At 34.4% G+C, this 67,246-nt stretch overlaps 6 protein-coding genes and 2 long non-coding RNA genes across 10 annotated transcripts; 4 read left to right on the top strand and 4 right to left on the bottom strand.

Moving 5' to 3' along the window:
- The first annotated feature begins 14,375 nt into the window (after positions 1-14,375).
- Positions 14,376-19,232, top strand: LOC105973238 (SWIM zinc finger family protein). The gene is made up of 6 exons (XM_012998257.2): positions 14,376-14,813; positions 15,090-15,416; positions 16,138-16,789; positions 16,885-17,084; positions 17,177-17,421; positions 18,059-19,232. The coding sequence occupies exons 2-6, from the start codon at positions 15,148-15,150 to the stop codon at positions 18,853-18,855; spliced, it is 2,163 nt and encodes a 720-aa protein (XP_012853711.1). The 5' UTR covers positions 14,376-14,813; positions 15,090-15,147; the 3' UTR covers positions 18,856-19,232.
- A 5,833-nt stretch (positions 19,233-25,065) lies between these two features.
- PSAN (photosystem I reaction center subunit PSI-N, chloroplast, putative / PSI-N, putative (PSAN)) lies at positions 25,066-26,678 on the top strand. The gene is made up of 3 exons (XM_012998235.2): positions 25,066-25,557; positions 26,346-26,471; positions 26,577-26,678. The coding sequence occupies exons 1-3, from the start codon at positions 25,267-25,269 to the stop codon at positions 26,664-26,666; spliced, it is 507 nt and encodes a 168-aa protein (XP_012853689.1). The 5' UTR covers positions 25,066-25,266; the 3' UTR covers positions 26,667-26,678.
- Positions 26,679-27,271: 593 nt separating this feature from the next.
- Positions 27,272-30,653, bottom strand: LOC105973218 (Pectin lyase-like superfamily protein). Its single transcript, XM_012998234.2, has 5 exons — positions 30,005-30,653; positions 29,552-29,672; positions 29,039-29,213; positions 28,300-28,370; positions 27,272-28,053 (listed from the first exon to the last, which is right to left on the bottom strand). The coding sequence occupies exons 1-5, from the start codon at positions 30,452-30,454 to the stop codon at positions 27,416-27,418; spliced, it is 1,455 nt and encodes a 484-aa protein (XP_012853688.2). The 5' UTR covers positions 30,455-30,653; the 3' UTR covers positions 27,272-27,415.
- Positions 30,654-39,691: 9,038 nt separating this feature from the next.
- On the bottom strand, positions 39,692-42,226 carry LOC105952668 (uncharacterized). 3 transcript variants are annotated; one of them, XR_016033093.1, is made up of 6 exons: positions 41,678-42,226; positions 41,546-41,594; positions 41,150-41,339; positions 40,474-40,595; positions 40,021-40,058; positions 39,692-39,878 (listed from the first exon to the last, which is right to left on the bottom strand). It is a non-coding gene; the product is annotated as an uncharacterized LOC105952668 (long non-coding RNA). The 3 variants fall into 3 exon arrangements; XR_016033091.1 differs by having other exon boundaries at positions 40,021-40,595; XR_016033092.1 differs by having other exon boundaries at positions 40,021-40,595; positions 41,740-42,226.
- A 6,323-nt stretch (positions 42,227-48,549) lies between these two features.
- On the top strand, positions 48,550-49,488 carry LOC105973145 (uncharacterized). Its single transcript, XM_012998165.2, has one exon. The coding sequence runs from the start codon at positions 48,550-48,552 to the stop codon at positions 49,486-49,488; it is 939 nt and encodes a 312-aa protein (XP_012853619.2).
- Positions 49,489-52,947: 3,459 nt separating this feature from the next.
- Positions 52,948-54,056, top strand: LOC148768388 (2S albumin-like cysteine protease inhibitor). Its single transcript, XM_088821834.1, has 2 exons — positions 52,948-53,317; positions 53,741-54,056. The coding sequence occupies exons 1-2, from the start codon at positions 53,006-53,008 to the stop codon at positions 53,885-53,887; spliced, it is 459 nt and encodes a 152-aa protein (XP_088677960.1). The 5' UTR covers positions 52,948-53,005; the 3' UTR covers positions 53,888-54,056.
- A 5,226-nt stretch (positions 54,057-59,282) lies between these two features.
- On the bottom strand, positions 59,283-60,415 carry LOC148768387 (uncharacterized). The gene is made up of 2 exons (XM_088821831.1): positions 59,982-60,415; positions 59,283-59,877 (listed from the first exon to the last, which is right to left on the bottom strand). Exons 1-2 carry the CDS (start codon positions 60,345-60,347, stop codon positions 59,293-59,295), a joined length of 951 nt encoding a protein of 316 aa, XP_088677957.1. The 5' UTR covers positions 60,348-60,415; the 3' UTR covers positions 59,283-59,292.
- A 1,531-nt stretch (positions 60,416-61,946) lies between these two features.
- On the bottom strand, positions 61,947-62,743 carry LOC105951139 (uncharacterized). The gene is made up of 4 exons (XR_016033090.1): positions 62,685-62,743; positions 62,522-62,589; positions 62,316-62,418; positions 61,947-62,072 (listed from the first exon to the last, which is right to left on the bottom strand). It is a non-coding gene; the product is annotated as an uncharacterized LOC105951139 (long non-coding RNA).
- Positions 62,744-67,246: the final 4,503 nt, after the last annotated feature.

Raw genomic sequence — 67,246 nt, 5'->3', positions numbered from 1 at the left:
AAAATGCACGAATTACCACACTAGCTAGATTAATGTACTATTTATTTCAAATTATTAATCAACAGAGCCTCCTACTTTTGCCACCCCTGCATGTTCCCTTATATAAACACACAACCTTTCATTTTCTTGAGGTTCAGTGTATCTTCCTTACGTAGAATTCATTAAAAAATATATGCAATAAGAGAAATAATGAAATGTTTCTCAAATATCACTCGATAAAGAAAAAAATCCTTACCGATAGGCAAAATATGCATTGCCAGATTTAACATGAGCAACACTAATAAGAGGGTAAACTTATCGTCGAGCAATGATATCGAAACACCCATCTCCTATTACGAAAAAAATATACACACTCGATGGATATCACCATTCACCGGGGGTCATTCTCAAAGACATGAATTTCTTCGGTTCTCTCTCAAAGACAACAAAATAGAATTTTGATTAAAATAATACACATTCAGTGAATTTCACCAAGTATCTCTAAGAGATAACAAAAATGAGTATTGGCCAAAACATGTACTAATTATTACTCTGGTGTGATAGGATTTACCCTCCGGGAGAAATTGCCCTTACGATTTCTTACGTTTTTTAGAGAAACCCCAAGAAACCTTTTTTTTATTAATAAGATAAGAGGTTCTCCAATGGAGAGGGGGGTTTTCCCCTCCCTTCCCCCTCTCCTCACCCTCCCCCTCCCTCTCCCTCTACCTACGTCGTTTCCAACCGTTCGATCTTTTATTACTTTTTTTCCAATCCCCACTCTCACTACTATAATAAAAAAAAAAGTAATAATAACAACCACAGTAACAGTAATAATAATATTATTATTATTAATATTAATATTAATAACTAATAATTAATAATAATTAGTACTAATAATAATGATAATAAATAATAATAATAATAATAATAATAATAATAATAATTGTAATAATAATAATAATTTAATTATAATAATACAATATTCAAATAAAAGTAAAGAAATAATCTTCAACTAATTCAATAATTGAAACAAAAGTGATTTAATAGCTCATGTGTAGGCAAGACACAATGGAAATATGTAATAATTTTACTTAAATTTTTATTTACGAATTAAGTGTTTGGTTTTTATTAAAATTATGTTGTTATTTCAAATTTATAATGAAAAGTAAAATAACCGTATTTGCTGTTTTTTTTCTATTTTTTACAATTATAAAGGAAATATATTAAAAAAAAAACTAAATAAAGAAAAAAAAATCAAATAAAGAAACAAAATAAAATAATAATAAAATTACGAATAAAGATATAATTTAAAAGGAAATAAAAAACTAAAAGAAAAGAAATGAAAAAAAATATTAAAAGTAAAATAATCGTATTTGTTGTTTTTTCTAATTTTTACAATTATAAAGGAAACATATTAAAAATAAAATAAAATAAAACTAAATAAAGAAACAAAATAAAATCAAATAAAGAAACAAAATAAAATAATAATAAAATTACGAATAAATATATAATTTAAAAGGAAATAAAAAATAAAAGAATGATTTAATAAATGAAATAAAATAAAATAATGATTTAATATAAAAAATAAATACAAAAGACAAAGAAAATAAAAAATAAATATATTTTACATGTAAAAGGAAGAAGAAAAAGAAAAGAAAAAAAAAAAAAGAAAAAAAAAAAAGGAAGAGAGTTAATTACACGTCCCCTTCCAGCAAGTGAGTTGGAAGGGGGCAGCTCAAGGCAAACTCTCCCCTCCCTTCTCCCCACCCATACCCAACCCACACCCATCCCTCCATTACCCACCTTCATTGGAGGTGGTTTTGTCTCCCAACCCCTACCCACCCCCATCTCCATTGGAGATGGTCTAAAATGTTTGAATTTCTTTACATATATTTTGAAAAAGTTCACTTTGCACCCTTGAATTATGGGGTTTGTCCTAAATACACCCCTCAATTATGAAATCAATTACGAAACGTATCAAATACTCCCTCATGTTTGTATTCCATTTGAATATGTTGACGTCACATATTGAATTTCTTGTTGCATTTGTTGTTTTTTTTGGACATTTTTAACTTTTTTATGTAAAGGTTCAAAGCTTATATGTGACTTATTTCTTTTACCTTTATTTTTCCTCATTCTTTTATTTGAAATTAATCTTTGCTCCTTTTTTTTTTCTTCTTTAACTTCACTATAATTTCCAGCTCTAGTTCTTATCATGAGTTCAATTGCAACCGGATACCTGATTTCTTTAAATAAAATTAAGTATCTCAAAATAGGAGATTAAATCATGCTAACCATCTTACTTAGTGTAAGTTATCAAACCCCCAATATATTCAAACTCCGATCCATAACAGATTTTAATCAAACAAAAATGATATGCCATTATAACCTATAAAAACATATGCTCAATGTTGGTGGTAATACCTACACGCAAGTGCAGGTATCGTACAAGTAATAAAGTAGATTTTTAAGTCCAAGTATCGATCCCATAGAGAATATTTAATTATCTAATCCTAAACGCTAAATTCTACCAATTATTAACAAGCCCACCCTACATAGTCGACTTTAGAGAAAATAAGACTTTAGAGAAAATAAACTAAATTAAACTAAACTAATTAAGCAAATTAAAAAGGCAAAAACGAGAAAGCGATTTAAGCACGAAGATTAATCAAAGTAGACAAGCCTAGGATTTTATTCTCCCCCCTATGAGATTATTACTCCCCCAATTTCTTCAATTATGCAAGTAATTAACCCGGATTATTATCCTGAGACGCTAAATTAATCATAACCCGCTTCCGCGTGTATTACGGTTCTAATACCCTAGATTCAATTACTGTATTCCTACGCAATTAATTCTAGAACATAGAATTAAACACAAATCTCAATAATGGCTACCTAAGAGATTAACTATATTCATATATTAATACCACAGAGGCTCTTCTATCACAATTCTAATTATTAACCCGATCTTCCGATTCATGCGATTAACAATAACATAAAAGCGCATAAATGGCCAGTTTCATGAACTTAATAAAACAAGTAGAAAATAATCTGGAATTAAAACATGCATAAAATCATAGAAAATGGTTCATAAATCCCACATAGGGTTCCAAATAAAATCCTAGAAATAAGAAAATTAGCTACTCATGATTAAAGAAAAACGCAATAAAATAAATCATAAACGATAAATATTTGCTTGGAGTCTTCGAATTCTTCGTCTTCGTTATTGCTTTGTTGCTCTTGAAATTGCGTAAATGATTGATCCCCAATTGTGTGCTTGGTTTGGTCTTATATAGGGTGAAAAACTTGGGGAAGAAGGCAGTTTCCTTGTGCAATTAAAATCCCTTAACTCCGTTGCCTCGTGGTCTCGGACGGCCGTCCCATATTTTGAACTAAAACTAGGACGGCCCTCCGAGCTTTAAATCTTCATATTTTGGTTTTTTTCACTTTTGGCCCATATTTTCTCCAAAATTGTAGTTTTTACCCCATACTTTTCCAATTCTTCAATTTGTACCTAAAATACAATAAATCAATTTTTTAAGCACCAATTATCGTTAAAACACACCAAAAGCTCAAATAAAATGGTACGATAAAGTGTAAAAATATACACTTAACACACCCCCAAACTTGAACTTTTGCTTGTCCTCAAGCAAAATCTAATCAATAAGCAAATAACTCAACTACTACATCTCATTAGATAGATCAATGATCAACTTCACGTTTTCAGTACTTGTAATTATAATGACAACGCTTAGGCATTCGCAAGCTCAAAATTCAATAGCACTTAGTCACTCACCATTACCAAAAAGCAGAAATCATACAATTGCTTCAAGCATCCAATATTTGCAAATTAAAGATAGAAAGGATTTATACTTACATGCATATGTTTGACTCTAAATACTCACCAAATTATTCTACTTTACTAATATCGAACATTAAGCTATTGGGATCATTGGGGGTTTGTGGCTTCCAATTGTTAGGCTCTTTGGTTCGAGATAGGAAATATGGGTATATGTGGCTATTATTTTTGAATTGAGGTGATTACACAAAAATTTGAAAGATAGACATTTGAAACAATGAATTCACCTCTAATGACTTTAATAAACTCGATTCTCAAAAGTTCAAAAGTCTTCACTTTTTCTTTTGAAGCAATGGATCGAGCTTTTAAAAATAATTTCAACTAGTCATTTCTTCTCCCTTCTAGTCTCTTCTTCTTCTTCTTTTTTTTTTTTAATTTTTTTTTATAAATATATATATAGAATCATATATACTTCTTTGTCTTTTTATTTTTTATTTTTTTATTTTTCTTAAAAAAAAATTTTAAGAAGAAGAGAGACCTTATAAAAATTTTCGACCGAACTCCAAGGGGTTATTTTTAAAAAATCTCCACTTTTCTACCTTACACACATTGGCTAAAAGAAAGAACACATTTTCTCCGAGGATCAAATCAAGGTTCTAAGGATAATTTCGATAAAAAGGTCGGCTTGAAAGGCTCAAACGGTTCAAAGAAGGCCCAAATCATATCCCAAATCACTCACTACTTAATACTTCGTATCATAAATTTCCTAAGGTGAGTTCTAAAACCGAACATAGCATCATCTAGCACAAATTAATTCCAAATTTAAAATACAAAACATTCAACCAAAGCAATGCACAAAGTGTGACCTAGCAATAATTCGTTTCTAAGTTCCATTGAATCGAAAGCTAAACAAACATCTAATCCTTATCATACAAAACAAGCAATCTCATCATCAAACATTGATCATCTCTCATCATCATAAATCATCGATGCATTCGACTCGAACAAATTCTTTTTTATATTCTGGAAGAAACGATAAAAGCAATAAAAACAAATAAAACCTAATGCATGCAAACTAAAACAAATAAGCACAAAAACATGTTTTTCACCCCCAAACTTAAAATTTCTGTTGCCCTCAACGAAATTAGCACAAAGTTTAAGGATAGAAAACACCTGATTTAGTCGGAGTCGATGTGATCGGGGTGCTCCTCCCTCGCTCTCTCACGCTCTTCCTCATCGGAAAGCTCGGGTACGGGCTCAAGAATGGGTGCCGGTAAAGGTGCCGGCTCGATGCAATCGGGCGTCCCGCATCCCAAGTGTTGGACAATAGCTTGTAGCATTTTGCTCGACCACCGTTGAAGTGCCTCCACCGTATTGACTTTATGCTCGACGGTAGTCAACCGTTTCCTCGCAAGTATCATTCCGCGCTCCATCTTCTTTCGGAATCGTCGATCGGCATGGGAGCTTGAGGCTTCGGGCTCGTCTCGGGCTTGAAGAGCGGCTTGTGGCTCGTCATGGGTGGCTTCTTTGAATTGCGAGGCCGCAAAATCGGCAATCGGCTTCCGGATGTTGAGCTCGATATCATTTGGTAGCTTGGGGACCCTCTCTCTCTTGCACAACCCCGTGACGAGACTAGGGAGAAGATTCCATTTGTATTGTCGCGCATGGAAACCCAAAGTTGATCGTGCATAATTGACCCGATATCGACCGCCTGCCCCATGATGATGTGGTAGGCGAGAGCACAACGTTCGTGGTTGATCCGACTAAAAGAGGTAGTCGGGATCACATTGGCGCAAATGAACGTCAACCAAGCCCTGCCTTCATAGTTGATACTCTTCCAACTGAGCTCGTACGTCCCCTTGTCCGGGTATTCAATGCATCTTGGATGTCCATCACTCAACACTTCACCAATTTGCTCTTTGGTGACTGCATCTCTCATCTCGCCCCATCGTTGATTAAAGTATGGGAATCTGTAGTATTGGTTGATATCGGCCGCTTTCCACGTGACATGTACTTTTCGTACTACACTTGTGTCACGAAATGGAGGCTTGAGGGCCAACGTGTTAGCATAAAACTCCCGGATGATTGAGAAATTGTAAATTGGCTCCGGTTCACACAACTTTTGCCACCCTCTTCGTATAATTTCTTGATTAAGGTTGGCGAAGTGTGACAAGGTGATTGTCAAGGCTCGCTCCGTGATAACGGTCTTATTAACTTGTTTATCGAATAGAGCCGCGGCGCCATCGATGGTAAAGGCGTCCTTTTCGGGGTGAGGAATCGTCGTTTTGGTGGCACCTTTCTTGCCATTTCCCTTCCCTTTGGAAGATGATGCTTCGCCCGTGCGGCCTCTATTGTTGGATGACATAATTGGGAGAACTTTCGGAATGGATTTGGTGAGAATTGGACGAGAATCGACCCCCAAATTTGGTTGGATCAATTGTCGAACACCTTGTGGGCGTGCCTTGAAAGAGTATATTTTGAAGAATTTGGTTCGATTCTCTAGCCTCCCTGTCAATACCAACAAAAGAAAAGACTTCAAGAATTTGTGATCGAATTTTGTGCGTGAAATTTGTGAATTTTGGAAGAGAAATTCGAAAAAATTCGAAAATTGTGTGTGGGGATTTGAGAGAATGAAATAGGAGGGTTTAGGAAATAATGGGGGAGAAAATATAATTTTTGAAAATTTTAAACGTCCAATCTTTCATTCGGACGGCCGTCCCAGTTTTTGTTCTATTTTTCGGACGACCGTCCGACATTTAGTCTTCCGTCACTGGTTTGGGGACGGCCGTCCCGGTTTTGTGCCTTGTTTTCGGCCGGTCGTCCGAGCTTGTTTCCTTACTGGTCGTGGGACGGCCGTCCCACATTTATACCTATTTTTCGGACGACCGTCCTACAGGCAGAGCTGCAGATTGTGGCCTTCTGTTTCCTAGACGGCCATCTGGCATTTTGCTTGTAATTTCGGACGGCGGTCTGGACTCCGTGACCATGTTTTCGACCCTGAAAATTAAAATTCAAATAAATTAATTAGAGTGCATGCCTATGAAAATAACAATGAAACAAAAAAATAAAGAAAAATACGAAAAACAATAAAGCTCAGGTTGCTTCCCGAGAAGCGTTAAGTTTAAAGTCTTCAGCCGGACGTTGCTTCTTTATTTTCAAGCAAAAGTGACCGAAGTCACTTGGCAATCTTCACTCGCTTCCCAATACGGTTTGAGCCGGCTATGATTCACGTTGAACGTACGATTTGAATCTCGCTCCTTTATTTTGACTACCTCGTGAGGAAGAATTTCTTGGACAATAAACGACCTCGACCACTTTGATTTGCACTTCCTTGGAAATAACCAAAGACGGGATTTGCACAATAACACCAATTGTCCTTTGTGCAATTCCTTTTTGATTTTATCCTTACGACCCCAATATCTTGACTCATCCTTCTCTCTTTCTCGTGGCTTGCTCGATTCCTTGGGTGGCAATATCTTCCTTGCACTTTTATCGTCGTTGAGACCACAACTCGAATGGCTTTCTCTCGGAGGAGTTGAAACTGAGTCCATGAACTAAACTTGAACCTTCCGATTCTCGCTTCCGCCATCATCTCCAGCACTCAAAGATGCTTTCCATTGTCCAAGATCAAAACATCAAATTTTTCATGATTTGTAAAATCCATTAACTTAATAGCAAAACAATCATTATTATCACATGCATTTTTATTAGCACTAAAAACATTGAATTTGATTGTTTGATCATGCACCGTCATTGTAAGATCACCACTAGCACAATCAATTAGCGTTTTCGACGTGGCTAAAAACGGCCTTTCTACGATAAGAGGTATATCCCTATCCTCATCTATATCAAGTACAACGAAATCAACAGGGAAGATAAATTTATAATTATTAACTTTCACTAGCACATTCTCTAACATACCTTTTGGGTAAACTAAAGATCTATCAGCTAATTGAAGAGTTATAGCCGTCGGTTCAATTTCTCTTAACTCAAGATTTTTAAAAGTAGAATAAGGCATAAGATTAATGCTATCGCCTAAATCAATGAGCGATCTAAAATTTGTACCTCCTATAGTACAAAGAATAGTAAACTTACCTGGATCGCCGAGTTTTTGTGGAAGACGCTGAGTAAGAATTGCATTAATTTGCTACGTGAGTTGGATCATCTCGTTCCCTTGCAATTTCTTACCTTTCGTCACGAGGTCCTTGAGGAATTTCACCCACTTTGGCATCTTTTTAAGTGCTTCAATGAAAGGAATATTTATGCGAATTTCCTTCAACTTGTCCAAAAATCTTTGATATTCGGCATCGAGCTTCTTCTTTATAAACTTTTGAGGATAAGGAATTAGAGGGATTTGTGAAGGCACCGTTGATGGTGGCTCTTCATGAGTTGATTCTTTTTCCTCATTCACTTTCGGCTTCTCGATTACCGTGTTTCTCTTCTCTTTTCGTGGGGCTTCCTCCAATTGCTTACCGTTCTTCAAGGTGACTGCTTGGCACGTCTCGACCTCGATCTTTTTCGTTAGCAATTGTTGGATATGGGATTGGTTCCACCCATTCAGTTACAGTGACTTGCGGCTTTATTTGAATTTCTTCCCTTTTCTCGATCTTGACATCGATAGCTTGGAACGTCTCGAACTTTTACTCTCGAGGATCTTCCGTATTCAATGGCAATGCTCCCGCCAGACGGTTCTCTTGATTCACAACGAATTGAGCAAATTGATTCTCCAAATTCCGCAACGAGGCTTGGGTAGCAGTCATGAATTGGGCCAATATCTCCTCCATGTTTGATTTTTGGGCCGGTGGATTGTTGCCTTGATAGCTTTGTTGAGGAGGGGCTTGATTTTGGAATTGACCTTGAGGTCTTTGATATCCTTGGCCTTGTTGATTTTCTCCATATTGCCGTTGTGATCTCCACCCTTGATTTTGGAATTGACGAGGCGCGTTATTAACGTAGTTGAGCGATTTCACATCTTGTTGGAATTGGAGTGTGTAATGATTTCCGCCGCAAATTTCACAACATGGAGAATCGACGGCTTGGACTTGTTGTGGTGGATTTGCTTTGATGTGCTGTAGAAGGAGTTGATTTTGTTGAGCAATTTGGGTCACTTGAGCTTGAAGGACCGTAATTGCGTCTAACTCCAACACTCCTGGAACTTTCTTGGCTCCACTAACCGTCCTCTTGCTTGACTTGGAAAACCGATTTTGTGCAATTTGATCCAACATAATAAATGCTTCCGGTATTGATTGACTCATAAAATTACCTCCGGTTGATGCATCTAAAACGGTTCGTGCATTCTCGTTAATACCTTGGTAGAAGATGTGGATTTGCCGCCATTGTTCGACTCCATGTGTTGGACACTGCTTCAAAAGGGTCTTAAATCTCTCCCATGCCTCGTATAATTGCTCGCCTTGCTCTTGCACAAAATTATGAATTTCTCGTTGGATTCTCTCGTTCTTCTCGGGTGAGCTGTAAACTTTCATGAAAAGGTTGAGGAGTTGAGGCCACGACGAGATAGAGTGGGGGGCTTGGGACATCAACCACTGGCGAGCTCTTCATTGTAAGGAGTGCTTGAAGAGAATTAATTGACAATGTGAAGATGGGAATCACAGGTATCTAGAAAATTGACAATGTGAAGATGGGGATCTTCACCCGCCAATCCACTAATAGCCCGTTATTTTGGAACACCGTCAAGAGGCCTTGCTTGATCTCAAAATTGTGCGCCTCAATGGGTGGATATTGGATGCTCGGGCGGAATCCGTCGAGAGTTGGGATTATGTAATCTTGAAGTGCCCGTGGCGTAGCTGCTGGTTGTAATGCAAGTTGAGGGGGTGGTTATTGGATGTGAATTCCATTCGCATCGAGTAAATGACCATCTGCGTCTTTGCGTTCTTCGTCTGCCATTATATTGTTTGCGCGTTGACGTCTCCTAGCGGCTCGAAAAGTACGTTCGATTTCGGGATCAAACGGTTCTCTACCAAGATCGAGTCTCCTGCGCATACACATTACCTAAAACAAAATTAAAACAAAAATTGAATGGGTGAATCGTGAAAATTGTTCAAATCTAGAGCTAGAATAAAATAAATAATTAAAATATTCCCCGACAACGGCGCCAAAAACATGTTGGTGGTAGTACCTACACGCAAGTGCACGTATCGTACAAGTAATAAAGTGGATTTTTAAGTCCAAGTATCGATCCCACAAAGAATATTTAATTATCTAATCCTAGACGTTAAATTCTACCAATTATTATCAAGTTCACCCTACACAGTCGACTTTAGAGAAATAGCTAAATTAAACTAAACTAATAAGCAAATTAAAAGGGCAAAAACGAGAAAGCGATTTAAACACGAAGATTAATCAAAGTAGACAAGCCTAGGATTTTATTCTCCCCCTCATGTGATTATTACTCCCCAAATTCCTTCAATTATGCAAGTAATTAACCCGGATTATTAACCTGGGACGCTAAATTAATCATAACCCGCTTTCGCGTGTATTACGATTCTAATACCCTAGATTCAATTATTGTATTCCTACGTAATTAATTCTAGAACATAGCATTAAACACAAATCTCAATAATGGCTACCTAAGAGATTAACTATATTCCTATGTTAATACCACATAAGCTCTTCTACCACAGTTCTAATTATTAACCCGATCTTCCGATTCATGCGATTAACAATAACATAAAAGCGCATAAAGTGGCCAGTTTCATGAACTTAATAAAACAAGTAGAAGAAATAATCCGGAATTAAAACATGCATAAAATCATAGAAAAGGGTTCATAAATCCCACATAGGGTTCCAAATAAAATCCTAGAAATAAGAAAATTAGCTACTCATGATTAAAGAAAAAAATAAAATAAATCATAAACGATAAATCTTTGCTTGGAGTCTTTGAATTCTTCGTCTTCGTTATTGGTTTGTTGCTCTTGAAATTGCGTAAAGGATTGATCCCCAATTGTGTGCTTGGTTTGGTCTTATATAGGGTGAAAAACTTGGGGAAGAAGGCAGTAGTTTCCTTGTGCAATTAAAATCCCTTAACTGCGTTGCCTCGTGGTCTCGGACGGCCGTCCCACATTTTGAATTAAAACTCGGACGGCCGTCCGAGCTTTAAATCTTCATATTTTGGTTTTTTTCACTTTTGGCCCATATTTTCTCCAAAATTGCAGTTTTTACCCCATACTTTTCTAATTCTTCAATTTATACCTAAAATACAATAAATCAACTTTTTAAGCGCCAATTATCATTAAAACACAACAAAAGCTCAAATAAAAAGGTACGATAAAGTGTAAAAATATACACTTAACACTCAACTTAATAAAATATTAAAATAAGCTAAACAATTGCTTAATAGTCATCCAACTACTGTTAACAAGATGAGTTATGTTGGAAAAAATGAAGGAGATAGTGACTTTAATTTGTATTTTTTTATTCTGAAGTATTTCTAAATACTAAAATTCACATATATTTTCCGTAAACTAAAGGTGGGGGTAAGATTGTAATCAAGGACGAAACCAAGAAATTTGATTAGAGGGGGTCAGGTTTTTATGAAATGATACAACATAAAGAGATTAAATTTTTTGGGGGTTCGGGGGCATCGCCCGAATGTTTTTAGAGTAATTCATAAAAAAATAAGCAAAAATAAGTAATATTTATTTATTTTATGTAAAATGTATGATAAAAAAATAAAGCAAAAATAAGTAATATTTTATTTATTTTATGTAAAATGTATGATAACAATAATATTTTATATTAAATAATATGTATGAAAAAATATATAAATATACATAAAAAAGAATAGAGAAAAAATAAAAACATTTAAGGGTCAAAACTTATATATACATAAGATTGGGGATGTCAAAACATATATCTTTAAAATATTACTAAAAATTAAATATATATATATATATATATATATATATATATATATATATATATATATATATATAGATAGTGGAGGGTCTACAGCCCCCTCCCGCCCCGCTTATGTTGCGCCCCTATTGTAATTGCTCAATAAAACATTACAAAACTAAAGTCTTTACATTTTTATAAGTTTGACAAAAGAATATAGAGAGATATTTGATACATTTCGTAATTGAGTGATGTGTTTGCAATATACCCATAATTTAGGGGAGTAAAGTGAACTTTACCCTGTATATTTTATGAATTATTTTTATTTTTCTAATCACCCATAATTTTGTGGAAGTAGTAAGTAAATACTTACGCATAATAATAATAATAATAATAATAATAATAATAATAATAATAATAATAATAATAATAATAATAATAATAATAATAACAATAACAATAACAATAACAATAACAATAACAATAACAATAACAATAACAACAATAACAATAACAATAACAATAACAATAACAATAACAATAACAATAACAACAACAACAATAACAATAACAATAACAATAACAACAATAACAATAACAATAATAATAACAATAACAATAATAATAATAATAATAATAATAATAATAATAATAATAATAATAATAATAATAATAATAATAATAATAATAATAATAATAATAATAATAATAATAATAATAATAATAATAATAATAATAATAATAATAATAATAATAATAATAATAATAATAATAATAATAATAATAATAATAATAATAATAATAATAATAATAATAATAATAATAATAATAATAATAATAATAATAATAATAATAATAATAATAATAATAATAATAATAATAATAATAATGTCAAATTCATAGGATATGTAATAACATTATTATCTTCAACATGTTTAGGGTAAATTGAGGGTATAGTAGTAACCAATTCAGTCAAAGTTCATTAAATAGGACGCATTTTGCAACACAAATCAATTTAAACTGGAACGGAATTGAACTGCTTTTTGCATAACTTTTTAGTATGGTTGGCAATCGGGTTATGTGACTCGAGTTTGGGTCGACTCATGATCATATCATATATTATCGAACTTTGTTACTGTACCTCAAATTTATATACCATCAGGCCTCATTAGTATATCGGGCCCATTACTATATAAATGTAATGAGTAAAAAAATTTATAAAAACATGTGATAAATAAAATTTACCCATTGAATCCAACCCAAAAAACCCTAAACAATCTTTGCAAGTAATAAGGTCCACTAACATAGTAAAATTTAATAATGTACTATTATTCCTATTTCATATAAAATAGTAAAATTTAATGAAGTATTATTCCTATTTTATGTAAGTATTAGTTTTTTTTAAATCTTACATATTAAGATTTATAAACCAAATAAATACATTAAGATTTAATAAATCGAATTTCTATCTTTATCTCTAAAGATTTGAGATATATTGATGAAAAATAGGAGATTGATAATTGTTGGAAATTATTGTTAGACAATTAGTAGACAAAAAATATTAGAAATAAATAATTACAGAAGTACTATTAGGGTAGGTATCTTCACGGTTTAGTTTCAATTTTGATAATTGTTACAAATTATAGTTAGAAATTAGTAGAAAAAAAATATTAAAAATAAATAATTACAGAAATACCATTAGAGTTTTTTTAGAGTTACCCAGCGTTTCTTTCTTTTATATATAAGATGTTTTATATTCTCAAATATCGTTGATAAATTTCAGCAATTAAATTTCGATTGGTATTTTGTATTTGATTCATATTTTACTTATTGCCACCGCCACCACTTAATTCCTTTTATTTATGCAAAATAAAATAATCTTTTATGGTTTTAACTTGTATGTTGAGTCATAATATTAAAATAATAAATATATTATATATTTTATTATTAACCTAATCGGTCGGGCCTTATGCGGGCTAAACCATGGTAGGCTCAAACTCGACTTATAAATAAATCGGCTTCAGTAAAATGGCTCAAACTCGGCTCAGCTCACTAAAAAGTAGGTTCGACTCAAATATAATCGAGCCGAAGCTTCGGTAGGCCCGACTCAATTGCCGGTCCTACTTTTTAGTAGGGGTGGAAATCGGACGGAATGGATTGAAATGAATTTTTTGGAAAATTTTCATTTTTTATGGAAGTAAAAAATGGGTTCTAATTTCCGTTCCAAAAATTTTCGAAATGCAAAAATTCGTTCCTATTTCGGAACGCCTAGGAATCAGCAGAATTTAGGAAATTTTCGGAAATTAAATTAGTTTATAATTTCTTGTTCCAAATTCTTATATAACGGGACTTCACAATATAATTCTATTTTTTTTTTTTCAATTTTTTGCAGGAAAATGCAAAAATTAAAAAAAAAAAAAGGGACAAATGTAGGAACTATAATTGAAACAAAGTTTTTTTATAAGGAAAAATGAAACTGGTATGAATTAATCTTTTCTAAGGATATATATATATTTTTATTTTTTTGAGAATTTCTAAGGATATAATTTACTTGACCCTTCGGTATTCATATTTTTCATATAAGGCGAATTTCTGGTACAAATTAATCTTTTATAAGGTTATAATTTACATGGCCCTTCAATATTCATATTTTTCATATATAATATAACATAAGCTATATTATTGGATTACAAAATATATCATAAAATTATATTATATATTTCGAAAATCAATCGAAACACTCGAAAACTAAAATGGGATCGGACATCGGAATTTTCAATAATTTTATATACAAATCTGATTCCATTCCAAATAAATTAGGATAAATTTGGAAATCGGAACTTCTGAAATTGAAATATACGGTTTCAAATTCGAATATTTTCGATTTGAAATTGGCAGAATTCGAAAATTCAATTCCGATTTCCACCTCTACATTGTTAGACTAATTTATTGACTTGGATTTTAATTTTCATTTGCATTTTCAGAAATATTGGGGACAAATTTGCATTTGTTCCTATTTTATATTCCTCAGAGTACTAAAAGGGGAAATTAGGGCTAAACATTTCATGAGTAAAATTTGAACAAAATAGATTGCTGCTTCGTCAAGAAATCTCAGCCCCTCAAAACCCCTCTTCTTTCTCTCTCTACTGTTTTGAGCACGTGTTTACCATGGTGTCGAGCTGTAAGTTCTCTGTCATTTCTCCAGATAAAAAACCCATTCACAATTTATTGTTGATTCGAATTTTGTGTAAAACATGCTTTATTTTTGTTGCTGTATATTTTTATGTTGTTTCTGTTATTGAATTTGTGTATAAATACACAAATTGGTGTTTTGTGTATTTTTTTTTATAATAATTGATGTGCGTTAAGAGAAATAAATAAGTTGGTTGTGATATGATGAAGCTTATGTAAATGTAGACTTGTTCTTGCTTATTTAATTCGTCAATTTTTTTTGCAGGTATGCTCTGTTGTAAATAGCATAAGCTTCAATTAAGAGGTTTAAAAAATCGAAGCAGATGGAAATAATCGAATCCATTGATAATCTGCAAGTGCAGGATCCGCCCGGTGAAGATTTCTCTTCAGCCGATTTGGAGTGGGTCAAGTTTGGAACCGCCGAGCGATGCGATGATGTGGCGCTTATTCCTTACGATCGAGTTGATGCCTTTATAATAGGAGAGTGTTCCTGTGTCGAATGCCCGACTAGGTTCCACATCGAGAGGGGAAGAAAACGAGCCAGGGGAAGCTTGAAGCAGTACAAAAACGACGAGTATTTGGAGTACAGGATGTAAGTAGTGAATCCCGTATTTCTATTTTTGTTTACCCTCTCTAGTCAACTATATCGGTTCGTTACAGAATAATCGTTTCAACGCTTGATTTTTTGTCTTACTTTCATTCGATGTGTTGTATTATTTTTCCATCTGCTTCAATTTTGAAATATCTTAATTAAAGTTATGCTATTACCAGTGCCACACGCACTTAGGCCTCGTTTGGTTGGGGAGACTAGCCGTGAATAATTAATAATTGGACTTTGTTTGATGTTTTGTGTACCGAATAACTTCTCAGGTTGACCCGAAAATATCATGTTATCATGGATTATCTTGTCTTTTAGGGCCCCGTTTGGTTGCCAAGATAAGCCATGATTATCAAAATAGTTGGACTTAATTTGATGTTTGGTATCCCCAATAAATTGCCGGGTCGACCCGCCAAAATTATATAATCATGGCTTATCTTGCCTTCTAGTGAGTTTTATTTGTTGAACGTTTCAAGCTCCAATAAAATAATTGGGTCTCATTAGATTATTTAATCTTATCTTGTCAACCAAACGGGCCCTAGGGATTTTTTTTTTATTGGACCTTCTATGGTTTCATTAGATCATTTAATCCTATCTTGGCAACCAAACGAGGCCTTAGTTCTGCTGCAGCTTCTAAATATACTTTCCGTCCCTTTGCAATGGATGAAAATAGAAAGAAAAAAAAGACTGATATTGCAAATAAACTCTCATGAAGGTATTGGTGTTCGTTTGGTCCCGAAAATTACGGAGAGGGCGGAGGCATATTACCGAGCAGAAGGTACCGTCTAAACACGCGTAATCGTGCAGCTATACCTCAATCAATGCGTGGATGCACATGCCATTTTGTCGTAAAGCGTTTGTACGCACGCCCTTCTCTTGCACTTCTCATATACAACGATAGGCGCCACGTTAATAAATCCGGTTTTATTTGTCACGGGCCCTTAGATAAAGACGCAATAGGACCCGGTGCCAAGAATATTCCGTACGTTTGCAGTGAGGTACAACAGCAAACAATGTCGATGATATATCTAGGTATTCCCGAGGAGAATGTTCTAGAAAAACACATCGAAGGGATCGAAAGGTACGGTGGGTCCGATGCGAAAGTTAAAAGCTTGGCTTGTCAGTATGTGCAGAAGCTCGGTATGATAATTAAACGGTCCACTCATGAGTTGGATTTGGATGATCAAGCGAGCGTTCGGTTATGGGTTGAGAGAAACAAGAAGTCGATTTTCTTTTATCGGGATTCCTCGGAAAGTGAGCCTTTTATTTTGGGTGTACAAACTGAGTGGCAGTTGCAGCAGATGACCCGTTTTGGCCATCGTAGTGTCGTGGCAGTTGATTCAACTTTTGGGATCAAGAAACTAAAGGTACAAAAAAAAAAAAAACCCATGATTTTCTTTTTTCCTTTTTTTTTTGTGTGTGTATAATGCCGATAAAAGTTATAATTTTGGTACAAATGCAGTACCCGTTGTGCACACTTCTTGTATTTGACTCGAGACAACATGCCCTCCCGGTTGCTTGGATTATTACACGTAGTGTTGCAAAGGCAGATGTTGCTAAATGGATGAAATCCTTACTCGACCGAGTTCACTCGGTTGACCCTGGATGGAAAGCCAATGGGTTTTTAATTGATGATGCTGCGGCTGAGATCGAGCCCATCAGGTAGAAATATGTTTTTTTTTTCCTTAATCCCCCTTTTTTATTCGGCGCTTTTACAGCTCGTTGATTTGTGTTTTTGGCTTATTTTTTTTTAGGGAGATATTCTCTTGCCCTGTACTGTTTTCCCTTTGGCGTGTTCGTAGATCGTGGCTAAGACACATTGTTAAGAAATGCACTAATGTCGAAGTTCAGAGGGAGATGTTTAAACGCCTCGGCCAAATAGTGTACAATATCTGGGGTGGGGCGGATCTTGCTGTTTCTCTTGAAGAACTTTCGCTCGATTTTGTTGACCAGACTTCGTTTATGCAATACTTCATGGATTCTTGGGTGCCTAAAATTGGTGAGATGATTCTTTTCTGTTACTGTATTTGCCTTCATTTTTTTATATAATTGTAATTGGGGTGGAAATCAGATCGGATAGGAATTATCACTTTCGTAAAAGTTTCAAATATTTTTCGGAAGTGGAGAAACTATTTTTTGAAATCGGAATGAAAAGCTTGTTGCAAAATCGGAAATAATCGATCGGAATCGGCGGAATTCGGAAATTCCATATTTTTAGTCACATATATAAAATATATAATAGTATTGATATTTGAAGTGTTTTTCAGGAATTAAAATCGGATCGGAATATGTATTCCAATTCCGTTAAAGAAAATCGGAAATTGGAATGAAAAAAGCTTGTTACAAAATCGGAAATTTTTGGATTGGAACCAGCGGAGTTTGGGATTTCTCCATTTTTTAGTCCCCTATAATATAAAATATATAATAATATTGATATCATAAGTGTAGTTTTCAAAAAAATGAAATTCTGAATCTTCAGAAATTAAAATTCAAATCGAAAATTGGAATCTATCATATATATTCAAATTCCGCTCCAAGAAAAATATCAGAAAAATCGGTATCTGGAATGAGAAAATATTGTTCCTTACTCGGAGGAATTCCGTTCTATTTCTGATTTAAATTCTTGCATGGTGCAGAAATGTGGCTAACGTCAATGAGGACTCTCCCACTCGCAAGCCAAGAATCTTCTGGAGCAATCGAAGCCTATCACGTGAAGCTCAAAACGAAACTATACGACGACTCACATCTCGGTTCTCTCCAAAGGGTTGACTGGTTAGTACACAAGTTGACCACCGAGCTGCACTCAAGCTACTGGCTCGACCGATACGCAGACGAAAGCGATTCGTTTCTAAACGTGAAGGAAGAGTACATTGCCTCCACTTCTTGGCACCGAGCCCTTCAAATCCCGGAAGATTCCGTTTCGTTCAACCGGGACCCACTCTTCGCTAGGGTCGTCAGTCAGAAAGACAGATGTCTAAGTCGGGTGGTTTGGAATCCTGGTTCGGAATTCGCGCACTGCGATTGCGAGTGGTCTTTGCAGGGGAACCTATGCAAGCATGTTATTAAGGTTAACATGACGTGCGATAATCTTGACTCGCACAAATCTTCAATGTCGTTTCAGTCGCTGAAGAATATTCTGATGGATCTTTGGAAGAAACCGGTGGATGATTCGGTGGGGTTGGATATCTCGATGGCGTGGACTCATCAAATGCTTGACCAAGTTGAGAAGCTCGTTCGGTTGAATAAGTGCGATGATATCGGCCTTGTTGTGAAAGATATGCCTTTGAAATGGGTTGCGAAGAAACACAGAACAACGTGTGGAAGGCAGTTATCGAGCGTTATTACTTCTCCGTCTAGAACGAAGAATAATAGAAATAATTCTTCGGCGCCTAAAAAGAGTAGGAAGAGGAAGAGGGTGTCTCGTTTGAGATAGATAGGTAACCTTTTTTCGTCTTGTGTATATATAGGAGGAAACTGTTGAGGGCCCGTTTAATGTTGGGATATTTATTGAACCTTGGATTTGTCTGTTCGAATCCCCGTGTGGAAGTGGTCTGGATTCGAGCTGGTTATTACTTGAAGTTCAATATCCCAAGAAAAACGAGCATCAAGCTGATTCAGCTTTTCCGTTTTTAAAGACGTGATTTAGTGAGATTTTTCTGCTCGACATGGCGCACCGAACCGGTAGGGAAATAGAAACAGATTCATCCCAACCTCTGATTTTGATTTTGATTTAGATTTATTATAGCATGTACATGTACGAACTTTTTTTTTGCTTTCTTTCTGGTATTATATTATTTTATTTTGGTAAAATAATGTATGTTTTGCCCTCTTCGGCACTTTGATCTGCAAGGTACAGACGAGTCAGTCATATATATTTCGAAATTTTGCCTTAATCCCGCTTTGCACTCTTGAAATGTAGTATTTTGGCATTTTGAATCCTTGAAAAATATTAATAGCACTATGCACTCTTGAAATACAACACCTGGATGAAATATTGGAACTAAATGAGCGTAAATTCAATTTTTGATTTATATTTTTTTATTTCCGGGATGCAAAAAGAATAAAAAAAAAAAAGCGTACAAAATGCAAAAAGAGAAAAATAATCACAATGAATTACTAAAAAGAAACTATAATTTCTTACAAAATAAAAAAAAATTCTCACTAAATTATTCGACTGATGGATCTTGGATTGTTATTAGTAAAAATATTTGGTAGAAAACGTAAGAAGAAAATATATTTTTTTTAAATAACTTGATAACAAATAGTTTAAGGATTTTTGTTCCTTTTGATTTGATTTTGGGGAAACTACAAATAAATCCCTAATCCAAAACTCAAAACACAGATCAGTTCCTAGGTAGTTTCTCCAAGCAAATCAGTCCCTACTCACGCGCCTAACATGCAGATCAGTCGCTAACAAAATGTTCAAATACTAAAATACCCTTTACTTTATACTAATTTTACATAACTTCTTTTCAACTTCCAACGCGCCGTTTGTGTTACTCGCTCTTTGCCAGTTACATTTCAAAAATTAAACAACAAGAAAGAAGCTAAAAAGGCGGAGAAAAAAACCACCCTTCAGTTTATACCCATTTTCAGACATAGAAACAGAGAAGAAACAGAGAAAAAACGAAGAACAAAGAAACAACAAAGAAGGAAGAAACAACGAAGCACGAAGAATCAACAAAACGCAGAAAAATAATAAAGCGAAAGGAAAAATAAAAATAAACAAACCCATTTCTAGACAATGGTGAAGCAGGGTAACAATGTTTGATTTTTTATTTTATTTTTTCATTTTTTTTTAAACGGACCCATTTGGGTGTTGCTTAAGCTTGCAAAAAGGTTTATTTGTTGTAGAATTGCATGATTTTGAACATATCAACTCATGGGTATTTAGCCTCGACTTTATTCGGTTTCCCCTAATCATTAAATCGGTTCCAATATCTGTTGTTCTGTTGTTTGGGTTTGCAAAGATCATTTATTTGTTGTCGAATTTCATGATTTTGTAACAGTTTTCTCATGGGTATTATTCTTAGTTGACTTTAGCATGTCCCCAAAGCATTTTGAGTCCTAACAAGGGTTTCATATAGGATATGAGAAAGAGGCTTATTGTATTTTTCGTACTGGTTGTATAGTATGTGTCATGCGCAGTAATGATATTAATAGTGCATTTAGATGGTATTAACACAGGGTACTCGAAGTACTGTCCCGAAAGCATTTAGTCCTAACAAATGTATATGTCATATAATAATGGTATTCCTCTTGACTTCGGACGGTATTAACACAGGGTACTGGAAGTATAATCTTTGATGGTTCTGTAGTATGTGTCGTATGCCACAATAATATTGCTAGTGCCTTTGAATGGCATTGCTAGTGACTTTGGATGGTATTGACACATGATACTGGAAGTATAAGTTTGATGATTTTGTAGTATGTGTCATATGCCACAATAGTATTACTAGTGCCTTTGAATGGCATTGCTAGTGACTTTGGATGGTATTGACACATTGTACTGGAAGTATAATGTTTGATGGTTCTGTAGTATGTGTCATATGCCACAATAGTATTACTAGTGCCTTTGAATGGTATTGCTAGTGACTTTGGATGGTATTGACATATGTTACTAGAAGTATAATGTTTGATGGTCCTGTAGTATATGTCATATGCCACAATAGTATTGCTAGTGCCATTGAATGGTATTGCTCGTGCATTCGAATAGTATCGACAAAGGGTACTGGAAGTATAATGTTTGATTGTAATGTAGTATGTGTCATATGCAACAATGGTATTGCTAGTGCATTCGAATAGTATCGACAAAGGGTACTGGAAGTATAATGTTTGATTGTAATGTAGTATGTGTCATATATATGCAACAATGGTATTGCTAGTGCATTTGGATGGTACTGAACGAAATTACTGGAAGTACTAGTAGTGGAACTTTATAGTACGTTGTATTTGTTATAATTGTAGTTTTATGTGTATGTAATTGCAGGAATTGGAAGCTAAAGATGAAAGAGATGTAGCGTTATTGTAAAAAAACTGGGAGTGGAAGTGTTTTGGGGTTTTTGTGTCTTTTTGTAATTAATGAACATATGAATGTGTTTTTGTGTCATAAACAATCTGTCATTTTGTTGTAGAGCTAATAATACATTTGATTAGCTCTACTCGTACTTTTCCATTGTATACATTGTACTATATGTTTCAATGAAATGTACTTACCTTTTGAACACATGGTACTTTATTTTGCGATTAATTAGTTTGTATAAAGAATATAAGCGTACCATAAAAATGAGCAACAAATACTTTCTAGTCTATTCGAAGATACCTTGTCAACACTAGACTTGTACTTACTTGATGAACAAAGCGTACTTCACATGTGTATTCACGAAAAACTTACCATAATCGATATTGATCGACTCCCACATTGTCTCCATTCATTCTTAATAGTCTTAAAATGAAGAGTTTTGTCTTAAAATGCGATCATATGGATGCATTGGCCCCACAATAATATATAGAGTGTAACAATACTATATGAATGGCAAACATATACTTTATCAGTGAACAAAGCGTACTATAGTCACGAATCACTTGTACTTCACATGTGTATTCATTGTACTTACTTGATGAACAAAGCGTACTATATTGACGAATAACCCAAACTTTATCAGCTTATACATTGTACTTAGTTGGTGAACAAAGCGTACTATAGTCACGAATCACTTGTACTTCACATGTGTATTCATTGTACTTACTTGATGAACAAAGCGTACTATATTCACGAATAACCCGGACTTTACCAGCTTATACATTGTACTTATTTGGTGAACAAAGCGTACTATATTCACGAATAACTCGAACTTTACCAGCTTATACATTTACTTATTTGGTGAACAAAGCGTACTATATTCACGAATAACCCTAACTTTACCAGCTTATACATTGTACTCTTATGTTCACTAATTAAACAACAGTGCATAGGTTTTACATAGCATGTAGACTGCAAATATTACTAGATTCAACACTATCAAACTATGAACTACTCCACCTTCAGAATTGCAATTCTTCACTTCACTTTCTTGATGGACTTGGTTCATCGACGCACTTGTAGCTTCATTTTCTTCACGATTGGAGTTGGAAAAAGTTTTCCCAACTTCAAATGGTTCACACCAATGGGAGTAGCCATGGTGTGGGCAACAGTAAAATAACCTTCCGGGATTCAAAATAGTTTTTGAAACCATGATTATTGTTTTCTTCCCACAATCAAGACGCTTGCATTTCCCTTTTTTGTATTTTAACCCACTCATTTGAGTGGTGCTACTCGAAGAAGCCATGAATTAGAAACAAATGAGCCTATGTGTCATTTATGCTCATATTATGACTTGACTACTTTTGACAATAAGCAACGGCTATATTAGTTTGTAACGGTCATAAATTGAGTAAGTCATACCATCCTATCTCATAGATAATACCATGGGTAAATAAAATCAGTACATTTATACCGACAATGATAAACCATCAACCAACATAAGACATACCATCATATCCCATAGATAATAAATACCATGCGTAAATCAAATCAGTACCTTTATACTGAAAATGATAAACCATCAAGCAACAACAAGCATACCATCCTATCTCATATCCAATACCATGTGTTAATAAAAATAGTACCATTAGACTGAAAATGATAAACCATCAATGAACAGAGTACATAATACATAGTACATAGTTCATGTACTTAAATGATCGATTCTTAGCAATAGAATAGTTTTTCAACATATGCCTAAAATCATTAGGATCTTTAAAAAACTGATTCTCCCCACGGATGCAATGTCTCCATGCATCAATTGAATTTCCAAGCGGATTACCCTCGATTTCCATCGATTGATCGCCGCTTTTGGTTTAAAAAAAATTAAAAAATGGATTACTATAGAGTGGAATCCAAATAACAATGTACATGAAAATATCATAACAATGCACTGGTTCCATACTATCTTCTCCATTATATAATACTAAGTTTTCCCACAAATAGTACCAAGTTTACCTATCACCCATACTATCCGAATAATGGTTACGTACTGTCTTCCTATTATATTATACTATGTTTTCCCACCAACAGTACCAAATTTACCTTTCACGCATACTATTCAGATGAAGATTACGTACTATCTTCCCCATTATATGATACTGTGTTTTCCCACCAACAGTACCAAATTTACCTATCACGCATACTATACGAATAACGATTACGTACTGTAAGTACCATACGTCCATACCATATTTATATTAGCATGATACTATATTACGTGCCATATTTTATACTATGTATCACAATAATTAACAACCATAGAGAAATGCATTTCAGCAGTACATAAAAAGATGGAGACCTACCTAGGGACTGATCTGCATGTCAGACGCGTGAATAGGGACTGATTTGCTTGGAGAAACTACCTAGGGACTGATCTGTGTTTTGAGTTTTGGATTAGGGATTTATTTGTAGCTTCCCCTTTGATTTTTGTAAAATATTTTTTGGCGACAAAAAGAAAATTAAATATATTGATAAGATGTATTTTATTTTTGCACATTGTAGTTTCAAAACAACTTATGAATATAAAAAAAATATTCGACATTGGCATCCTAAAAAAAAACCACTGAAAATATTAAATTCTCTTCATTAGCTTTAAAAATCTACGTGGGGTGCATTATGAATGGTTTATTGTATTTTAAGGGTTCAAAGTGCTATTAATTTTTTTTGAGGGTGCAAAATGCCAAAATGCTATATTTGAAGGGTGCAAAGTGGGATTAAGCCTCGAATGCCAAATAAATGGATCGACAAATTACTAATTTTTTGAAAATTCTTTCTTCCTCCCTCATATTTTCAATGGTTTAAATTACGGCCATCCCTGAGGTAAGGTATAATTACAAAAAAGATCTCTCTTGTTTACATAACTACAACCACCCCCATCAACTATATATTGTCTTGCACGTCCACTATTACGATGTCAAATTTACATAGGGGTGTTTCTTCGGCCGGTAAACCGATCGAATCGAACCGAACGCAAATTCGTACATGCCGATTACAGAACCATTAATTCGGTGTTGTATTCAGATTATATATATATATATATATATATATATATATATATATATATATATATATATATATATATATATATATATATATATATATATATATATATATATATAACTAAAATTAATTTTAAAAAATCAAAATTTTAAGTATATTTAATAAAATTTTGATAATTCGGTTATTTATCGAACTAAACGCTTAATGATATGAAATTTTGGCGTACCCCGCAGTTTATGTACAATTTTACTGAATAAACACCCCTAAATTGATCAACCGGAGGAATTTTTTCATAGTGAGGTGGTTGCTTGTAATTATGCAAAGAAGAGATGTTTTTTTTTCGTAATTTGACCCTACCTGATATGTGATAATTTGCCCTATTTTCAAATTATGATTGGTTTAAAAGTTTGTTTTCTTGAAAGGCACAAAATATCAAAATTGAATGTAATCATGTGCCCCCTAACAGTGGAAATAAATATCCACAGTTGGATTACGAAATGGGTCCCTAAGACTCGAATTCCACCACGTAAATTGGGACCAAAAATTGTGTAATTTGCCAATAGGATTTTGATGCAATCTCACCTTATCCACACTCCCACCACACTCTCAATTTCTCTCACTATCCCAAATCCCTTCGCATCACACTTTTTCCTCTCATAAACCAAAATATTTGCCTTCATCAAAAAACCTTACATCTATCAAAATTGCACTAAATCTTTTATATAAAAAAAAGACCAATAGAAAAAAAAGAAAAAGAACATGGCAGCCATGAATTCTAGTGTATTGGCATGCAACTATGCCATATCTGGCTCTGAACTCACCTCAAAGGTCAGTTCCTTACCTTCTATGGCAACTCCGATTGCATCGGCTCAGAAATTGCCTGTGATCAGATCCCAAAAGGCTAGACTTTCCGACTCTAACGAATCGGGAAGAAGGGCCGCTCTTTTTGGCCTCGGTGCCGCCCTTTTCACCGCCGCTGTCTCCACCTCCTCCTCCGCCGCCAACGCCGGCGTTATTGATGAATATTTGGAGAAGAGCAAGGCTAACAAGGTTTGTTTCATTCATTCATGCACGTACAATCTCATTCTCTTATTATTAATTAATACCAATGTTTAAGGGTATGTTTGGCCGTATAACTTGGTCTTAAAACACACACATCGGGATTCGAACCCCCTACCTCTCACCAAATACCACTATGAGCAGTAGGCGGAGCCACCCTTTGTCAAGTGGGGTTCGAGTCCACTCTCGATTTCTAAAAAAATATACTAAATGCCATAGCTATATGTAATTAGCCCCAACCACCCAAGTAATTTAATTTAACTCACCCATCAAAAAAATTATGTGTTATTAGTTAAAGTTTATAAAATTTTAGTTATTTTGTGTTACTTTATATGAATGAATCAAAAAAAATTGTCTCGGGGGCACTGTCCTCGAACCCCTGTAAATATTAAATCCACCATGTCTCGAATTTCTGGCTCTGCTAGTGAATATGAGAGTCTTTTGGTACCACTAGACTAAGAGTCTTAGTTGGTTCGTTTCAGGAGTTGATGTATTATAGAAGAATAATTTGAAAACAAAATAATGTTTGTCTATATTCTGAGTAGAGCCGTTTAAAAATGAAGTAATACCGTTTGAAAATGAAGTAATGTTTGTTTATATTTTGAGCAGGAGTCGTTATCTTTATTGTAGCATCAATCAAAATCATGCACGATAAACGTAAAATGAATAACGATTGAAGCGATTAATTTAAAAAACAATGCCGCGATATGATTGAGAAGTTGTATATATATATATATATATATAAGATTGGTGAAGAAACATTTTGTGGCGGCATGTAGGAATTGAACGACAAGAAGAGGCTGGCGACTAGCGGCGCAAACTTTGCGCGTGCATACACAGTTCAGTTCGGTACATGCAAGTTCCCGGAGAACTTCACTGGCTGCCAAGATCTTGCCAAGCTTAAGGTTCCTTCCTCTTCATCTTTTGTAAATCAACATTATTTATTTTAGCTAATTATATTATTATAATAATTATTATTATTTACTATGGTTATTTTAATTAATTTGCAGAAAGTGCCATTTATTTCTGATGATTTGAGTTTGGAGTGCGAAGGGAAGGACAAGTACAAGTGCGGTTCAAATGTTTTCTGGAAATGGTGAAATGTGTAAAAAGTATCTATTTTCTTGTTCAAGAAATTCATTTTCTTCTGAACTTTTCTCATGTACCTATTTTGCCCCTATTGTTTTTTCTTAATGCTTTCTAAAGTATTTTGCTGTTGGAGTTTAAATATATTATACCATGTATATAGGGAAGTTAGTACATGGGAGAACATGCCACTAAGTTAGTTCAAACTAGCGCAAACTACGGTCATCCCTGAAGTAAAGTCAAATTACAAAAATTCCCTTAATGTTTGGATAATTACAACTGTCCTGTTTAACTATGGATTATCTTACACGTGCATCCCTACGTTGTCATTTTACCTACTGAAATCGGGGTTATTTCATAAAAAAAAATACACAGTTGAGAGAATGGTTGTAATTATTCAAAAATGATTGGGGTTTTGGTAATTTGATATTATCTGAGGGGTGGACGTAATTTGCCCTTCAAAAATTTTAAATTAGTCAAATTATGGGAGATTGCACATCTGTTTAATTCATAAAATAATCATATTGTAATGACTAATGAGGCTGTTTGTTTCAGCCAACTGCATCACATGGCACAGATTGTATATCAGAATTAAACAGCAAGGAGACAATGCATCAAGTGAAAAAACAACATTTTTATGTGTAAATTATGTTGTAAAATTCAAGGATTCTTCTGCTGTCCAATGAATAAATACAAATTAATTATGGACACCTTCTAAATAATTAACAAATCTTTAAAAAAAAAAAAAAAAAAAAAAAAGAAGTCACGAAAACGAACACCAAGAAGAAGACCCGTTTTTCCGCAACTCCAAACAAGGCATAGGCGAGACATTGTCACTAAAACCCGACACAAACTCACAATGCCACCTCATCGCAGACAACCCTAATCCGAATAAACTAACGTTTTTCATGCAAATATCCTCAAAAACCGCCCCTTCCACCCCCTCCAACAACGGACCCTTCCTCGATTCCAAACTAACCACGTTACTTATAAATATCCCTCTCACTTTTGGAAGTGCTTTCACATCCCATTTCTCGTCCGGGTGGTCATCGGCTCCTCTGCTAAACCTAATCGGCACTTTGACTCTCTCCATCATAATATTACGTATGGTTATATTCGTTATGTACCCTCCTCTTCCTCTATCGGTCTTGATGCGGACCCCACTCGCCGAATCTCGAACGTACAAATCCTCGATTAGGACGTTTTTAATCCCACCGGACATTTCACTTCCGATTCCAATTCCCGAACACGTTGGAGTTGTGCCCGAAACTCGTCTCACGGTAATGTTTGCGCTCGGTTTGGACATTGTTATTCCGTATTGGTCCCACCCGCTCTTGATTGCCACTAGATCGTCGCCACTCTCTATGTAACAATCTTCAATGCATATGTTTGTGCTCGAATCTGAGGTCAAATTACGAAAAAAACCCTCAGACATTCATAATTACCGAAAAAAAACCCTCTGACTAACGGTTGACCAAATTTCGTAACAGAAAAACATGTAATATAAAGCAATTAAGTTAAATAAAAATAAAATATGACTAATTACCCAAGAAAACCCTCGAGTATCAATAATTACTAAAAAAACCCAGAATTTTGTTTCTTTCCATTCAATTTAAAATAAGTGACGATGGATCGGAATTTTAGTACCTGGGTCTATGCCATCGGTATTCGGGGCATTTAGAGGAGCCAATATTGTCATGTCTTTGATCACAACATTGCTGGAGAAAAAAAAAAAGCACAAAAATCGATTAGGGAAAATGTCGAGACAAAAACAACTATTTTACTTTTTCATTTTTTACATTCCGAGGAAGCAAAAGTAGTAAGAAGAGAATATGTTTCTACTTTATTTCTCTTCACAAATTTTCCGTCGATCTTTCTTCTCCTTTTCGAATTTTGTATATTCGAGCGACAAAAGGAACCTAACTTTCAACTAAAACTTCAAATGGTTTCCCCATTTGAGATCCGTATCATTGAATCTTTATAATTTATTCGTAGGGATTCTGCACACTAGTAAAACTAATTTATGTTGATAAAATACTAAAAATCGACTTCTTTAAATTGATCTCAAATAGTGGGGGCGAATATGCGACAACTTGATGTCACAAGATTGCTTTTTGATTCTTTTCGATCTGCTTTAGCTAATTGTCCAACACTAAGGACAACACTGTTGCCATTATTTATTTATGTTGGTGCTATTATAGTTTCGATTAAATATACCGATACGGCCCAGTAATGATCATTAGTGACAAACATGTAGGACTCGGAATATACTTTTCAACAAGAGAATGCAATACTTTAATCTCTCCGTATTAAGACGACAATATTTTTTAGACAAAAAACAAAATTCTTGTGCAGAGACGGCATTACGGGATTAAAACAAACCTACCTGCAGTAAACAGGATGAACGGTCCAAAACGGGGAATTACGGAAAGTGAGGTTTGAGATTAGAACGTTGTGCGAATTAATAAGTTCGACGAGGTGGCCTCTCGTGTGAATTAGTGTCTTATTCCACCAAAGATCCCACCACATCTTCCCTTGACCGTCAATCGTGCCATTATTACCTGCACATTATTAAATTTAAATATTGGAAAGAATTAGAAAAAAAAAAAAAAAAAAAAAAAAAAAACCGAATTCGCCAACTAAATTTTCTTAGTTTACGAGACTTTCTTGATCACACGGTATCGACAGATTGTTTCTTTAGTTACTAAATGGGAAAATCTATAGCTGTTTACACCTAATAATGATACTTAAAATACAGTCGGTAGACGGAAACTTATATAAATAGATCGATACCAATAATTGCATTGCGACACCAACCACCTTAATTAGTCTATCCAACAATACAATCTTAAAAAAACAAAAGTTTAAATTCGCAATATATTTCGAAGAATAAGTGTACCTGTAATAACAACATTGGTAAGAGAATTTCCATGAATTAGGCTAATGTGTCTCCCTCCTTCCCTCTCTCTCCCTCTTCCGTACGAAGGCAACGGCTCGATTATCGGCCATTCCTCCGGTTCCTACTATCGAAATTGCTCCAATTAAAATAAACCAAGAAAATACAAAATTTTCAGCATTACATAAAAATTAAACTCTGTTCTTGACATAACAAAAATAAATAAATAAATAAATAATAATAATAATTGTTGAGTGAATAATAATTCTGCATAGAACATGGCAAAACAACGTGCAAGAAAATTGGGAATCAAAACTAAACTGTTAAAAAACCCAAATTAAAGAATTCCTCTTTTTGAATCAATCAATGTGTTATGGGGTACAAGAATTTCAATTTTCTTTTATATGATTATTTAATAATAAAAATAATAAATAAATGTAATAAAAAATTAGTCACCTGAGATCCCAAGATAAGAGCGCCATCATCAAGAAACAGCGTGAAATCGCTGGTGAGATTGAAGCTTCCCGTGAGCCACCGCCCACGTGGGACGTTCAGCTGGCCGCCGCCGCCGCCTCCGCCCCTGAATTTCGCCATATACTCCACCGCCCTCTTAAACGCCGCCGTATTGGATGTCGTCCCGTCCCCAACCCCACCGAATTCCTCGATCGATTTCACAACCCTCCGCGGCGGCGGCGCCTCGAAAAGCCCGGAGCAGGTAGTCGGGCCGCCCGAACCCGTCTGCCCGGCCCGATTCGAGATGGACCCGAACGGAGGCGGCGCCGTGTTTCCGGTGAATTGGAGGCTGAAAACGGCGACGCCGGCGAAGATGAGCAATAGGAATGCCCACGACGGTCTAGTGAGGCTTGATTTCACGGCGGTGAGTAGTGGGTTCTCACCTTCCATCATCGGAATATATATCCTTCAAAAAAAGAAATAATATATATATATATATATATATATATAGATATAGATACATAAATACACATGCATGAAACTGGGGTATGAAGAGGATCACGGATAAAGAGTTGAAGACTGCATGAGGATTGTCTGTATCTGTATATGTAATGGAAATTATTTTATGCCGAGAGATTTGTCATTTTTTGGCAGTATTGTAAATAGTTGGGGCTTTAATAAAGAATAGAAGGTGAACCGCCACCTCAGCAGCCCACCCTGGTGGGGTGGGGGGTGGGCCCGGTCCAGAAATCGGAACTCGATTTCCGATTTCTTCCTTCCAATACAAATATTTTCGATTTTGAAAAAATAAAATAAAAATTATTCTGAACTTCGAAAGTTTTGGTCTTTGATTTTTCCGAACGAACTTTTCTGGAACATAGTTGAAATACATACTGGATTCTGATTTCTGATTCTGGATTCGAATTTAATTTTCGAAAATTTTAATTTTTGGTTTTTCGAAAATTACACTTATTATAACAATATTATTATTTGGGGCTCTTTTGGTTGGATGAATGGGATTGATTAATTTTGTTGGATTATACAAGATTGCACTGTTCATGATTATATAATAACAAATATTTTGTATTTGGTTTGTTGGATAACTTTAACTAGGATAAACGTGACATTTAGTTAGGTTTGCAGGATTTGGATTGATAAGTTATGAAATTACAAAATACCCCTTATAACACTTTAAATATCATTATTCTCACAACAACAGTAAAATTTTTGAAGCAATTCAACATCAAAATATATTGTCAATCAAGCGAACTAACTTAATATTTGTATTTCAATAAACTACAATAGAATCTAATATAATATTTGTAAAATGAAATGGAGTTTACAAAATAATTTATTGCACAATAGATAATGGGACTTTTTTTATTTTATTATTTATTTATAGTCATTTTTATGGTAAATAATAGCACAATTAAGCCCCTTCTCGTCATTTCACGTTTTACTCCAATGAATGATTACACAATCAGACCTCATGGGGTAGGATAATTTATCAGCCAATTGCATGATTAAATACCGGGCTTGTAATCTATCACGGGTTCTTGTCCAACGAACCAAATGTCTGATTAGGGGTGATTATTCTGTCTATGACCCCTTATCAATCAAACCAAAAGGGGCCTTAGAGATCAATAAAATAAATCGAAATTCCAAATTCCGTCGGTTGTGATTCTCACATTTCCGAATTTTATCCTTTCAATACAAATATTTTCCATTTTGAAAAAAAAAAACAATGAGTTATTCCGATCCGAACTTGGAAAGTTTTGGTCTACGATTTTTTTTGAACTTTTCTGGAACATAGTTGAAATACATACTGGATTCTGATTTCTAATTTCAGATTCAAATTTAATTTTCAAAAAATTCAATTTTTGGTTTTTGGAAAATTACACTTATTATAACAATATTATTATTTGTGTACATTATAGATCAATAAAAAAAAATCGAAATTCCAAATTCCGCCGGTTGTGATTCTCAAATTTCCGATTCTGAAACATGGTTTTAAAATACAATTTCGGTTTCGATTTCGAACGAAATACAAATTAGTTTTCTAGTTCCGAAGAAAAAAAATCGAAAGTTTTATTATGATTCGATCAATTCGATTTTCACCGTAGTGGGGATGTTTGATGGGTTTTATGTGGAGGGGGGATATTTTAGGGTGGGGGTATCTACTAGGAAAGTTGAAGAAAAGCATGATCCTGTTTGTCCGGTTGTGGGGGAAGGAAATCCTCTTGTGTGAATTATTCGCATGGTCAAAGGGCAAAATCGACCAATCAAAAATTTCGTCGTAGAAATTTGGTGATGAGTGTTGACCAAATTAGTGTGAATGTGTGATGATTAATTAGCTTACAGCTGGTTGCTAATTTAACAAATGTTAGGCAGACCAACATGTATATTATAGATAGCACATATCACAAAGTTGTACAAGTGACAGTGGCCTAAAAATTGATTAGTCAAGAAAAAAATATAATAGTGGTGTTATTAATTTCATAAAATAGCATCATTTAATAGTGGACTTAGGTCTCGTTTGCTTACCTATATCGGATTATATTGTATTAGGTGAATTGGATTAATATCCCACTGACTAATTAATTATTTAGTCAGTAAGACGTTTGATTGGTTAGATTAAATCTTATATTAAATTTGTTAAATTCTGGTATTAACAGTGAATTGTCTAAAAAGTCTTTTAATTAACAAAATTAAGATATTGTTTTTAAGGATAAAATCGTATTTTCCTCTTTTAATAACTGTTGGCCGAAAACCCACACGCAAGTGCACGTATCGTACAAGTAATATAGTGGACAATTAAGTCCGGATATCGAACCCACAGGGAATATTTAATTATCTAAACCTAGACGCTAAATTCTACCAATTATTACGTATTTTCCTCTTTTAATAACTGTTGGCCGAAAACCCACACGCAAGTGCACGTATCGTACAAGTAATATAGTGGACAATTAAGTCCGGATATCGAACCCACAGGGAATATTTAATTATCTAAACCTAGACGCTAAATTCTACCAATTATTATCAAGCCCACCCTACACAGTCGAATTTCGAGAGAATTAAGTAAATTAAACTAAATTAAAAAGCAAATTAAAAAGACAAGAACACGAAAGCAATAAAAAACGAAGGTTTAATCAGAGTAAACAAGCCTAGGATTTTATTCTTCCCCCTATGTGATTATTATTCCCCCAATTCCTTCAATTATGCAAGCAATTAACCCGGATTATTAACCTGAGATGCTAATTTAATCATAACCCGCTTCCGCGTGTATTACGATTCTAATAATCTAGATTCAATTACTATATTCCTATGCAATTAATTCTAGAACACGTCATTAAGCACAAATCTCAATAATGGCTACCTAAGAGATTAACTATATTCCTATGTTAATACCACAAAGGCTCTTCTACCACAGTTCTAATTATTAACCCGATCTTCCGATTCATGCGATTAACAATAACATAAAAGCACATAAGTTGATCAAGTTCATGCACTTAATAAAACAAGTAGAAGAAATAATCCGGAATTAAAACTTGCATAAAATCATAGAATTGGGTTCATAAATCCCACATAGGGTTCCAAATAAAATCCTAGAAATAAAGACTTAGCTACTCGTGATTCTTATGATAAAGAAAATAAAATAAATAAATAAGAAAAACTATGCTGGAGTCTTCGTTGATCTTCGTTCCTCGCGATTTGTGGTGTAAAATTTCGTGCTTATGGTGTAGGGACTTGTTGCTTTTATAGGCTTTTCTTGATAAGGAAGTAGTAGAAACCTAATAGGAATCTATTTCCGCCACTTTCCTCCACCAGGATTTGTTCTTCAATTTTCGCCATGTTGGAGTCCGAATTTCGGAATGTTGCGTAAATAAGAGTTGTAGCCCTTGAAATTAGCTTTCCAATGCCGCCAAAAGCAGCTGATTTGGAGTTCGTATGAGAGAGATATGCTCGAAATGGTGGACACTGCCAAAGTTGTGGCGGGATTCCTTCTTCCAATTCGATTTATTTCCTTATTTGCAACTTTTTCCTTTCTTTTTGATCTTTTTTCCTTCATGGACACCTAATTCTCTTTTTCACCTATAAAACACAAAATCAATCAATTAAAAGCACAAATATAATTAAATCTAAACAAAAGATCCACGTAAAGTAAACGTATTGAGCGTAAAATTTACCCTCAACACACCCCCAAACTTGAACTTTTGCTTGTCCTCAAGCAAAATCTAATCGTAAGCAAATAACTCAACTACTGCATCTCATCACATAGATCAATGATCAACTTCACGTTTTCAGAACTTGGAATTATAATGACAATTCTTAGGCATTCGCAAGCTCAAAATTCAACAACACTTAGTCACTCACCATTACCAAAAACCACAATTCATACAATTGCTTCAAGCATCCAATATTCGCAAATTAAAGATAGAAAGAATTTATACTTACATGCATATGCTTGACTCCAAATACTCACCAAATTATTCTACTCTACTAATATCGAACATTAAGCTATTGGGATCATTGGGGCTTTGTGGCTTTCAATTGTTAGGCTCTTTGGTTCGAGGTAGGAAATATGGGGGTATGTGTGGCTATTCTTCTTGAATTTAGGTGATTACGCCAAAATTTGAAAGATAGGCGTTTGAAACAATGAATTCACCTCTACGGACTTTAATAAACTCGATTCTCAAAAGTTCAAAAGTCTCCACTTTTGCTTTTGAGGCAATGGATCGAGCTTTCAAAAAAATTCAACAACTAGTCCTTATTTCTCCCTTCTAGTCTCTTCTTCTTCTCTTTCTTTTTTTTTTTTTTTTTTTTTTATTTTTTTTTATTTAATATATATATATATATATATATATATATATATATATATATATATATATATATATATATATATATATATATAGAAGCATATATATTTATCTTTTTTTTTTTTTTTTTTTCGAAGAAGAAGAAGGACCTTATAAAAATTTTTGACTGAACTCCAAGGGGTAATTTTTCAAGAATCTCCACCTATTCTACCTTACACATTGGCTAAAAGAAAGAACACCTTTTCTCCGAGGCTCAAATCAAGGTTCTAAGGATAATTTCGATAAAAAGGTCGGCTTGAAAGGCTCAAACGGTTCAAAGAAGGCCCAAATCATATCCCAAATCACTCACTACTCAATACTTCGTATCATAAATTTCCTAAGGTGAGTTCTAAAACCGAACATAGCATGATATAGCACAAATTAATTCCAAATTTAAAATACAAAACATTCAACCAAATCAATGCACAAAATGTGATTCCTAGCAATAATTCGCTTCTAAGTCCCGTTGAATCAAAAGCTAAACAAACATCAAATCCTTATCACACAAAACAAGCAATCTCATCATCAAACATTGATCATCTCTCATCATCATAAATCATCGATGCATTCGACTCAAGCAAATTATTTTTTTATTATTTTTTTTTATATTCCGGAAAAAACGATAAAAGCAATAAAAAGAAATAAAACCTAATGCATGCAAACTAAAACAAATAAGCACAAAAACATGTTTTTCACCCCCAAACTTAAAATTTTCGTTGCCCGCAACGAAATTAGCACAAAGTTTAAGGATAGAAAACACCTGATTTAGTCGGAGTCGTCGTCATCGGGGTATGAGAATTGGCGGGAAGGCAAAACGATTTTTTTTTTTTTTTTTTTTTTTTTTTTTTTTTTTTTTTTCTGGTTGTGGGACGGCCGTCCCACATTTTAGGCCATTTTTCGGATGGCCGTCCCACAGACAGAGCTGCAGAATGCGGCCTTCTGTTTCCCGGACGGCCGTCTGGGATTTTGCTTGCGATTTCGGACGGCCGTCTGGACCCCCTGACCATGTTTTCGACCCTGAAAATTAAAATTCAAATAAATTAATTAGAATGCATGCCTATAATAATAAAAACGAAACGAAAAATATAAAGAAAACTACGAAAAACAATAAAGCTCGGGTTGCCTCCCGAGAAGCGCTAAGTTTTAAATCTTCAGCCAGACTTTTCTTCTTAAAATTGTTATGTCCAATCCAACGCCTTGTAGATTGCGCATCCATCCGTGAGCTCTTTCACTTCAATTGCAACCGATACAGGGATAGGATTGCAATATGTCAGGGTCCACCTTAGCTTGTAGTCTTTCTTAGTTGTAATCAATCGGTACGAAGCCGAGTTGGGATCTTCATCACCCGCTCCCTCAAATTGGTACACAAAAACCTCACGTCCGCGTATAACCTCCACTTCAAACACATTCGCCTTCTTTTCAACCTCTATTGATGCCTTCAAAGCCTCGTCATGAACAACGATAATATTCTCAATTTGAGTATTTGTACTAACCACATCCATCTCCTTCTTCTCTTGTTCCGATACATCTTTGGAGTTTAGCTCGATTGCATTGTCATATTCATCATCCTTAAGCGTCTTCGTAAGTTCCTTTTCCTTCTCATCGACAATATTTTCTAGGTCTAAAGGATTTTTCTCACTACAAATTTCAAACGGATTTTCTTTGTTGCAACCATTCTCGATATCGTCTGAAATATTTTCAAGAGACCTTTGGCGCTTGAATTCTTCCAACTGTAACTCCAGTCTTCGGATAGATGCTTGAGTGGATTTCATAAATTCTTCAAGGACGGAGTTCAAATAACACTCCTGAACAGTGGGCTCTCGTGGCGTGTTGGTGTATGTGTTCCAATAACCGCCGTTGGTATTATCAATGAAATTATTCGCCTTCGGTGCATACCAACATTGGTTAGTGTAATGATATCCACCACATATTGAACAAAGTAACGGCATATCATAGGTATTTTGGAGGTATTCGCTAGACGGAAGCCATTCATATCCCGTTTGAGGAGCGCGGAAATTGTAACCTGACATGTAACCACAGAAAAAAAAATATATTAAAAAAAATTAAAACGAAAAGAATAAATAAAAAAAAATAATTTGGGTGAATCGTGAAAATTGTTCAAATTTAGAGCTAGAATAAAATAAATAATTAAAATATTCCCCGGCAACGGCGCCAAAAACTTGTTGGCCGAAAACCCACACGCAAGTGCACGTATCGTACAAGTAATATAGTGGACAATTAAGTCCGGATATCGAACCCACAGGGAATATTTAATTATCTAAACCTAGACGCTAAATTCTACCAATTATTATCAAGCACACCCTACACAGTCGAATTTCGAGAGAATTAAGTAAATTAAACTAAATTAAAAAGCAAATTAAAAAGCAAATTAAAAAGACAAGAACACGAAAGCAATAAAAAACGAAGGTTTAATCAGAGTAAACAAGCCTAGGATTTTATTCTTCCCCCTATGTGATTATTATTCCCCCAATTCCTTCAATTATGCAAGCAATTAACCCGGATTATTAACCTGTGATGCTAATTTAATCATAACCCGCTTCCGCGTGTATTACGATTCTAATAATCTAGATTCAATTACTATATTCCTATGCAATTAATTCTAGAACACATCATTAAGCACAAATCTCAATAATGGCTACCTAAGAGATTAACTATATTCCTATATTAATACCACAAAGGCTCTTCTACCACAGTTCTAATTATTAACCCGATCTTCCGATTCATGCGATTAACAATAACATAAAAGCACATAAGTTGATCAAGTTCATGCACTTAATAAAACAAGTAGAAGAAATAATCCGGAATTAAAACTTGCATAAAATCATAGAATTGGGTTCATAAATCCCACATAGGGTTCCAAATAAATCCTAGAAATAAAGACTTAGCTACTCGTGATTCTTATGATAAAGAAAATAAAATAAATAAATAAGAAAAACTATGCTTGAGTCTTCGTTGATCTTCGTTCCTCGCGATTTGTGGTGTAAAATTTCGTGCTTATGGTGTAGGGACTTGTTGCTTTTATAGGCTTTTCTTGATAAGGAAGTAGTAGAAACCTAATAGGAATCTATTTCCGCCACTTTCCTCCACCAGGATTTGTTCTTCAATTTTCGCCATGTTGGAGTCCGAATTTCGGAATGTTGCGTAAATAAGAGTTGTAGCCCTTGAAATTAGCTTTCCAATGCCGCCAAAATCAGCTGATTTGGAGTTCGTATGAGAGAGATATGCTCGAAATGGTGGACACTGCCAAAGTTGTGGCGGGATTCCTTCTTCCAATTCGATTTATTTCCTTATTTGCAACTTTTTCCTTTCTTTTTGATCTTTTTTCCTTCATGGACACCTAATTCTCTTTTTCACCTATAAAACACAAAATCAATCAATTAAAAGCACAAATATAATTAAATCTAAACAAAAGATCCACGTAAAGTAAACGTATTGAGCGTAAAATTTACACTCAACAATAACCCTCTACTAAATTAATCGCAGGGGGATGGATGCTACTAATTTAACCAAATAATAGCATTTAACTGCGGTTTTTAAGTATAGTAGCGGGCTAGAATAAATACGAATTTCATCAACCAAACATCTTACTAACACCTACTATTTAGTTAATAGAGCTTAGTAGCATTAAACAAACAAGACCTTACACTTTAGTAACGGACTTGAGTAATGTTGAAACTTACCAATCAAGCATTTTACTAGCTCCTACATTAGTTAATCTTAGCTAATAATAGCAAACAAACGAGGCATACGTTTAAAAATGTAAATTATATGGAAATTCTCGTATACTCAAGTGTGTTGGGATTCGATTTGCTTGTTTAAATAATAAGATGGTCTTGGTTATCGAAGAATGAAAGACTTTAATATGGCTCTTGTTTCTAAAATGACTTGGAATACAAATATCTTCGTGGTCATTCTTTTCTTCATGGCTCATCTTATTCTTATTCTATGAGATGATATATTTGGTGTAATACATTAGATTGTTTTGAATAATAAATAAATATAAGTAGTTACACTTTAAGCACACATACATAAATGTGTGTGTTATTATATGTAAATCAATGGTTTAAGATTATCTCATGTATTTCAGTGGGTGTAGCATCTAGACACGGCCATGGGTTGGTTCACTCCTGTTCATGGTTCACTTTTTCAGCAACCGGAACCGGCCCGTATAACATACGCACTACAAGAAATATTGGTTTTAGTGACGATTTTGTATGGTCGCTAAAAGTTAGAAAATGGTAGCTAAAACTTCTAGCGACCAAATTAAGCTTGGTCACCGGTGGTCACAACAGGGTAGTTACTAAAAGTACTCAGTGACAAAAAAATTAATTGGACGCTAAAAGATAAGATTTAGCGGCGAACAATAATGGTCACTAAAAATATAATTATTAACGACCAGTTTTTGACTCGCTAATGTAAATTTTATGGTGGCAATAATATTAAACATGGTTGCTATAGCAACATATATAGTGGCCATATAATTTTGGTCGCTAAATGATATATACGTATAGTGACCATATTTTATTGTTGCTATAGGATATATATATTTGGCCACCACATTTTTTGGTTGCTACATAATATACATGTAGTGACAGTATATGTTGGTTGATAAATAATATATCTGTTTGTTGCTAAAATATATACATATGGTGACCATATTATTGGTTGCAATAGTTTTTACATGGTTTCGACAATTATTAAATTTACTGACCAATTCAGATCAATAATTAATTGATTGCATAAAACATTAATTTTTATTTGCAACAGTGGGTAAAAAAATTTCAAATAAAACTAAAAATTGCAAATTTACATATTATCAATCAAATGTGAATATTATAATTTCAATCTATCATACAAAAATACAATAATAAATCAATCATTCCAAATAATAAGAAAGATTACTATAATTATTTCATAATAAATTCCACTTCATAAATTGTTAAGCGACAACAAATATGACTTCCACGATAACGTTATTTCACTTCATCAAAAAGTCCAACCTGAGAAAGGGAAAAAAAAAAAAATTCAATTAGAAAATAAGAAATCATATGATAGAATCAATTTCAATCATTTGTCACTTAGTAGCACTCATAAATCATAATTCAATAATGTATCTGGGCTCTTGCATAAGTAGCTACTTACCTCGTCCAGTCATTGAACGATTTACATTCATTGAACCCCTGCAGAAACAAATCAAATGATTTAATGAATCATAATAGAAGTGGTTCCAACTAGTATGCATGTGAAACGACTTAAAATTGATAGAGAATCAGATTGAAACTCGTTGAATTATTCAAGGTCGATAAATGAACTCAATTGAGTAGTCAAGGAATCGAGAAAAGAAATTATTGAAATAATTCCCAAATCAAGATGAGAACTTATTAAGTTCCAGGAAAAAGGATTTCGAATCGATCGAAGATTGCAATAACTCAAGAATCAACAATTCTCGGAAATCAAATTTGTTCACAAGATAGGCGACAATAAATATATATTGAATTTAAACGACGAGTAATAACAATAATAAACCGAATGATACGACTGCTCGGCATATATCCTGTTTCCGAGAAAGAATAGGCAAGGGATAGGGATCCTCACCTGAAGTCCAGTGTAAGGTGCTATAAATAAATATCCTTACGCTCAAGCCATGCTCAAGCCTTGAGTGAGAGCTTTAGTACGGTCGCTCAAGCCTTGAGTGAGAGCTTTAGTACGGTCGATACCTATAAAAATATTCATCACTTAACAAGATTCTAATATAACCGTATTATTCCACTATATCACTTAGTCAATTTCTTGAAACATTTATTAAGAATTTCTTGTCGGGCTAATTCTAACAATCACTACGATCACCATACTTATCCGAATAGCCTAAACTAAATATCAAATTAAAGATAACAAATTCATCTACAAGTTCACTTTAGAAACCAACCCCAAATTATCGACCTAACACAGCAGTAACAGCCTCGGAAGATAATTGCATGAAACTGCTAGGTTTTGTTTAAACAAATGCATTTGCTGGCACTGTTTATTTGAAAAATCATAACAATTTGTAGAGTTATCCAAACTGTCCAAATAATACAACAAATTGAACCTTACAATGTAAACTACAAGTTCTCAGAAGACACACATCCCAAATTATTAGCTTAACATAGCAAAAACGGCCTCGTAAGAAGAATATTCAAAACTGCCCTGTTTTTACAGATTTACAGTCACTTAATTCGGACCTCTAATCAGCTTGAAAACATACTCTAACTCGATACAATTTTACACTTACCAATAGTTTTCGAGGTCCTCTACGAGTTTTCGTCAAGGAATGATTCCCAACTTCGCACTCCAAACCCTCCAAATTCTGCTCCGAAAACAGGTGCAGCAGCAGGTTTTCTTTCCCTAAAGTTCCGGTGCGCAGCTGGGATTCTCGCCAAATTCCGGCGACCACCGCCCATGAATACCACCGAGAACAATTACTGAAACAGAATACACCGAAATGGATATTTTTTTTTGCTGATTTATGGAGGCAATGTAATGATTTATTCGATTTTTCTTTGCTTTTTTTTTTAGTTTTCGATCAAGCTTATAAAAAACGAGCATCAAAATATTCCAACATTTTATGATTTCGAGTACAGAGACATGAAAACTAGTAAAGCACATGCTCATGAAAATGGCTGCTAACCTTAATAGCCGATGCTTGATCCATCGTCAATTCATCACAGTTTAAGCTCCTGCAAATTAGTTAAACCAGACATCAGATTAATCCATGCAAGAAAAAACGGAAATGGCTCGTTAAAGAAACGACTTTTCGGACCAATTGAAAAAATGTTTTTGCACTCCAAAGTTGGAGTCTGGTTCCAGTATTTTATCAAACACCTTGTATGCACGGAAAACTCATGCACGCTGCACCTATGGAAGGCTGACTTCTCAAGGTTTCTAACCGTGGGTCCTGGTCGTCGAGATTCACCCTCTAAGGCCTCCGTTCAATTAATTCTTTGAAGAGCCAAAGGCTGGAATTCGATTTCTGGACAGCTAGTCGTCTTCTTCGTCCGATTCCGGCGACCATCTGATGCAACCACCGATGGAGGCCACCACCACTGGAAAGTTGACTTCCCAAGCTTTCCAACGATGTGACTTCATCGTCATAACCCCTCGTTCACACAACCCTAATTTTGTCGATAATTGAATTGGGGATTTGCAATTCCAGCCTCAAATTTGTTTTATATACCTCACTTCTTCAAACCCCTTCTTGAATTCGAATTTTCTCCAATTAATTTCTGGAATTTCAGCCAAGAACCGAGAGGGAGAAGGAGAGAGTAGGCGAGAGAGAGAGAGAGCGGAGAGAGAAAGAGAGCGATGAATAAAAAGAAATATATGGCTGTATTTTTTCATTATTTGCATTTTCACCCCCCATCTTTTTTTTATTTTCTTTTCTTTTCTTGATTTGTTTAAAACTAAACTAGTGACCAAATCGATTTGATTTCCGTAAGTAGTTTCATAATAACCAAATTCAAGTGGTTGCCAGCAACCCAATTAAATGGTTGTTAATAATTGAATTAAAGACTCGTAGCAACCGTAAAAAATATTGATGTTGAATTGGTCACTATTGTCATTAAGTTATAGTGACCATAAAAATTGTCGCTACAAACTTTAACTTTAGTTGCTACAAGATGTCTAACTATTAGTGACCACTTATAGCTACCAAATGTTCGTTGGTCGCAACACGATTTAACCCTTCCCACTTTTGCTACAAAATTACTTTTGGTCACTAAATGTGAACATTCAGTGACCATTTAGTTATGGTCGCTGAGAATTTGGTCACTGAAACTAGTTTTTCTTGTAGTGACGGTTCGCCGGGCCGGGCCAGCCCGCCTGTTCACTCCAGTTCCAGGCTTATCCGGGTCGGTTTCGAACTGACCCGGCAATACATATATATATATATATATATATATATATATATATATATATATATACATATATATATATATATATATATATATATATATATATATATATATATATATATATATATATATATATATATATATATATATATATATATATATATATATAATACATGATGGATAAATAAATTAAAAGAATTACTTTTAAATAGGAAAACAACAAAAGGAAATAAATAAAATGACTTGAATTTAATTTTATAGGAAAAAATGGGGTGTGAGGGTCTTTATCGGAAAAAATGGGCTGCGAGTGTATTTAAAGGAAAAAATGAGGGTGAATAAAATTCAAAAAAGAGTAAATAACGGCCGGTCCAGCTTTTTTCAGTTTTTTTTTTTTTTTTAAATTCGGGTGAACCGCCGGACCGGCACGGCGGTTCACGGTTCACCTATTTCTGAAATCGGGCCCGTCCCGAGGGACACGGGCCGGTTCACCGGTCGAAGGGCCGGTCCGGTTCGTCAACGGGCTGGTTCCGGGCCGAAAACCGGCCCATGGCTGTATCTAGTAGTATCTATAAAACCGCTCTAACTTGGATATGAAAAGACATCTTTAAATAGACATGGCCACGGGGCGGGGCGGGTCCGGGTCCGACTTTTAGCGGACCCGAAACCGACCCGTGGGGAGCCGGTCCGGGTCCGGGGCGGGTCCACCCGGGTCCATCTGGGTCCGGGCTGGGTCCGGGTCCAACCTGGTTTTTCAATTTTATTTTTTTTATTTTTTTTAAACAAAAAAAACCTATATTGAAACTTGAAAAAACATGAGATTAACTTTAAATTCAAAATTAAAACAATAATTGAATTTAAACATTAAATAATTTTAGAAAAAAATGAAACGATTAAGACCTTGAGACATACACTAAATAAAATGAAAGTCGTGAAGATTGGATTATGGGTATTTATAAGTGAAACTAATAATTGAGAATTTTTTCAAAATTTCAAAATTAAAAAAAAATCAATATTCAATCTTTTTTTTAAATTAAATCGTATTTTTTTATATTTTTCAAAATTAAATATATATGCATTTCTTATTAGTCGGGATTTTTGATATTAATAATAGTCAACATGACAATTAATAATTTATAAAACATTAGTTATACAATTATTATAATCATTTGATAGTGTTATTTATATTTTTATATTTATAGTTAGGATTATTATAACAAGGAATATATATATATATAACATAAAGAAAAGGTGTAAAATGATTATAATAAATAATGTTAAATAGATTATTAATTGTCATATTCATTATTATTAAATAATTTAATTAAATTATAACAAATATAATATAAAAAAATGAATGGACTTGAGCTTAATCCATTTAAATCTTACGATTCGATTCTAATATTTAAATAAAATATAAATGTAAAAAAAAAAAAGATTAAATCATAAGATATACGATTTAATTCTTACGATTTTTATAAACTAAACCAATTATTAAAAGAGAAATCACATCATAATATTTTGATTATACTCGTCATATATAGTTTTATTTTTAAAGTAAGAAATTAATTGGAATGAGATATAATCTATTTTTGTTAAAATAAACATCATCTATATTTTTAAATAATTATCTTATGATAAAATAATCAATAATTTTAATAAGTTCTTGTCAACAATTGAGGTTAATCGATTTAAATTAATTGAAACGAGTTATAATCATTTTTTTAAAATAAACATCTTATTTTATTTTTCATTCGAATTTTTCACACTATCGATTTTAATAACATAAGTGAGTTTGTATTAATCAACGCGTTTGTTTATATATTGAATTGATTCAATATTTTATATATTTCAATAGTGGAGATTATATTGATATAATAATTAATAATAAATGTTTTGAAGTATTGAATCGTAATTCTATATATTTTTTTAAAAGTTTCTTATATTGGTACGCCCTATTATCTAAGCAATACTACAATTTATATTCCCTCAACTAACTCTACTATCCGCACGTCTGACTTGAGCGTCGGAGGGGTTTCCGCCCGATCAACCCCCGGCCTAGTTCACGTATTTTCTTATTGCCCGTATCTCCGGACCATCTAGCTCGTGTGCCAGTGATCTACTTTGCTCTCCCAGCTCATCCTACCTCAAATACTTAAGGTGTTCTAACTTTAGCATCATCAATGTCATTTGAAATACACCGCAATTGCTCAAAAAACAACTAAAATGAAAGAATGTGGATTTGAATTTCTTGTTTGCACACAATTACAACTGAAAATCAAATCAAACTACTCGATACTCGATTCGAGACCGTTTGGTAAAAGTTCGTTTGAACTCGATTTGCTAACATAGCGACCTAAGTTTAATCGAACACATACTCTCATTCGATAAGCTATTCGTGTATATGGCTTATTTGAGATTATTGATCGACTCAATTGCTTATTGCACCAATTCCACACTCAAAACCAATTTTATAAGCTCGATAAAAAATCAAACAAATTTGAACAGCAATGCTTTTGGCTCGATTTAACTCATTTATTTACAACTCCTACACAACGTAACATTTTCTTCAGCTACTACGCCTAAACATTAACCTTGCGTGTAGAAAAAGAATGAAGTAGCTACCTTCTGAATTAACTTGTTTATAAATTACTAGTGTAAAAAATTGAATGTTATTATCTAATAATAAATTGTAAGATAGATGTTTTTCTTAAATTAAAAATAACCATTTATCAATACAACCAAAATTAAAATAAAATTGTTAAAGTTTAGAAGAAAATAAGAAATATTGAAGAGAGGAGGGTGACGGATTAAAATAGAGGTTAATAATTGAAATCTTGTGACGAACGATGAAGAGTATATATACTGCCTTGGATCTGAAGCTGAACAGTAATCCCAAAGCTGAGTTTTTTTTTTTTTTTCATTTTATTCTGTTAGTATATACAGTAGAACATCGATAAATTAATACCCAATAAATTAATAATCTCGCTTAAATAATAAATTTTCTCAGTCTCGACTGGGGTGACAACGTGCTAAATTAATAATTCGCTAAATTTATAAGATAATACACATTCGAAATTTTTAAAAAGCCCCATATAATAAATAAATTAATAATGCATAAAAAAATTCTTAAATTACATGGTGTAGTACATATTTTATAGATCTATGAAAGTTTAATACAATATAATTTAATTATCGCTTGTTTTTTGTTGAAGTTCATATTACCATCAATCTCGTCCCTCACTTTTATTAACATGGTTAGAACATTCGGTATAGTTATCTCATAACTCAACATAAAATCGTTCTATACCATTGTTGCTTTAAGAGCTTCCGTTTATGAAACGGGCTCTATACTGCATTGAACTAATGGTACAACGAATAATATACACGTAAAAAAATAAAAAAATGTATCTATTGAAAATAATAATAAAAGTAATTTCATAAATTAATATATTAATTAATGTATAAATTAATAATTATTAATTTATCGATAAGTTAATATTTCGCTAAATTAATGAAATTTTGATGGTCCCAACTGTATTAATTTATAAAGGTTTAACTGTAGTATTTTATTTATTAATAAATTCATTAAATCCTCTCAAATTCTGTATTGCTATTTCATTTGGGGCTCTTTGATATAACCCCTTCAATACTTCTTTTAATAGGGAAATGTTCAAACTATTTTGCACATTCGAGAAAAACCCACTCCAAATTTTTGCCACACAATTTCCCATTTATGTCCCTCCACTTTCCCATTAATGTCCATCCACCTTAGACACTATCCTCATGACCCATCAGTCGTGTCTTTCTCTCTCTTTTTTTTTTCTTTTTTATATTATTATTATTATTATTATATTATTATTATTATTAATTTTTTTATTTTTTTTTTAATTTTTTTTGAATTCTTTTTCGTTTTTTTAACTTTTTTTAATTTCTCTATCAGGTATGTTAATCGACTATGAAGCATATTAAATCGACTATGATGAACTATAGTCAATTAAGGAACCGACTACTAAAAATAACAAATAACAACTATAAAAATAGAAACTCAACTATATTTTACAAAAACAAACGATATACAAACATTATAATTGATTTATACAATTGGAATCAATAAACAAAAAATCCAAAAATAAAAAATGAAAATTTGGAGTGAGTGAAGCATATTAATCGACTATGATGTGAAACATAGTTGATTAAAAATCTGCTACTTAAAATAACAAATCACAACTGCGAAAAAATGCAAAACACTATATATTACAAAAACAAAAAATATACAAACATTATAAAAGATTTATACAATTGGAATCAATAAACAAAAAATCCAAAAAAAAAAATTTGGAGTCGATCAACCTTAATCGACTGCCAGAGCATAGTCGATTAGCTTAATCGATTATGAACATGTACATAGTCGATTAAGGTTTCAGCATGCGCGAAATTCCCTACACGCGTCGTCCTCCGTCCGATCCACCAAAAAACCTTAGATCTGCCTCCCCATCGTCACCACACCGCCACCACACCACAATATTCAACCAATCCCTAACAAGAATAAAATAAATAATTCATACAAAAACGTAGACGATTAAGCCTCAAAATCTGCCCCAGACTTCCGCCACACTTCGTCAAAAATCTGCCCCGATCTCCGCCCTAGACCCACTGACTAGAAATTAACTTAAGAAGAAGCAAGAAAAAAAGTTGCATGTACGTATATGCGTTTACCTCCAATGAAAAGATAGTTGTTTGATCGAAAATAATTGAGGCAATCCACTCCAAGTTTCCAAACATAAACAAAAATTTCATAAAACCCGTAGAAGAAAGAGAAGCATCTTGCATAGAACAGAGCATCCCAGAAGCAGTCAAAACCGGTTGACACTTCCCAAAGTGCAACATACATAGATCTTGGCCGAAAAAACGAAAAATCATAAAATTATTAATCTGAATTAAACAATTAGTTGTTAATTAAATTGAGGATTGTAAATTGTTTAATTAATAACCTTGAATTACTACCAGGAGCATGGAGACTTCCTGCATTTCTTCATTTCCGACGGCGAGAAAAAGATTTGTCGGTGAAAACAAAAAAGAAAGAAAAAAGAAAAAAACAGAGAAGAGATAAAATAGATATAGATAGACCAAAATATGTGTTAATCGACTATGCTACTCTCTTGCGGAATTTCTCCCATTTTTATTTAACACTCCATCCGTTCCTAAATATGTGTTGTTTTTCACTTTGGCACGAGTCTTAAAAATCTCAATAAATATCTTGATTTTAGGAAAATAGATATAGATAGACCAAAATACCGTTGTTTACTAATTAATGCAGAAAGAGTGTTGGAGAGTTAATGCAGCATTGAAATTGTAAAGTAAAAGATAATATGGAGAAAAAAATTCTTAAAAGAAAGTGATATCGTGGAAAAGAGAGAGCAGCTGTTAATTATCTAAGTGTCATCTAACCCCTATTTAGATTATCATGACATAGCCGCCACCTAATTGAACCTTAATTTACTCAATAAATTTTTCAAATTACATACATCATCAATCCCCATGCATATATATCCATTGCTTTACGTACTTGACAATTTTGTTTCTTGATTTGCTAACCAAATTTACACTAATTCACTCCTCTTCCTCATGCAGCAGTACTCCTTCCCACGTTCTGCCTTACTTCAATTCTAATCTTCATCAATCAAACTTTACTTTTAACCTTTTTCCACTCTCAAAAAGTCAACTCCTCCACCCTCAAATATATGTAGACTCCCTCTAGAATTTTAGGAAAAATAAATAATTAATGGAAAAAGAAGAAGAAATCAGAATTCAGTTTCTTGGATTCTATGGCATTTTCAGGGAATCCTTCACCATTGCATTCTTCTGCAGGAACAAACTTTTTGGCCAAATCACTATCGCCACCATCTTCCCTTTATCTCTCATTTTCTTGCTCCGTGCACAATTTTTTGAGTTCATGGAAACTCTAATTTCATCGGAAAAAATCGGGTTTTCGCTGATCAAAATCGCGTATTTTATATTCTTCATCGCCCTCTCCATGCTGTCAACTTGTGTAGTTGTCTACGCGGTCGCATGCAGTTACACGAAGAAAGCTGACATCACATTTGTCGAGGTTATTAGTGTGGTGCCAAAGGTTTGGAAGAGAGTTACGGTTACTTTAATATGGAGTTTCATCCTTGTCCTTGTGTACAATATGATTGCATTCTCGATACTTTTACCATGGTTAGCGTCGCTTAACCCTAGCATGACCAAACCCGTAGTTTTGGGAACTCTTTTTGCAATATACATGATGGGGTTTGTGTACATCAGCATCGTATGGCATTTGGCAAGCGTGGTTTCCGTTTTGGAGGAAGATTGCGGGATTGAAGCAATGATCAAGGGCAAGGCACTAGTGAAGGGCAAAACGGTCATTTCCTTCGCCGTTTTCTTTTTCATGAGCTCGTGTTTCGTTTTGATTGAGATGGTGTTCCAAAGGTTTGTGGTGCATGGGGAGTCATTTTGGAGCGAAATTGGATATGGGATTATTTGTTTCTTCTTGTTATCTGGATTTACATTATTAGGTCTCGTGGTCCAAACCCTTGTCTACATGGTTTGTAAATTGAATCATCGCGAAATTATCGATGAGTCGTGTTTATTAGCGAATCACCTCGAGGTTTATTTAGGTGATTATGTTTCTTTGAGATCCAAGGATGTTCAACTAGAGCAAGTTTATGTAATTAATTAGTTGTCAAAGATTGCTTATGAGATCTTTAATAATGTAATGAGGTTTGCTTTTTTTTTCTTTTTTTTAATGAAGAAACTCACAGCAAACCAATAAAAGCACTTAACCCCCTTGTGGTTTGGATATTTTGTACATGACCCCCTTATGGTATGAAATTAGGTATATATAACCCCCTTGTGGTTTGGATATTTTTCAAATGACCCCCTTATGGTATGAAATTAGGCACATAATTTTTGACATTTTGCACATGACCCCCTTATAGTATGAAATTAGGCACATAACCCCCTTATGGTATGGAATTAGGCACATAACCCCCTTGAATATATATAGAAAACTGGAAAATACTAAATTACCCCTAAAGTTTAGCTAAATTGCAACCATACCAACTATTTGTTGGTTACTCTATTAAGTCAAAATTTCTTGTTTTAATTTAAAAATAGCTATTCTATAAAATGAAAAGCTTAATGTATTTTTTTTTGTAAAATGAGAAATATAATATATTATTGTGTTTTTTTAATTTTACAACACAAAAGGTATATAATACTAGTTATTATACGATTGACAATTTATTCAATTTTAGAAACAAATTTGAAAATATCATATATTACAAATCAAATATAAAAAGATTAAACTCGATATAAAATTATGAACTATCAATTTCTTTGTTCAATTATAATTCGGTAAAATAATTCTACATATTTCAAAGCTTTAATATTGTTATTAATTATGATTATATTTACTATTTTATAGATAATATATTATATTATAGTTGTTATCGAGATTTATTTTTTTAATAAACAAAGTCTTTATTATTTAGGGGTAATTATTTAGTCTTTTTCATTAGCTGACTTTAAATATTAGCTGACTTCAATATTGGATGACCTCCAAATTTTTTTCTCTTTCTACTTTTTTCCCAGCAATGGGTTGTCGGAGCTTTAATTAGCTGACATCCGATCTTTTTATTTATTTAAAAAAAAAAAATCGAACGACTGGTCGTCGGAGCTTTAATTAGCTTAGCTGATATATGATTTTCTTTTTCGTGCAGTATTTTTCCTTTTCTTTTTAATACTTGGGCTTATTATCTCAAATGAAAATAGGTGGGGTGATTCGGGAAATTCATGTTTATATGGGTCTATTTAAAATAAGGGGCTTTAAGATATAAGTCCCTGGTGAGAAACTTTATTAGAACTAAATAACAAGTCAAACTAAACATTTGTTTCACATCCTTTATAAATTTCATTCCAAAAATACCCCTCATACACAAAAAATAAATTTTGCACCAAGTAATATTTAAACTGTATTCATCATTTTCATTCTGCATTTAATATTTTAAATTTTACATCTAGCATTTTTGTTATTATTTTTTTTCGTCGATCATTTTCCTTTCTGCATTTTCGTATTTTTTCATAATTATAATAATCTATATTTTCCTTTTCTTTCTACATAATATTGAATATTATGATTTTTTTTTTTTAAATTTGGCCATAGTCATCTACAGAAAATTGTAGGAAAGTTGTAGTAGACCATAGTCACGTATAGACATCCATAGAAAACTGTAGTAATCCGAAGTCACAATATTCTTAAAACTCTAACTCCTCCTTTGAATCCTAGCCGCTAGACACCATAGACACCCATAGACACCCATAGACAACTGTAGATATGAAATCGAACGCCCTTTGAATCCTAGCCGTTAGACACCATAGACACCCATAGACAACTGTAGATATGAAATCGAACGCCAACGTCAAGCCGCTAAAGATATCACAAACCCCACCCACATTGTCGTCGCCATCCCCCACCCCCTTTATCGCTGCTCACCGGCACCATCCCCCAACCACAAGGGCCGCAAACCAGCGAACGCCATCCTCATGCCCAACACCGCGTCACCATGTTCAATTATTAATTTTCAAGTTAGTAGTTAATTATTGCAATATTGTGTTCCAGATAACTTAAAATTCAAATTGAATTGAATGATTAGAAAAAAATAAATTATGAATATAACTCTCAGTTCATCACAAATTTAAAAACAAACAACTTAAAAAAAAAAAAGCTCAACACTGCATAATTGAGACACTAGTCAAAATGGAAGTGTTCTATAATCATCATCTTTTTCCAACTTCATATGTTTATATCTACATATATATATGTATATATACTATGGCAGTTCAGAATCGGAGGAATGTCCGGAACTTCTCCGTGTTCGTGGACTCATCGTCATCATCGTAGTTGGCTCTCCGAATTCATCCTCATCGCTCTTCCCGTCGGAGTATGCGACTTGATCTCCCCTTCGGCGTATCTACCGTCAAACATTTTTATCATTTTATTTTATTAATCTATCTCTATTCTCTCACACACAGACGCACACACGAGAAAAATAATTACCTGGTTGTTTGGGGGGTTTTGACTTCCATCGATTTCTTCGACATAGAGATTTTACTGATCATAATTTCCGGGCAGCGACGATTTCCTCCCGACGACGAAGTGAACGGATCCTCCACCGGAACGACGCTCTCGACGCAAGTCGAAGCCCCATCGCTTCCCGATTCAGAGTTCTCCCTCTGGCTCACGTTAGCCCTCTCCCTCTCCGTAACCCTATACGCATACATCTTAAACGGAATCTGCCAAATCGCATCAAATTCGAGTTCCCAATCAACGGAAACCCCCTCACAATCCCCAATTCAATCTCCCCAAAATCAATCGGCGGCATCGGCGCGTCGATCTGGTTGTGCTCATGGTTCATCGCCAAAAACCTCTTCGCATAGTGAAAAACCCGGCCGTTGATTCGGTTCCGTCGCCCAACATTTCTTCGTCAGATTCGTGATATACTTCGCCGCCCCTGCTCCTTCTCCCACGACGCTGCCTCCACCACGACGCTCTTCCTGCCCTGCTCCTTCTCCCTCCGTCGCTGGCGACGGCGGCCTTCATGGTGCTACTGGAGAAAAAGAAGAGAGAGAGGAGAGAAAAAGGGAGATGGGAGCAAACGTGAGAGCGAGAGAACGGCGAGCGAGAACGTGAGAGAGAGAGAAAACGAAAGGAAGAAGATATTATATTTAGGGTATAAGGGCAAACTAGGAATTAAAAAAAATTAAAGGATGTGCCTCATATATTATTTGAAAATAGGGATTTAATTAAAAGATTAAATTTAAGGTTGTCATTTAGTTCAAATTAGGTTTGATTTGAGGGGCTCCTAGCATATTAACCCTTAAAATAAAAACTAAAGGCTCATTCATAATATATATATATATATATATATATATATACACGTGTAATCTAACAAAAAAAAAATGATTTCCTGCAAGATATTATATATACGTGGATACCATGCAAACTCCGGCCATCCACTTGCCATTGCGAACTCCACCTGCAGCTTCAATACATGCGTATCTGATAGTATCAGCAGCCACGTACTTCACATGCAAACCCCTCTCCTGAATTCTTATTTAACACCCCATGCATCTCCACAACAACCATTTTCACTTCATAATAAATCTAGATCATTAAAATATAAATATTTAATAAAATGGTGAAGCTCACTACTGTGGGTGTCGTCACTCTTACAGTAGTCCTCTTGGCTGCCGCCGCCGCCACCGCCACCAGAACCACCACGTCGGTGGAGATTGTGAATGTGGTGGCAGAGGAGGAGGAGTACTTGCAGGGGTGCCGCCAGGAAATCGAAAGGCGGAGGCTGAGTTCTTGCCGTGAGTACCTGACAGATAGCAGCCGGTTTTTGCCGGGAAATGAAGGCGGCCGTGGGTGGCGGGAGGAGTTTCCCCGGTGCTGTGAGGAGCTTCAGCAGATCACTCACCACTGTAGGTGCCAGGCTGTCAAACAGGTATACGTTAATTTCTTTACGGTTCTGCTCATACGTGTTATATTTAATTTTTTATTATATATTTCCTCGCAGTGTTAACTTGTAGGGATTTTAGAAAAATATAAAAAATTATACGTGTCGGCAGTGTTCGTTTCGTGTTGACCAGTTGACCAGCTGACCGAGTGTAGGGTAGAAGGAGCCGTTTCTTTACCCACTTTAGAGTTGAACTTGAAAACTATAATTAGCAAAAAAATGTTTTTATTTTCTTGAAATTACAAAGTTCATATATATATATATATATATATATATATATATATATATATATATATATATATATATATATATATATATATATATATAGATATATATATATATATATTATGTTATATTTGGGCACGTGATCAAATAATTAACATATTTAATGGTATTTGTTTGAGCAAATAGGTGGCCCAGGAACAAAGACAAGCAGGACGGTTGCAAGGGAGAGAGATTCGAGAGATGCTGCAAACGGCTCAAAGTTTACCTAGTTTATGTCGCATCTCACCTCACTACTGTCATAATTTTGAGGGACCCACTATAATAATGTTTTAAATTAGTTATTTGATTACCATATATCATCAATCAATCAATAATATTAAATAAAACTTTGGTTTCCTCTAATCCTGAATCACTCACTAACCATGATTCTAAACTTTACTAATGACTTTCTATGTCCCCTTATTATATGTCTTTTCTTTTTGTGACGTTTTTTTTCTTCAAATTATTTGTCATTTTAGAGTTCCAGTAAAACATTAATTGTATTTTTATCAGCTTTGCCCTCACTTTTAATTAATCAATTAAAAATTAATTAATTAATTAGAAAAGGGTATTTTAGTATTTACTATATTTTGTTTGATATAATCTATGTATATTTATTGACTATTTTAATATTCGTGCAATGGAATAGAGGTACTTGTTGATGACTTTTTGATAAAACATCCTTTTAGATGTAAGAACTTATAAGATATTTAATTCACTACTCAATTGCAAGTATTAAAAAAAATTACGATATACAGCTTGTTTACTATTATTAATAGAATGAGGACGAGGAGATTGCCGTGGATTTGGAAGTAGTTCAACTAGTATTTGGATAATGCGGGGTTTGTACATCGTCTCGATCTAATCACTAAACTATCTGTAATCTTAGGGCCTCTTCGGTTTGATTGACTTGATAAATGGGGTGGGATGAGATACTTAATGCTGTGATTAAAAACATGATGAATGTTATTAGTCATATTATTTGGTTAGTTGTATTAACTCATGACTAATAATATGTTGACTATTCAGTTTACATTTTGTTTGCATGATTTAGACAAATCAGCTGTGATTAAGTCCATATTACCGTAAATACCCTTACAAAAGACATAATATTTTAATATGGCCTTTTATTATTTAAATGGTATAAATCCCCTTTCTCCGGCCAAAAACATCCGTCGGGAACCCTAATTTCACAATCTTTGAAACCAAATCATCGATTTGTGCTGTGGAACGGTAGATTTGGAGAATGGATGATACCGGCACTAGTAGTAAGAGTAGGAGCGAGAGTAGCAACAGATTTTTCTCGAACAACGCCAATCGCGAGCATCCTACTTTTTGTGACTGTGGCCGGAAGCTTCTTGTGCAAACATCATGGACGCCGGCGAATCCAGGTCGGCGGTTTCTATCGTGTGCACGGCGGGGGAAATGATTTATTCTCATTTCCACTGATTTATTGTTAATGAATGAAAACATGTGTTTATGTATAAGGCAAACTGTTGTGGGTAAAACATATGATAAATCTGTGTTTGTGAATAGAATATTTATGTATAACAACAATTGCATATGCAAAAGTGTGTAGGAACTTTTTTAACCGTTCGTCTAATTTGTAGTTCGTCTAATTTGTAATGAAACCCATTAACATGTACTGGATCATTCCTTCTAACCAGCATTTTCAAACAATATGTTGAAATTATATATTAATTTATCCCTGGTTTGATCAAGAGAATAAATACATTGGAATCACAAATTCCATTGCAGATTCCAGTTCTGGTAAGAAAAATAACAGATCTGGAATCCCAACTGCAGTTGAAGAGTGAGCATAAGGTTGTGAGAAAGTCGTATCATATGTCAACTGGTTCAGTTGTTGCAGTTGTTGTTAGTCTATTAGTTTTGTATGCATTGTTTTCGTAGTAAAGTTCGTTTAACTGTATGTTGTAACGAAATGGTGAATCAGCGGTTCTTATGTTGAAGACAAGCGCTTTTTTTTTTCCATTCCATTATTCAGCTAAGAGGTTTGTTATATTAGATTATGTCCTACTGTTGTAACTGTCATCGGCACGTTCTAACTATGAATTGTAAACTGACCTACAATGGTTTTGCTGTTCAATTTCTTTAGAGAGCTGCAAGTGTTTGTTTAGTAAACATTTATGTTCATTAATTATGGTTTTGCTTCCATATTTGAATAAAGTGGTACAGGTGTTTACTTAAGGTCAAACTTGAGTGTATTCAACTTTGTATGAATAATTACTTGTAATTTATCTTCGTTAGGGTACATACATTTCATTAACACAGTAGAGTAGTTACTGAATATATGTTTGCAAATTAATAAGCTATAATCTACTGGAGATACAAGAAATATATAATAGTACTTCATCATTAATATCCGATTGAAAATTTGGGAACTTACCCTACGAAAATCATTCCGTACGTATGTGAAAATTTGGGAACTTAGTCCCGAACAAAAGACAAACTTACTAAGGAATCTAAATAAGAACATCAACCCACAAATATAACGAAATAAGATTAACTAATGTAAACGAAGTTCGGATTAATCGGCACCAACTGATCCATGGGATTCAGAATTACGATCATCATCATCATGATCGCTGATACTCACAGCTGGTTCATTGTCTTCGTTTGGCGCTCCAACATTTCCAATGTCATTATTTTCAATGTTTGGCACTTTGTGATCCGGGAATACAACGGGCTCGGCATCTACCGAAACATCGCTTTCATCATCTTCCTCGTCTCCATCCATGACCAGTGGGTTGTTCGGGCTGAATCCCATTATCCCATCAAAGTTGCATGCCGGTGCTTGTTTGCATTCGAAAACAAACTTGCACTCTTCGAACAACGGAAAGCCGTTAACCCTAAACATCCTCTCTTCATCCGTCTCCGGTATATTATATGAAAGACAAATTAAATAAATGTTGTAACATTTTATTTCAAACAAACGAGTACACTATATTTAAGCACATATATTAATGACTTACACGCCGATTCCATGGCCATAAACTCCTGTCCAAAGTGATCTTTTTCGTATGACGATTGAACATGACACCATCCGTCGCAATGTACATCTTAAACGACAGAAACCTGTTTCGAAACAAATCCATTCTGCATTTTATTGCAATTTCATCGAAGCTTTTTTCAAAATGGAAGTTCATTAGCAGATACACTTCGTAGAGGAGATCTTCATACGCCTTGTTGTTACGCAGAGTTTCCATGGATCGGGCAACATCGGTATCTGATTCCATCAAAAAATCATCGTATTCGAAGCACCATGTGGGAGTGTTAAGCCTGGCCATCATCTTCTGATTACGGGTTCTTGGCCTGGACATGATCCTACAAACCTTAAACAAGAAACTGAATTAAAAATCTGTAGAATTGACATTAAAAAAAAAGCACGAAAGAATTGATTCTACTAAAATTGGTACACCTACCCTTAGTTCTTGTCAGACGAAAAGTTTTAGGGTTAAAGAGTGAATAAGTGATATTCAAAATAAATAAGTCGAACCACCCTTTCTAATCTGCATTTATAGTCAATTTAATATGTGGCGATGATTTGTGCTATCCAATAGCCGTTTCTAATCTGCATTTATAGTCAATTCAAAATAAATAAGTCAAACCACCCTTTCTAATCTGCATTTATAGTCAATTTAATATTGAAATGATTTGTGCTATCTAATAGCCGTTTCAGCCAACCAACCGACGGCTGAGGTGCTGCAAATGCACTCCATTAGCCTACTTTTACACGTAAATTAATTTTCTACCAGACGGTTCAGCATCTTCATTACACTTAACTACCCATTCGTATTTAATGTTCATGATAATTACACTACAACCCCTCCCACTTGTATGTATATCTGTTTTTTTCATTTGCATTTGTACCAATGAGCTTTAATTTCAACTGCTCCATTACACACTGTAATAATGAAGAAAATTCTTTGTTATATATTTGTGACGTGATTTAAAGCTTGTGTTGTCAATCCCAACATTAAATTATATGAAATAATATTTATGGGTGATAAATGTGCTCAGATCCTAACTCTCCTCAATTAACGCATTTTTTTAGGGTTTCATTGCCTTATAAATAACCAGGGCGAAACTGCTAAATGTAAAAATACATTTACAAATTATTAAATAAAAAATAATTTGCATGGCACCAAAGAAAAAACCAATCTTTCGACATGAAGATTTTTTGTATGAGCTTGAATGGAGTGAAAGAATCGATGATTATTTCATCGAGCTATTATGTATGGAATCATGTCTTGGCAATATCAAACGTGAAGATAATAATACACTTGCACTTTTCAGTTGTCAAGAAGCCATACAGAACAAGTTTAACACATTCTTTTCATACAAACATCTGACTAAGAAGCTCGATTTGCTGCGCAAACGTTTCAAGACGTTCCACTGGATTCTTGCACAAGATGGTGTTCTTTATAATTCGTCGACGAACATCGTTTCTGCACCAGACGGTACTTGGGATTATATTCAAAGGTATTTAATTCTTAGTACATAAATACAATAATATATATATATATATATATATATATATATATATATTACGTTCTCACGTATATTTTATGCTTTGCACCTTACAGACAATTCATTTCTCTTACGCTTACCGCCCATACGGAGAACCAAAATACGTGGCTCTAAAGTGTATCTTTGATCCGAACCTGTCAACGATCCTAACGGTGACGACCATATAATTGTGGTATCGTCTGACGACGATAACACGCAACAATCTAATGGGATATTGAAAGAGGTGGATGCAGAACCCGGAGCAGAGGGCGAAAGAGTCGGCATCAATGCTCAAGCATTTGAAATTGTGGCACAACAAGAATTTGCAAATGTCTCCCATAAACCCACTATTTCAGTAATTAACATTTCTTCAGGTACATCGGACAACGTGGATTTTGACATGATGAACTACCTTAACTACGTGTCTAATTCTGATGGTTCAAGAGACATGGAACTAAACACGGCTAACTCACAATTCGTGGACATTCCAGCGGGGTTACGGAACTCTGTTGTGCGTCCAAGGGCGGAAAACATAGTAAATTTCAACCATTTTGGTACCCCAAAGAGCTCAACGGTTTCTAACAAGCCACACTTCGTTGGGTTTTATACTCCCGAATGAATTACAATTGCTTGGTTTCGGTGGTTTGCGTTTTGTTTGTAACATTGGGAGCATGTCGTTCTAAAAAAATACTTTGTTTTGTGCACATATGTTATTGTGCATGTAAGATAATTCGAATGGCTTCAGGTTTGTTTTAAGGTTTGTAGTTTTTGATTTTAGGCAATGCAGACAGTTATGCTGTCAACTATTGTTAGTAGGTATTCCATTGATCTAATTATGTTTACGTTGTTAATGTTTCCATATTTTATAATATGCAGCTCCATTTAGTACACCAGCTAAGCTTCATTTTTTTTTCTCTTTCATTGAAGTAAAACAATAAGCATTGAAACGAAGATATACAATTTCTAGTAGTAGAAGTTCAAAATAAATAGTTCATCTTGAAGGTTCACCAAAAAACAGTAGCACCAACTAGGTGTTACTGAACCTTCATCCCACAAAAGGTACAAAATATTTTCGATAATGGTTCGGAACGGTATTATAAAACTTATAATACATCAGTCATTAATCATCCAAAAACAAACCTATTAATTCATCCCAATATGTAAACTGTTTAGTACCTAAAACGACCCTCTATGATCAGCTGCACCATATTTGCCTTGTGCTCATCAGTCAAACAGAAGAAAATGTCGAGGTCCTTGCTATTATCGCAGATTCTGGATGTCACTTTTAGTCGTTGCTCAAATGTAAGGTCCTCCATGTTTTGTAGGGCGTCAAAAACTTGTTTTCTGGCTGTGGAAACATCTTTCTCGAAACCCATGCGACTCACCAATTCACCCATTTGAGCTTCCATTTTCTCGAAGAAATTTGCAGCCATCTCTATGTAGCCACTGTCAAATGCATCACTGCGTGAACGTTTCTTCGATTTCGACTTCGATTTAGAAGAGGTCGCCTCATCAACATGACTGAAAGACATGTATTGGGAGTAATTATCCACATTGGCAGGCTCTACATGCGGAATGTACTCATCCTCGTTAGACATGTGACGCATTTCTTGGTTATTCCCCACTAAATCATTAATAGCTTCGACAAAAGATTCAGCATTTTCCCCAGTAGCACGGTCTTTTCCAAATATTTGGCACCAATCTTTATAGAATGGCCACGATTTATATCGCATAGCACGGGAATTGACATCCGTCTACAATTTTATATGAAAAAATAATCAATAATTCATCTCAATGGTAAGCAATTGAAATCGGAAAAATAATAATTCAATATGAATTGTGTATTTTGAATTATTACCTTTATATAATCTTGCCAAACTTGATCGTCTATGACCTCGATCGTGTTGTTTGTATCGTTCCAACCGAATCCCGACCTAGACAACATCGTGCTTAGAGAACCATAGTGTTTTTTCCACACGTGTATCTTAGAATGGATATGTGGCGTTGCATTAAGGTCGGTACCGGGAAATTTTTGAACCATAAACTGTTCAAGAGTGCCTAAAAAACCGGTTTTAAATCCATTTTCACTTTTCCAACCCCTAGACACAATGTCTTTCAAGCCTAATATTATAGTTTGTTCTTCAAGGACCGTCCAACTACGCCTATTATTGTTCACACCACCCTTACTTGTAGAACCCTTTTTGAATTGCACATTGTTTTCCATGATCCCTGTATTTGTTGGAAATTTACCAATTTAGTGTATGATGGTATAAAATAAATTAAAAATACATTAAACCAAAAAAAAAAAAAAAAAAAAACTGAACAAATAAAAATGAACAACAACGGCTGAAAACAAATAGGTTTACAATGTAGTTTACCAACACACCACATTGTCATTAGATTCGAAAACAATATCTCATTAAACAAAACATGTGACTAGGGCAAAAAATTAAAACCAACTACGAAACCAATAATGGGTCTGGAAAAAACAGACTACAACTCCAATCTAGCGAGATAATAGCCAATGATTGTACATGTTCAACGCTATGGTATCCCGCCAATCAGTCCACTCTTGTGAACTTTCCACAGTATTAATGTAATCTTCACCACTAACCACACCTGGATTCTTACGGAGAAAGTCATCTAACGTTTCTTCATTAGGGTCGAAGTCCTTCGTGGTTCGAATAAAGTTATGAAGGAGACAACAAGCCATTACGATCCTATTTTGAACTTTGATGGGGTAATAAGCAGGGCTTCGTAAAATTGCCCACCTTGACTTCAAAAGCCCAAATGCCCTCTCTATTATGTTTCTTGTCTTGGCATGTTTCATGTTAAAAAATCTCTAAAGTTTCTAGGTGCACTTGGGCCTTGACCATATGCATCAAGGTGGTACCTAGCACCTCGGTAAGGTGCTAAGAACCCCTCGCCGTTCGTGTAACCGTTATCAACCAAATAATAGTTACCTGTAATAGTAAAGAAATTCACGGTGGTTTTACGCAAGTCATATGATTTAGAATTTGGAAAGTGTGCAAATTAATAATAACCTTAATATGTTAACTTGTACACATACATACTAGTAGGGACCCGTAACCCGTTTTCCCTAGTTACCGCGTCCCGAAGTATTCTACTATCTGCAGCTGAACCTTCCCACCCAGTTAGTAAGTAAATAAAGTTCATGTTATTATCGCACACGGCTAGGACATTCAATGACATATTGCCTTTGCGATTTTTATATCTTGGCTTATCAAGATAGGGAACGCGGCAATCTATGTATGTCCCATCAAGTGCCCCAAGACAACCCTAACAGTTGTAAGAAATGAATTATATGCATTGTTAACAGTTAAATCTTTTTAGTTGTAATTTAACTACAATGATAAGGTATGGTAACAAACATAGGGCTGTTTTACCTGAAAGTATGAAAAACGCTCGTTATCCGAGTTTTCGTCGACGGCTTTTGGTGAAATAAAAAACATCTCATGTAGTTTTAAGGCCAAAAAGACCCAATTAAAATGCTTGATAACTGTATAACCTGATCTTTTGAAATGACTACGCACGACAACATTCTTCGTGTGGTGTGCCAAAATCTTTAGAAACATTGCAACTTGCTCGGGAATGGTAACATTTCTATTCGGTTTAAGACCACCAACATTTTCTAAAACGTAACACAAGCGATAAAATGTTTGAATATTCATTCTCAGATTGTCACGACAAGTAACATCATCGAATCCAACAATTGAACGCAAGTAATCAAGTTGCGAAGGGGTTCTGCCTATCAAACTATAAGATCAATTGTTATTTGATTGGGAATCACTCAAACGACGACGGTTAAACTGCCTAAACATGTGCATAGATATTAAAAAAAATAGCCTCAAATTAAACATTAGCTGATGCAAGACAACTACAACATCTTCCTCTTGTTTTGACAAATTCATCGTAAGGCGATAAGTCCCTACAATATGCACCCAAAAATCATTCAAAAAATTGGTCGGAATAATGACATCGACAACATATCTGATACGACATAGTACACAACATTAGGGAAAAATAACCCAAATTCAGGCTACAATATGTACATAAATGTTAAAAATTTGGCTACAATATACACATAAATGTTACAAATTAGGGTAAACAAATAATGTAGTAATTAAACCTGTAAGAAATACAGAGTTTTAAACAAGAATTTCGGACATACCCGACTGAGTTAATTAATCCGACGAACCCGGTGTTTTTTGAAAGAGGGTATCTTTATACCAAATCACGAAACAAGCTTATGCAGAATATCAACTAACAACAACCTGAAATTGGTAACCATATTAGACGGATTTATGAAGTAGTGTGACTAATTAAAATACCAGACACGATGAACACAAAAATAAAATTTGTAACAAACCGACTTACCGGAGCAGAAGAACAATGACCATACCAACACAAACGACTTTCAGTGGCCGTGTAATGGTGCCGAGTGCCTACGGAGAGTAAAAGCCTCAGATGATATGCGCATTTTTAAGCTTCAGATTGAAAATTTTGAAAATGAAAACGGTGAAGAAGATGAAGAAATTACCTTCGTTTCGGATTAGGGTTTGCTAATGTCGGGAAAAGGGATTTTTTCACAAGTACTTTTTGTTTTTATATGAAAATAATCAGTATTACCTAAGTGTTGCAAGGGCAAAAATAATATTGCACAACCCACTCCATGATGGGATAAAAGGAGGACAGCATATCACGCCAATATTGGCGTGACTGCCAATAAATCATTTGAGGGATGGAAACTGTGGGCCCCCTTATCAAAGCCTCACCAAACAACCAAACCAAACATAATACACGAAGGTATTATTCATCCCATCAAGCCTAATATGGCAAACCAAAGAGGCCCTTAATTGATCTGCACCTACGCCTTGTCCCTCCGATCCTATTATATGTTAGTTTGCTAATAGGCTAGCTTGATCGTCTCATGCCCGGAGGCAGTCTCATGCACGGAGGCAGGCTGTCTCCGATCCTTTGTGTATGTCCTCGTCAACTAACTCATTATGTTGTGATTAGGGGTGTAAACGAGCCGAGCTCGAGCCGAGCTCGCCTTATTTCATGAGCTCGAGCTCGAGCTCGCCAAGGCTCGAGCTCGAGGAGCCTATAAATTTAGCTCAAGCTCGAGCTCCTTGTGTTTCTAAGGAGCTCGAGCTCGAGCTCATATACGAAACGAGCGCGAGCTCGAGCTCGAGCTCAAGCTCGGCACAACAAAAAATCCATCCATCAAATTTATTTTTTCAATTAAAAAAGTAATATTATTCTTTATTTATTTATTATTAATAATATCCATTATAATATATTATTAATATGTATTAAAAAATATAGATAAAAGGTAAGGCTCGCGAGCCTGCTCGAGAGTTGTCGAACAACTGAAATGAAGCTCGAGCTCGACTCGCCAAAAAGCTCGGGCTCGTGAGCTCGAGCTCGAGCTCGACTCGTCGAAAAAGCTCGGGCTCGTGAGCTCGAGCTCGAGCTCGATTTTTCGAGCTTGAGTACGAGCTTTTTTCGAGCAAGCTTCGAAAGCTCACGAGCCGGCTCGTCTCATTTACACCCCTAGTTGTGATTATTCGCCCGGGCTTAGGACCAAATAACATCAATATATCTAGTTAATTCTTTGTTGTCCTACTGATGAACCATGCATTGACTGGTGTCGAGTAGTTGACAATCATTACTCCGATGCAAAATTGTTGGGAATATTTTATAAAATTATGCTTATCCCACATCACTTTTGAAAACCTTTTTGAAATATAATATATTGAGTTATATAGATAATTAAAGCTTGAACAAGAAAGAAAATAAGAGACACCTTATGCGGGGATGAGAGTGTGGAGGAGATATTTCAGAAGTTACCAAATAAGTTGTTGATTAAAATGCCTATCAAAATGACTCCCTCCCTCTTTATGTTACATGCCATTTTCTTAACACTAAATACTACATCTTTATGTTATATGCCGTTCTCTCACACGATTCGTATGCCATTTTCTTAACACTAAAGACTACATCTTTATGTTATATGCGGTTCTCTCACACGATTCGGACTTGTTGATATTCAAAGCAATTCCTCCATTCGCACTCTTGGACTCCCTTCAGACGGCGGATCAACCTCTCCTGGGATCTTTTAAACACTTCTCCCGAGACGCCGATCTTCTTTGTGGTCTGGTAGAAGAAACTCGTCCTGTTGCCACACCTGATGTGTAGAAAGGGCTGCAGAACCGGCTGCACCCTTCAAAGTCTTTTTACAGGAATTTTTTTCGGTTAAATCTCCATGAGACGCATATGAGGTTGGGGGCCTTATATAGGCACGAAATTCACCATCCTAAACTTAATTTGAGTTCTAAGAAATCAATTTAACTAGGTAATGGAATTCTAGTCGATTTCTACTTCTATTCTAGATAAGAACAAAAGATACCTAACTAGAATATAATACATGAAAATAAATCTAAGTCCTAATAAAATATTACAAGAATAGGACTCTAATTAATTCCAAAATAAACATAGAAATAAATCTTTGCCAATCTGTTAATTTCAAAGTATGGCGGATTTCCTCAATCTTCACTAACCGAAATCTGGCGCCAACATAAGTTAGTTAAATTTCAAAATAAAGCATCATTATTGCACGAAATGGCACATATAATAGGGGCCATAGTAGTTCGTAAATGTCAGGTGCAAGCTTCTGCTTCGCTTGAAACAACAACAAATACAATTGAATATATAACTGACAAAAATTGGAAATAATTTTGAGTTGAGAAATGTGAAACTTGCTAATATATCTGAAAAACCATTACAACTACTAAAATAAATTGAAATAAAAACCTTCATCGCCGTCCTTTCCCACAACGTTTAATAGAATTCTTCCATGTTTCCCATTCAAAAACATGCCGCCAATTATCACTACTGGCAGCAAAGCTTAAACCTACCAAACAAGCACCAGATGCAAAAAACCAACAATGAAAAATGTTCCCCGCGTCATCAACCTCCAAATGGAATATACTTCCTGAATTTGTTCGCTCGGCTTCTTGAAAATAAGCTAGAAGATACGAATACGACGTACTGGATCACCAAATATCTAGTTCCTTCCACCATCAGCTGCCCTCCACGATACCTCATATCAGTACCATAGTTGTCTTTTATATGTACTTGTATATTGTGTGGATTAATTGCCTGCATTGCCAGAATATAACCATCAATTAGTTCAATAATTACATAAGTTAATCGCTTCTTGCTCGTCGTTCCAAAGAACATACCACATGCATGGTGTTTGTAATACTTTCGAATATCGAAATTATTATTAGATTTATAGATCGACACATGGATCCTGCAGGGGGATCGAATTGCTTATCACGCTTGAATCGACACTCAACTGTGACCATGTAAGACTCATTCTTGACGTAAACATATTCAAAGTCAATTTCAATGGAAAACTTGACAAACGACTTCTAGAATTTGTCGGCTCCACCTACAAACGCTTCGCCAACATCTTTTATCAAGTTAGCCCATTCAGCACTGAGCAACCTCTTACCACAGAGTGGGTGAATTACATTATGTTGCTCAGCAACAACCACATTTCTATCGTATTAAAACAACGATAACAACAGTTGCACTGGTTGCAATGCATTGCAACTATCCACCGTGACAACTTCACCTTCAGCTTCATTCACCATTACCTCAACACGTCCTATTTTTTTAAGTCTTTCATCAAGAGAAATGTGGATATTACATCTTTATCATCGGCAAGAATACATTCATCAAACACGTCAATCTTATATTTAAGCGTAAGGTTACGATCATTGATCACAATCCATTTTGACCAAACAATCTTTATGAACAATGCGTAATTAATACCAGCCGGCCATCTCTTGATTTCAACCGTTCCTCTAAATTGCAATCGTTCCTCTAAATCTGAACAAAATTGTAGCAACCGACTCCATCTAAAAATAATAAAAAAAACATAAACTATTAACACATGATGGTTTAGGAAATGTACAACAGTCCAACAGTAACACTATTTAAGTATTAACATACAAAATATTATCAACTCATAGTGTACACTATTAACATACAAAAAAATGATTTGGTAAACGTACAACAGTATGACCTATATTCGTTCTAATAATGAAAACCATATATTCATGTACACATATACGCACAAGAAAGAATAAATTCAAACACCAATTACATATAAAATTATCCAAGTCAAATTGTACAACAGTAATACACAAACAATAATATGGTGAAACTGAGTATATTATGAAACTATTATATGTATTAGCTTGAAACATATGAATACCTAAGAGAGAACTAGTATTGAATGTTCATGGAATAGTGTTTTGGGGGTGGTCACTACTAAAGGCAGATGGAATATTTGAAAACCACTTCGTACAATCTATGTCGATATTCACCGAATCTAGATAACGAAAATATTTGAAAACCACTATGTCTTCAATCGATGTCCACATATATTCGCCGTATGCATACTAAGAATTTCAAAAACACTTTGTGCAATCTGTGAAATATTTCAGAAAATTTTATGAAATTTGAGAAATCCCTCACAATGAAACGGTGCACCTACAATGAATGGACGAAATTTATTGGACGATACTATTGTAAACGGGGAGTGGCGATGCTACACCCGGAGATAATAACCAGGTGCCCCTCCTATTGACATGTGGCACTTAAATTAATTTTAATTAATTTTGCAATTCTAATATTCCTTATTAATCTTAATTATTTAGTTACGAAATTATAGTTAACAGAATCCCTAAAATTAAGGTAACTTAGATTTATTTTCTCTCTCTCCCCCTCTCTCTATCTCAAGACGCATCTCCATTTTCTTTCACCATTTTTTCTCTGCTTCTTTCTCTCTTGAACAAGAATAGTTTTTCTTACACTTTTTTTCGTACAAAATCTCAATATTTAGAAGATTATTCGAGATATATTTGCATTTATTTCACTTGAAGGTTGGATTAATTTGGGTCTCTAATTTTCTGAATTCCCTCAAATTTATTGAAATAATCTGCCGCCAAGATTAATTTGGATCTCTGCTTCCTGGAATCGAAGAGCGAAATGAGGGACATAAGAGTAGAAGCCATCAACTTTTTC

The sequence above is a fragment of the Erythranthe guttata genome, chromosome 8 (genome assembly GCF_056151865.1).
Source record: "Erythranthe guttata isolate IM_541 chromosome 8, IM_541, whole genome shotgun sequence".
Taxonomy (NCBI): Eukaryota; Viridiplantae; Streptophyta; class Magnoliopsida; order Lamiales; family Phrymaceae; genus Erythranthe; species Erythranthe guttata.
This window is presented reverse-complemented; position numbering and strand designations above follow the sequence as displayed.

Coding starts and splice junctions, on each gene's coding strand:
- LOC105973238 (XM_012998257.2), top strand. CDS start 15,148: ATGGAAATAATCGAATCCATTGATAATCTGCAAGTGCAGGATCCGCCC. Junction 16,790..16,884: donor TTGGGATCAAGAAACTAAAG/GTACAAAAAAAA, acceptor GTACAAATGCAG/TACCCGTTGTGCACACTTCT. Junction 17,085..17,176: donor GCTGAGATCGAGCCCATCAG/GTAGAAATATGT, acceptor ATTTTTTTTTAG/GGAGATATTCTCTTGCCCTG.
- PSAN (XM_012998235.2), top strand. CDS start 25,267: ATGGCAGCCATGAATTCTAGTGTATTGGCATGCAACTATGCCATATCT. Junction 25,558..26,345: donor AGAAGAGCAAGGCTAACAAG/GTTTGTTTCATT, acceptor GGCGGCATGTAG/GAATTGAACGACAAGAAGAG. Junction 26,472..26,576: donor AAGATCTTGCCAAGCTTAAG/GTTCCTTCCTCT, acceptor ATTAATTTGCAG/AAAGTGCCATTTATTTCTGA.
- LOC105973218 (XM_012998234.2), bottom strand. CDS start 30,454: ATGATGGAAGGTGAGAACCCACTACTCACCGCCGTGAAATCAAGCCTC. Junction 29,673..30,004: donor CTCTTATCTTGGGATCTCAG/GTGACTAATTTT, acceptor TTTCGATAGTAG/GAACCGGAGGAATGGCCGAT. Junction 28,054..28,299: donor TACCGATGGCATAGACCCAG/GTACTAAAATTC, acceptor ATTTGACCTCAG/ATTCGAGCACAAACATATGC.
- LOC105973145 (XM_012998165.2), top strand. CDS start 48,550: ATGGAAAAAGAAGAAGAAATCAGAATTCAGTTTCTTGGATTCTATGGC.
- LOC148768388 (XM_088821834.1), top strand. CDS start 53,006: ATGGTGAAGCTCACTACTGTGGGTGTCGTCACTCTTACAGTAGTCCTC. Junction 53,318..53,740: donor GGTGCCAGGCTGTCAAACAG/GTATACGTTAAT, acceptor TTGAGCAAATAG/GTGGCCCAGGAACAAAGACA.
- LOC148768387 (XM_088821831.1), bottom strand. CDS start 60,347: ATGGAAAACAATGTGCAATTCAAAAAGGGTTCTACAAGTAAGGGTGGT. Junction 59,878..59,981: donor TTTGGCAAGATTATATAAAG/GTAATAATTCAA, acceptor ATAAAATTGTAG/ACGGATGTCAATTCCCGTGC.